This window comes from Sander vitreus, chromosome 11 (genome assembly GCF_031162955.1).
Source record: "Sander vitreus isolate 19-12246 chromosome 11, sanVit1, whole genome shotgun sequence".
Classification (NCBI taxonomy): domain Eukaryota; kingdom Metazoa; phylum Chordata; class Actinopteri; order Perciformes; family Percidae; genus Sander; species Sander vitreus.
In genome coordinates, this window is record NC_135865.1 from 17,936,097 (window position 1) to 18,008,185 (window position 72,089).

Here is a 72,089-nt window from a genome sequence, read left to right on the forward strand (position 1 = left end):
GCCATATGCCAAGGCCTTCTCAATACCCAAACATGATCCCCAATGAGCGTTTATGGTGCCATTTCTGAAAGTGTCTGAGGAAACATTTTCGTCCATCGTCACAGAGGTAGAGGCCCTTTGGTGATTTACTCACAATGATTATGTTAGTAATGATTAGCACTGATATTTCGCTCTACGAAATGTGCAGATGAAAAATTAAATTCCAGAACCCCAATAAATACCACACCAACCACAACAGCCTACAAACACAAATTGAACCACAATATCGGGCTTTATTCTCCTGTGGTACATAGATACCACACATGTTGGCATAAAAGGCACTAGATTGAGTAGCCTTTATTATATTTGGTGTCCATCTATTTTTTCTTGCTTGGATAAATGAGCTGTTTAAATATACAGCCCCCATTCCCTCACCTTCCTTCTCCTAACCCTGTTCCTCCATTAGCAATTGGCCCATTAAAGTGCTGCAAATGGAGAAAAAAATGGGCTCTGATGAAATGAACAGCTTATGACCAAACCGAATGGTGTGCACAGATTCCCAGCTATTTACAGGGCCATTTAAAAATATCATCACCAGCTCAGGCTTTACAGATATGACCCAATCGTTCTTCAGACAAAGGCTGCAATTAGCTGGTTCTGTTTTTTTATTTTTTCACAGGGCTCTCAAGTGTCACGCATTGAGCGTGACAGTCACTCATTTCGGTCTTTTGTCACGCACTCCCGCCACACATTGTATTTCTCACGCGGAAAAACTATTTATAATATATTTAATATGCCGCAGTGCCCAATATTTCTCTGGCGCGCCGCTCTCACTATGGAACCGGCAGGAATCAAGCGCGTCTCCCCTGGAGTTCTTAGTTGAGCCTGCCACTTATCAGCCAATCAAAAAAAAGAAAGGGGCTACACAATAGCCAATCAGAAAATAGCACTACTATATCTGGGTAAGATTTAACGCAACAACCAATGAAAAAAAGCATAGAGCAGCAGACACTTCCCTAAACGTTCGCTCATTCAGAGACCAGAGACCCAAACGAGGCTCTGAGTCTGTCATAAGGTCTGAGATCTACCGCATCAGCAGAGCAATCACGTAACGCACAGCAGACTATGGTGCAGGTAGATTATTTTCTGAAATATAGTGAATATTATAACTTTATTTTTCTCAAAATATCACGACTCCTCCAAATCTCAGCGAACACAGATATATAATGTGCACAAAGTTTTGAACATGAGCAGAAATCTTGCTCAAACTTAACAATATTACAGTCCAGGGGTTTATTGATAAATTAAAATCATTCATTGAGGTGAATAATTGTCATATGCACATTTAAGGAGGTTACTTCCTCAACAAAAGATACAAAAGAGAAGGGAAGAGTAAATGATGCCTAGGCGACGTGTGTGGTGACTCAGATATAATTAGAAATGTCGATCCAAAGGAGAATAAATAGATGAAAGCAATACAGAATGCCTGAGAGCCTTATTGCAATATATTCCATTATGTTTTTATATTTGGATTATAATCTATGTTTCCCTTTACATAAAGATATTTCCAGCATAAATTGATTCAGAAAAAGGTAGAAATAGATGCATACAAATTCACCAGAATGCAGGAAATGAAGTGTTTAATGCTCAGAGGACCCCCCAGACCCCCAGACCCCCCGCATCATTAGTCACCATGTGGAAATGGAATAAATACTTTGTATTTGGTTGAGTTGTCAGTGCCATGTGTCAAATGATAAAATGTCACTCTTGCCTGTCTTCAAAACTTGAGAGCCCTGTTTTCACGTTTAAATGGGCAGAAAAGGTGCAGGCAATTTGAGACTATAACCCACATTTGACTCGATTTTCTTTAGACACAGGTGCTCACTTGACCTTATACTAACATGATCCAGGACAAAATGGCGTCATTGGAAGTTGTTGCCCGTCTAGTAGACTATAATCAATGTACGTTCATAGACAACAAGGCTGATAATAAGGTCACTGGGTTGTAACCTTTAGAATGAAACGTCTGCACCTCGAACCAATCTAACTAATAAAGTTCTACGCTCACGTTTCATCTGCAGGGAATGAAAGTGAAAGCTGAGTGGAGGTTTGGACAACAAATGCTCATTATCCCATTGTGCGTGTCGTCACTTCGCTCCAGTTTTATGGGGATATAGGGCTGTGTCTCTTGTGCACAACCAGGCGAGTTTGGATGGAAGAAACAGGCAGAGCAACAAGCCAGACTGTCACTTACTGAAGGATGTAATGTGCACCTGACACCATGACGGACAGGGAGGAGGACGAGCGGGGCTGCAGAGCTTTTTCACCCACGTCCGGTTTTCAGCACTTTAATTCGACTGAACTACATCAAAACCAAGACAGCATGGAGGCTGAAGGGGAGATAACTTCATGTGAGATTCAATTGGCTCTGTTTTTTTTGAATGTGCAAGGTAAGTTAAATGTAATGGTGTTTACGTCTCCTGCACTCCTGCGCAGTTTCAGAGGTTTGAGCTATTCTACAGGCTAGGCACAGATTGCAAGCTAAAATATTTACAATTTTAAAAAGCAAGTTATTAAAACTGGAATCACAATGAAATTCAAACTTAAAAAAAAAACAGAAAATAATGACCACTCTTCAGTCTACTCCTGCGTGTTAGAAACAGGCTGCTAATCTGCTGAATAAGAAGTTCAGCGCAGAAAAGGAAGATATTCTGAGTTGGTAATGTGTTGTATAAAATGTATTTTTCTTAGAGAACATGCCCAAAAGTGTTGCATCCATTTCCAGTGTAGATGAAGTACCCATGGCAGAATATGATGTTTATCTCCCTAATGTTTGTTAATTCGATTGTAGAATTGTTATAAGATAACAAGAATAGATTTTAAATAATCGTTATTTTTACTAAATGGCTTGATTGAAAGTCGCATTTGTTTTTGTAGTCTTGATATTGTTTCAGCACCTCGGACAGCGTCTGTCCCTGCGAGCAGCAAATGTGTGGATCTGCCACTAGGGGGCAGCACGAGTCCCTCTTATTTCAGGGTCCTTTGTCCCTTTTCTTGGGCCAAGTTTTACATTTTGGACTGACGAAAATAACTAAATCTGATCAAAAGAGCGGCAACCAGAGATGTGATGAACACAAGCAGACAGTTATCATAATGCGAATGTATTTTTAGGAATAGCCCATCACATAAATGTTTGTCTTATTACTAAAATAATATAGGCTAATGGTAGAGTAAATCGAGCAAATTAACATTAAAGATTTGGGTCACCTTTAAAAGTAAAACCACAAGATGCCTTTAGTAACAAAAGTACTCAGAACTCTTACTTAAGTAAAAGTACCAAGACAAAGGCCATGCATTTAAGTATTGGCATCAAAATGTATTTAAAGTACAAAAGTAAAATCACTAATTTCGTAGAATGGGCCATTTACAGAATAATATTATCACATATTATTTATGCTATTATATTATTCGATTATGATTAGTGATGTATTACTGTAATGTGTGCATATACTTTAATATTGCAGCTGGCTAATATCTATATATATTTTATATATATTACCTTTTATATATAAAGCTGGGTAGCTTGTGAATTACCTACTGGGGATCAATAAAGACTTATTGATATAATATCATAATGTTGTTCATTATAGTTTGTATTATTAATCTGAATCTGGAAAGTAACTAGTTACAACAATTATCAGATAAATGTAGTGGAGTAAAAAGTGCAATATTTGCTTCTGAATTGTAGTAGAGTAGAAGTATAAAGCAGCAGAAAATGGAAATTCTCAAGTAAAGTATAAATACCTCAAAATTGAGTGTGTGTATTAGTTGCTACCACTGGATGCCTACATTTATGCATTGATGTAGAGCACATACGTTTTTGTGTATCAAATAAAATCCCCTTGCCTAAGTGACTCATTGCTTTTGTCCCAATTCCTGGTAATTAGTCATAAAGTTAAAACAGAACCATTCCCAAAGATCTCTGGATGTATTTTGACTGACTTCTACTATTTTCTTTAGGATCTTTCCCAGTCTGAGGTCAGAAACATGATGCTCAGTCCTGACCAGCCTGAGTCTGACCTGCCCTGGGGACAAGTTGACAGAGAGACCCTTCTGGACACTTTAAATGTGCAGTGTGGGTCCATGCCAGCCGAAACTGAGGATGGAGAGGGCAAGGTACGCTCCGTGCACTTGCCCGCCCTCAGCAGGGAGGAGAAGAGGCGGAGGAGGCGCGCGACAGCTAAATATCGATCCGCGCACGCCACCAGGGAACGTGTGCGCGTGGTGGCCTTCAACCTGGCCTTTGCGGAGCTGAGAAAATTGCTCCCAACACTACCACCAGACAAGAAGTTGTCTAAGATTGAGATCCTGCGACTCGCGATTTGTTACATCTCCTACCTCAACCACGTGCTGGATGTTTAGGCTGTGAGGACCAACAGGAGGATGGACTGAGACAGGAGGACTGTTTGTATGACAGATGAATGATTTCTTGATATTGATACCATAAGATTTGAGGAATGCCCTGTATATGGTTGGTTATGCAACACACTGTAGATTACAGTGCATCCTAGTTTTGGGAATATTACAATGATTGTTCATCATGGGAAACAGTTGCAGGACTTCAGGCTTAATGTCATTAAAATTATGAAAAAAATGCTAATATTTTAAAAGCTGCTGTATGTTATATTTGTGTAGCCAATCTACTAAATGATCGACCTTAAATTTGCTGCCTTGTCTTTAGTTGTGACTTACTGTTTGCACCAATTTGTAAATATATTTAATTCAATTACACAAAAAAATTGTCTACTGGACATTTGTGTGCTTTAAATAAATTGTGACAGCTCAAGAAATATTCAAGAAACATGTTTGATGCTGTTTTGATGCCAGTTACGTTACAATTTCTCTGAACCATGAAGTTTCTGATCTGATCTGTTGGCCGTATTAGATTTTATCTTAGAATGTGACTTCTGAAAGCTCTTTTTTATTTCAAGTAAAGCCACCAAACAAGCTGTTCCTCCACCACATGGGAGAGGTCTTGGTATTTGTTGGGGTATCTCTCCCTCTGGATAGGGCAGATGTTTTTCCAGAACCAAAACAACCATATTATGGCCATCCGTCTGCTTCCTCTCTGGGGACACACAAATGCTTATACATACAAATGAGGCAGTAATGTGAATGTAAACAAGAAATTCTAGTACTCATATTATGCTTTTTGGCTTTTTCCCTTTCTTTTATTGTGTTATATATCTTTTTTTGTGCATGTTATAGGTTTACAAAGTGAAAAAGCCCAAAGTCCAGCCCAAAGGGACTTACCATCTTTCAGAGAAAACACTGTTCACAAACTGCTCTAAACAGCTCTATTGTAGTCCAGCCTTTACTTCAGAGACAAACGTGCGTCACTTTGTAACACACGTTATAATGCTCGTCTAGCGGCTAGCGTGGCATGCCCTCATACTCTGCTTCTGACTGGCTAGTAGTCCTTACCTAGCTACTGCGCATGTGTGACTCCCAACAAAGATGGAACAGAAGTGAGATGTCTCACTCTGTAGCTAAAACAGAGAGCTCAGCACACAGGGTGAAAAGAGGAGCTGCAGCAATGTGTAGTACAACAAAAATATGGTGTTTTTTGAAATTTAAACCATGTAAACCTATTCTGGTACAACCTCAAAATACAACAGTGAACCTGAAAATGAGCATAATATGAGCACTTTGAAAGACAAGAAAAAAAGAAGTAGAAAGTTTTGGCTTAATGTTTTGAGATTAATGCCAACATGATTTGGTGAAGATTTGGATAAATACTTTTGGTAACTTTAGCCCAAAATATTTGAGCAAAACAGTTCCCACGCAACATTTTGGAATGGAAATTGCCATTATATTTTCTGATGCTTTTAAAGGTTTGTTTACGTCAGTCGAATCTGTAAAGCAGCACAATTGGCCTTTTATGTCATTTTAATTAGTCAAGCATACATAATATATGGTTACATTGAACATCTGAGGTCTTTCTCAGTGTTTTGACTATTACTGCCCCAGCTTTGCACATTACCAAAATATGGCTTTTATATTTCGTATGAGATTTTCGTACAAACTCCTGCGTGTCCCTTTGATATCCCTCTCCATTTGTCAGACGCTGACTGTGCTCCTTCTCTCATCCCTTTATGCGAGTCTCTGCGGTGCAATGTGGCCCAAGGGGCTTGAGGTATTGTTCATGTCCACTCCAGCAGCACAAGTGACAGCCCTTTGTCCACACACTGCACATTACACACACTACACACTTGGTCTACACACTGGATACAATAGCTATGTTAGAGAGGAGAGGCCAAGACTAACATCAGATTTTAAGATAAATGGGGCAGGAAAAGTTGTAAAGACCATACATAGATGGTTATTAATATTCTGTATAGATTTAGCCAATATGGGTCAAATACTAAAACTAGGCAAGAACTGTAGGCTATTTAAGTCTGCATAGAGTTCTGTCACACGATTACTGTGTTTGGAAGGAGCAACACTGCCCTCTGATGGAGCTTCATTCATTTTTTATTTAAAGAGGACTTTCCTAAAATGTATTTGAAGTGTATGGCCATATTTATATGTACCACTAATGCCTGCATGCTCTACTGAGTCATTGTTGGTCATTACTTGATTCTTACTTGATGTAAGAATATGTATGCCATCGTCACATCAGTTACAGTGGGTCACTTGTTTTTCTATCACGACCCAAGTCAAGTTATAGGTAGAGGCAGTTATTTCTGTTCATATGATATGCATTGTTTGTTTGTGCCTTGAGCCATTGGAAACAGTGATTTATTTGCATTGAGTAGCTGTTCTGGAGCGTTCAGTCATATTGCATGAGATTCATCAGCAGATGGAGTTTGCTCAGTTGTTCAATTAATAAAATGGAAATTTGATCTGTTGATGAAGTAAAAGCTCTAGAACAGCTACTGAATGAACCTTGAGGTGAGATTTTCTTTGTCATCTGCTGTTTTCAAGGTCAACAATAAACTTTAAAACTCAACACTGCTAAATTGTGTTACTGATATTAGTGTTGTTTTTTCACTCTTGATCTAGCGAACGTCTTTTGAACATTTAATGAAGTGTTGCAGTGCCACCTGTGGCCTTCCTTGCCTTTTTTTTCCTGGGTACAAATGTGATCCTTTTCATAATAATTCCTCAACATTTTGTCTCTGCCGTCTGGCCAGAGATTGAATGCCCTAAATTAACCAATTTATCCAAATCACAAGGAATTTGAGGCAGATTTATGCCCCTCCAAATATTTTGATTTGAATAGTCTAAAATGGGTTTTTTGTTTTGTTTTTGTGTTGTTGTTTTTTAACAAAAAACTCAAACTACTTATATCTACTGTCCTAATTCTCCATCACTGAAAAATCCAGATTCTATAAATATGCACATTTCAGAAGTCTACCAGCATGACAAAAGATGTCTCCTACTTCACTAAAAGGTCCTTGCTTAGAAAGTCTACACATTACACTTGTTTAAATTGCATAATTGGACCACAATGGCCTCCAAACTAGTTGTGATTTTAAGGAAAGCACAGATTTTAAGGTAAAAACAGAGAAACGTTCCCACACAGCAGATGTGATCTTCGAATGTCTAACTCTGCACATACATGTTGCTGCACAGTGAAGCTCAAACACCAAGTAGAAATAACAGTAAGCAAAACACATTTTTAAAGGAGGGTGAACTTTGATTCACAGGGAACATAAACCAACTTCCTGCTTATGGCAGGTAAAGGACGACCTCTTGTGGACTGCAACTGAAAATACTCATTAAAGGGCACTCTAGTGTATTGTACCTCCATGCTGCCTCCCTCTCTGGTACTGCTAACCACAATGGCCAGGCTCATATGAGGGAACTGCCCCTGTCAGTAGCACAGACGGCTCAGCAGCGCAGCGGCTTCAGATTCACCAGGACACTGACACCGAGACGCAGGTGGAGAATATGACACACATCGGAAAAAAGAAAGGTAGGTAAATGAACTGATAATCGCGATGCTGTCTTCATTACACTGGGTATATCTTTGCCAAACGCCTGAGACACAACCCCTCGCAGGAATTACTGATGAAGTTCAACGCTGCCGTCGTGAAAAAAATGGTTTCCTTCTCAACAGACAGATGTAGCCTTTAGTCATCCTAACCCTCATTTATCTGGGAGCTAACCTTGTAGTTTTTCTTTAGACACTGCCTCAGAGCCTCTTACGTAAATAAATATAGAATCAAAATAATGCATAGGCTACATTATGGTGATAGTTGCTTATAACCTACTGTGGTTAATGGTTTTCAGGATGTGACTGAAACCAGATCTATTGTAACCGAAACTGCTGCTGTGTAATAGAGAAGTAACATCACATCCCTATCTCTCTCTCAGACCCAGTAGCCTATTAAATAAAGGGCGTATAAGATGCAAACAGCCGCTGCAGGGTGATGGCGTGTAACGCCATCATCAGCAGCTGTCTGGAGAGAACACTGTGCACAGCTGGATGAGGCGTCACTATGACTGAAGCCGCTTCCCGTGCCTCCTCTGACACTGTCGGTGCTGTCTTCCACAGTATCTCAGAGTCATGATGCTGCAGTGAACCTGTGCAGCAACTACAGTTATTTATTATTGATTAGTGCTGATAGGTCCTGTGCAGAGAGGTTTAGGGCACTGTGAGGTATGGGAACCCCTTGAATAGATGAGTCATCCCCTGGAAGCTATTCTTGCCATGAATGATCAAAAGAAAGTGGTGTCAGCATCAAGGCTTTTGTCATTGCTGTCTTTTAAACCATGTTTTTTCTGCTTGGCAGGGCAGAGTGCCACAAGTGTAATGAGAAGTGGAGTTACCTTTAGGCTTCTGAGGAGCATTAGGATCCTGCAAAGCTTGGATAGCACGCTACAATGCATGATGCAATGTAGAGTAGTGTACAGAAGTGTATTTACAGGCATAAAAGCACTGCTCTTAAAGTAGGAATGTACTGAGTTATCTCTCTCACAACCTCACTTCTCCCTCTACTGTACTTTTATTTGGTTCCACATGACCGGATCAGGGGGGGTAGGGGTTGCATTCCAGAGAACTGTGTCAGGTCTTAACTTTCTCCTTTTACTGTGGTGTGTCAAAGGTCACAGGTTTGATCTCTGCACATATCTGACAAATACCTTTGTGCCAAGAATCAAATGTCAGACTGTCAGAGCAAACAATGAAAGGAAAATACACAGGAAACAAGTTCCTAATGACATCATACGTCCTGGTGGTAAGGCCCACGAAATAATTTCCATGGGAGTTTCATGTCGCTGCATCTTTGGCTCCGTTTGTGTGATTTTAGTCAGTTAACAGCGATTGTATAATGTGTTAATCTGCAGCTGTTCCCCTGGGTTATCTGCAGTTCATGGAGGGATTGGAGATTGTTATCACTATAAATAACACTGGCACACACTTTGTCACCCAATATTTGATTTCAAAGAGGTCTTACCCAGCTTTCTGGACTGTGTTACTCACGTGTGTGTCTGTTTTTTTATTTGCCACTTTCAAAGAACGTCTTGTATTTCACTAAAATAATATTTAGCTCAAGTGATTTGTATGTAATTCAAACATTTTGATAATCGGTTATTTATTTACGGCATGTATTTAGTAAAAATACCAACAATTCAGTGGTTCCAGGTCCTCAAGTGTAAGTATTTGCTTTTTTTCTTAGTCTCCTGTAATCGTAAATTGAATACTAGGGGTGTGGATCTTCACTGGTGTCCCGATTCGATTATGATTATCCTGTCAATGATTCAAATCGATTCAATATCACGATGCATCACGATGCGTCACCTCCTCAATATTATTATATATTGCTACACATGGTTTTCATCAACAAATTCAAGCAGTCAGATATACTAAGAACTCCCTTTTTATTGTATCTGCTCTTAAAAAAGACACTTCCTGAATGTAGTGGAGTCTGAACACAGCAGACAACAGACAAAAGGCAAAAACAAAAAAAAAGCAGCAACCGGAAAATCAACAAGTAACATCATTAGGCAATAATCAATTATTGTCTGTCGCGGCATCGATGCAGAATCGTCCAGGTCCGCATCGCAATGCATCGATGCAATGATTTATTTCAACACCCCTATAGAATTGTTGAAATTGATTGAGTCAAAGCAATTTGAAAATGACCAAACGGTTGACTGTTTTTTAAAGAAAATAATCAGCAGATTAATCAAAAATGACAATAATCATTAGTTTTGGCCCTAGAGTAATGTCTGCTGTAGGTATATGTTGTAGATTTGGGTAGTTTGTAGATTGCTTTGACATTGTGAAACAAACGATAAAGGAAATAAACTAACAGCAGACTGCCAGCTGCTGCATCTGGCTGATTATGGCAGAATGCCACCAGGGCAGGGTGCAAATGAAGAAACGAAGGCACGAGGTCTAATGGATGTGAGGGAGGGCACAGATTCCATGGTAACCAGGCCTCAGCATGTGCTCTAGATGAGCTATGAGGCTGATCTGCACCATTTAGAATGCCAACATTGAATTGGATGCTTTAATGGAATCGCAAATTCCACACCTCTCTTTCTCTGCCCAGATTCAAGGCCAAAGTCTTTGCAGTCAAGGACTTTAAGCTAAAATCCCACATACTCATCTGTTATTAATTCATGAGTTGCGGGAGAAAAGGCTAACCTATCCTCACCTAAAGAACCTAACCTATCAGATGTTAAAGCTCTCCCGATAGACTCACACATACACGTATTTCAGAATCAGAATCAGAATCAGAAATACTTTAATAATCCCAGGGGGAAATTATTTTTGTTACCACTCCAGGTATACAAACAACATATACAAACAACATATATTATCCAGACTTTTAACATATATAATAAAAACAAATATACAGTAATAATATATAAAATATGAAATGTACAATGTTAATGTGCAAATAGTGCAATAAAAAAGAGAAATGATTGTCTATGTTAAGATGATTATAGTGCAATAAAAAAGAGAAGTGATTGTCTATGTTTGAGATGAGATGATTACAGAGAGGGGGTGTGTGACTCTCTGAGCGAGGCGTTGTAAAGTTTAATGACCACAGGCAGGAAAGATTTCCTGTGGCGCTCTGTGGTGCATCCGGGTGAGAGGAATCTTCTGCTGAAGGTGCTCCTCTGCTGGGCCAGTGTGTCGTAGAGAGGGTGTGAGACATTATCCAAGATGGACTGAAGCCTGGACAGCATCCTCCTCTCAGCCACGGTCGTCAATGTTTTTGTTGCAATTTGTTGCAGTAGTGAAGCCTGGTTATATTCTCTTTTTGGATAAAAAAAAAAATAAATGAGTCAAATGATCTCACGTGTGCCTGAACCTCTGAGCCTATGTAGTTACAGTACAGTAACTCCCACTGTGCAACAGCCTCCTTCCACTAAACAAACACGTTAATGAGTGTTTGTTTTACATTAGTGTCACTTTCTGCCCTTGTGAATCTCTTCTCGATGCAGCCAACCAGAACGGTCTGCAGCGAAGCAACTACGCCTCACTAGCAAATACATTTTCAACACAGTCCCTCACAGAGCACTACTGAATTTTTTGGATGGAATGACTCAGAATAAGCATGTATTCGCTCATCTCTGATGCACCTTGTTATGCTTTATTCATAGTTATCTGATGGTTTGTAACTGATAGTTTTTTTTACCCCGTGGCTGCGATTTTCCACATGGCCTGGTTCACTATGCCTCTTCATGCTCGTCTCGTGGATGAGTGGCTTCTCAGAGGACTCATCTTGGCCCACATACCACTGCCACGCTCAGAGATCAACACTCAGGGAGTTAACAGCTTTTATTCAAACCATTGCCTTATCCATTTAACCATATGGGCACTGGGTGTGATGAGAAGCCATTGTTTGCTCTTTGTGCCCTCACACTGTGCCACACCCCCACTCTCACTACTCTCATACACGCATTACACAAATTTACTCTCAGCAGGGGTGATTGATTATTGCTGCTAGATGGGGCCTCCTGCCTCCGATGTTGCCAAGGCAACAGTGGACGCTCCAGATGTGGGTTAGAGATGAGAGATGTGACTTTCCTCTGTCAAATCTCTGGTTTGTGTTTAAAAATGTATGCTGTGACAGCAGCTTTGATGCTGTGAGTGGTATGTTCAAGTACAATATTTATTGAAGTCCTGCATATATATATATATATATATATATATATATATACAGCTGTGCCTTGTTCAGCATATGTTCCCCTCTTTCAATAGCGGCTGTATTAGTGGAGACCAATGTCGTATTCACTCTTAGATATACTATTCTTTTTGTCACCACACCATCATTTGCAAATTCTAGCTTTTGTCTGACACATGTAATTCAGCCAGTGGTGATATTATTACATCATTTATATGCATTGTGTGACAATCCTTAACGGAAATGATGTGGTTTCTCATATGCACGTCCCCATTTCCCATGACGGGTAAAGAAAGGATAGAAAAACGATCAACCCAGTCTGTATCATCTTAATGGAAATCCGCTACATTGCAGTGTCTTCTTTTAACCATCATTTTCAGAGCATGATATTTCTGCCGCTGCGTGCATTCACATCCTAATATGCAGAATGGGCTATTTTACTGTTTATATGCACCGTTGGCCACAGAGATAACAAATGGCCTGTAAATGACAGGAGGTAGAATAATCCCGGTTAGTAAAATGAGACTGGGCTGGGGATGGTGATTGGCAGGTGGTTGTCGGGACAACAGCTGGGAGACAGATTGAGGTCTAAATGAATGGTCATGCATGGTGAAGCTCTGAGTCGTCCTCATGCATCACACAACATACATTATTAAGGCCCAGGAAGTGAGTCTGTCCAACCTCATAATGACTTAAACAGGAGTGACAAGATGGAGAGGTAGTTCACATAAAACTGATCATTTATTTGGTTAAAAAAGGACCACATTTTGTTTATGCTTTCAACTTGTTATATTTATTTATCTGTTTATTTTACGGATGTATTGGTTTTCGGAACCTGATGGAAATTTAAATTTAATTAAATTTTAAGTGGATTGCAGTATTTATTTAATTTAGCTTGATAGCACTTCTACAGTATGCTATGATTACTTGTCATTGTTTCAAATATGATATTTTGAAACACATTTCCTATAATATCTTCATTTAGTGCTGGTTAAAAATGGTTGTACTGTTTTCTCCCTGAAGGTCCTGCATTATGTCTGTAGGATTTTGATGTAATTGTTAATTGAATCTATATTCAACCAGGAAATCTCCTGAGATGCATTATTTCTTTTACAAGAGCGACCTGGACAAAATGGCATACTTAACACATAAAAAACACTCACACACACAATTAATTTAAGAGCGATGAATGAGAAAGCTTAACTTTTTAAAACTTCATAAAACATGTTGTATTTGTGGCATTTGAATGCCTTGTTTTGAGGCAGTGTTTCCAAATAAAGTTTGTATTGTAAATTGTTTCAAGCCTAGTATGCTGTACAAAAATGATGTTTTGCTAAATTCAGAACAGACTCTATAGATAATATGGATCAATTAGAACTGTTAGAGACAGGGGAAAGCAATTAACAGAGGTAGACAGGAAAAATCTAGCTGGCCTTCCAGTCCTAAAGCACAGATAATGAAAATGGTGATTACTCTGGTCATTCTGCTCTTATTTAAAATACATTGAATGATAATCAGCGCAACCCTGTGCAAAAATATATTTCCTGGCTAATATCTCTATTGCATTATTTGTCAGACATTGCAAGTTTTGATGCACGACTCATAGCCTCTATCTCTACATCTCTCAGGTCAATGTGGCTATTAAAGAAGCTCTCTGGGGTAGTTATCAGTCGCCGTGGATTCCTGAGGCCTGTCTATATAGCAACCCATTCCTCCTCCTGAGTGCTGCTGCCAACTTACCCTCTCCACCACACGACAAATCTCTCCTCATCCCCCCTGGCCAATCGCCGGATCTGAACTGCGTTGGAATGGACACTGAGTCGACCCACTCGGGCTACTCCTATCACTCCAGCCGCTCGGGGAGATCAAACCGACATGGGTATGTTTCCTGTCTGTCCGCCTTTCCATCTGCTTCTCAGCTGTATCTGTCTATCTCTCCCTTTCCATGACATGGGTTTCTGCTAGATCACAGGCTGCCTTTTTCGCAGCACCTTTTGATAAGGTATTTCATGTAATGACTTCTCTGCACATTGAGCTTGTTGTGTTTGTCTTCAGTTTGAGCGGGCAACGGGTTGGTTGTGGGCAAATTAATCAGATGAGAGACTAAGAGAGTGACAGAAGAGAGAACAAGAAGAGAATGAGACAGACAGAGTTTGTGGATTAGGGTCGTCACAGTTGAGTGGCTCTAACCTATTTCAGTGATTCACTCGTTCTATCCTGCAAATGAGAAAATCATTTGATCCCTGTCATGTCCATTCCTCAATATTTCCCTCCCTTTCCACCAGCTTTTTGCCAAGTAAGTCTGCAGCTAGCCATTATTTCTTTTAAATATTGAATAATCTGCCTGTTATTGTCCCTATGTGTTGATGAATAATTTGTCCTACAGGATAAAGTGTCAGAAAATGATTAAAAAGAGTCCACAGTAACATATTCTATGATTGGTCAGACAAATAATCCAAAACCCATAGATATTCAGTTTACTATCATAACATATCAGATGAAGAAAAGCAGCAGATTTTAAACACATTTGAGAAGCTGGAACCAGAGATTTCTTTATACAAAAAGTATTTAAATGATAGCAAAGATTTAATTGTTGCCCATTCATTTTCTGCTAATCGACTTCTTCTTTCAGGTCTTGTTTTGTGTGTGTATATGTATTTGAGTACTCATAAACAATCTGGATGATTTGCTTGATTGCATGAGACCTGAAATGATTTGTCAATTTATATTTTTTGCTCAATAGAACATGTATGGTATGATTTTGATTCTTTGGTCATTTATCAAGCACAAAGGCCAAGCATTTGCTGGCTCCTAGCTTTTCAAATATAAGAATCTTTAGATTTTCTTTGGCATATAAAAGTAATTAACTAAGTAAACAGAGCTTTGGATGAAGCTGGAAACTTGAATACATCAACTTCTCTTTGGCAAATTGTGAAGGCATTTTAACTATTTTCTGACATTTTATAGACAAAACGTTTAATCAAGAAAATAATGTCCAGATTAATCAATAAAATGCACATGAGTGTACGTATTGATCTTAACTTGATGTGTCTAAATTGCTTTTGTACCGTTCTTCATGTTCATTGTGTGTTTGTTCAACTTTAGGGATCGAAGTCGCGAGCGGCACAAGGCCAGCAGCAGTAAAGACAGCACTCGCTCTGAGAGGTCCGTTGTCATCAACCCCCCTGACACGTCCTCCCAGGACTCCCCCGTTCACAATGGAGATCCGCTGCCAGGAGAACCCACACCAGCAGCAGATCAGGGAGATGAGGCCCAGGTATTTTCCATGGAAGTGTGCACAAAACTGTTCACGTGACAAAAATGGGATGTTTAAACTGTGAAGGAATGCGGGCTGTTTGTCAGAGAAGTAATTTATTCCTAATACAGTAAATCAGAAGGCCCAGTAATCCATCTACATTATAAACATGGCACCATGACCTTAAACTCTTCCTCTCAGCAGCTGGCTGCCCATTGCCACAGCGCCTTACACATAATAACAATGGACAAGGGATCAAATAGGTCAGAGGATTAGCATTTCTCTTGTAGGCCTGTTCGGATTTGTACGGACAACGCTGTGTTACAGTGTGTGTGTGTGTGTGTGTGTGTGTGTGTGTGTGTGTGTGTGGGTGTGTGATGCTGGGTATAACTGTCATGCCTGATCACTTTGAAAGCAGAGCAAATTGGTACCAGTTATTCCATAAAGCTGATCTTGGTGAGCTCTGCAAGCAATAGAGGTTTTTAAGTAGACACAGGGAGGCAAAATGCTGTGATAATGCAGCTCAAAGACAGAATGGATATTCAACCAAGTCAACACCGCAGGGATTAAAGATGCATTCAAATCGTGATCATTATTCAAAGTAGTTCGACAAATACACTTAAGTTAGATGCAAGGTCTCACCTTTATATCTGTCAGCTATTGCCAGCAGTTGGTTAGCTTAGCTTAGCTTAGCTTAGCTTAGCACAAAGACTGCAAACGAGGAGAAAAAGCTAGCCTGGCTCGATCCAAAAGTAGAACAGGATATAGTTATATTATATAGGATATATTGTTCTTTAGCTTTGGACGGAGCCAGGCTAGCTGTTTTCATGCAGATGAGCAGGTACATTGCAATGGAAGTTAAAGAAAGCTGTGTGAGAAGCAAAAAGACAACCAAAGGAGGACAAAAAAGTTATATATATATATAATTATATTATTAATTATTATTATTATTATTAATATATATATTGCTCTTTAGAGACAACTCTGCCTTGGGCTGCCTTCACAGTTTTTCTGACCTACTTGAAATCTATAGTAAAAAGAGAGCATTTTGTCATTCTAAGTACTGTTGGTTTGTGTGTAAGAGAAAAAGGAGAACAATCTGTGTGTATGTGGAGTGTACAAGCTGCCTGCAAAATATGTACTATAGATTATAGAGTATTATTTAATGTGAATAGGATCTGAGCATGTCTTCAGCCAGACTTTCTGAGAATTTCGGAGAGGTCTGACCTATTTTGCCGTCTCGGCTCAGCATCCCCTTCTGGCTGGGCAGCCACATTCCACGATGTCATGCGAGTGTCAGCTTGTAGCCTACGTTCATTGTCCGCAGTGTAAAGTAATCTGCCATTGTATTGCATTAGCCCTCCAGAAAAATGTGTCCAAATGGCACAGCAGCAGGACCATCATTACCACCACCAAAGTCCACCCTAGCCACTGTTTCTTTGGAGCAGCTCTGTTAGATGGCAGAGCTGCTGTAACACTAACAGGCTCCAGTGCAGAGAGACATTCTCACAGACCGAGATTAGCCTTAGCATCCAGCCAAACGCCACTTTGAGGAAAGCTGATATGAATAATCTTCCATGTCTATGACATAAGGATACGGTTTTGGACCTCAGCTTCTGTGTGAGTATGTGTATGAGTCATAGAGAGAGTGCAGAGTCTGTTACTGAGACTGTCCATGCTGCTTTGTGAGACAGATGCAGTGACTTTATGCCAGAAGGCAGTGGCTTCAATTCACAATGTTAGCTCTAGCAACACCAAAGCATATGGGGAGAAGCACATACTCTTGTTTTGGCATTTCCCACTTTGCTTCTTAGCCCTTTTCATCGAATTGTTGTACGCACACACATACTTATAGTTGCTACACTCACATCTTTTAATGTAATGTAAAAATAACCACTCAATTAAAAGAATGGATTAATTGTAGGTAACCTGCCAGGCATCTTAAACTAATGCCAGTTGTTTTTGTCTCGTAACACCTATGACTGACTTGAACACAAACACGTACACAGTGACACTAATACGCTTGCAAACACAGTAATGTGCAAATGTATCGTTTTAACCTCCACCCAGGCCAGTGGGGCTTAGCCATTGTGTTTTGCAGTTGGCAGACTGTCTGGTTTGTGTATGTGTGAGTTTGTGTGAACGGTGCTAATCAGTATGTTGTTGTTGTGTTGTGCTTTATGATGGTGGAACAGGCCTAACCATAATCCATATTCACCCTCTGCCAGATGAAAAGACTGCCAAGCAAGCAGCCATGCTGCCCACCTCTCTCTCTCTCTCTCTCTCTCTCTCTCTCTCTCTCTCTTTCTCCTGTAACCATTCACTGTTTCATTCTCTATCAGTGACTTACTTTTCCTCCTCGCTTTACTGTATGTAGAGATCAGGCCTGATTAGTGTGGCATTACTCTTTGGGATTAATCCATTGAGACTTAATGGCTGGTTCTACCAGTGTATTAGCTCAATAAGTGATGCAGTGTTTCCCTCACTAAATTAGACATTAGCATGAAAGCTTGGCTGTATAAATGCCTTGGGGTTAATTGTTGAAGTGAATTAAATGCTCAGATGCTGATTTATAAGCTCAATTATTAGGGTGCATATTTACCTGAACTGTCTAAAATGTCTGATTGAATTGGCATTTTTCACAGTAGACATTTTGACTTATAAAAAAGTCTTGCATAGCCAGACCTATCTCCACAGCACTGCGTCAGTGCTGAGGTATGGTCTGGCTACACCACTTATCTATTCTTGGATTGGGGGAAAAAAATGCTCTGACTTGTTCGTATTTCTTTAAACCAATCACAACCGTCCTTGGAGGCGCTAAGACCTGGAGGCAGCGACAGGGCCCTTGCAAAATAGATAGCGGAAGGGGAAGGACATTATGCTGGATGTCAGGCTTTATCCCAGCACTGTACATTCGTTAAGACAGACTACTAAAAACATTAACGAGGGCTCTGTTCTATTCAAGTGTCTTAGTTAGTCATGACAGTGAGCCAGCATGCACAATACCAGCGCTTGTGACGTGTAAAAATTACTTCCTTGAAAAAGCCATATTGCATGTAGTTGAGCCTACAACACCAAACCATGTGTCGGTTAAATAGAGGAAAATTGAATAAGCTAAATTTCATCTTCTTCCTCCTCTTTCAAGCAGCAAAAACATAATTGTGCCTTAGAGCTGACATCTGGTGATGAGTAACACAGACAGTCTGGTTTCTCTGCTGACTCTCAGCTTCTCTTGAGCTCTATAATCACCCCTACTGTGTTTAAGATACAGTCAAACCAGGTTTAGTCACTCTCATTTCCATATTTTTCTGCTTCTGTTGTCAGACAACTGAGCTAAGTATACAATGCTGAGCTGATCTAAAGGACATTTATTGGGTGAAATAAACAAAAGCTTAATTTGGACAGAGGGTCAGAATTAAGTAAAAATACATATTTAGCCCACCATGCATACATACAAAAGACAACATCTATGCACAAGTAACAACTGAGCAAACTATCTGCTGATGAATACCGTGTAATGCTGCCAAAAACTAAAGAACAGGCGAATAAGTTGAACTTAAGTGGAGATTGTTTAGTTAACTGCTGTTTCCACAGTTAAGAATGAAGTGTCAAGCTTAATGGGATGTTGGTTTTGTATTCCTACCATGTTCTGCTCTTTCACAGAAGTGTGGAATGACGTTGATTGTTCGCAGAGGTGGGGACTCTGTTAACAGAGTTGGCTTAAAGGTCCCATGGCATGAAAATTTCACTTTATTAGTTTTTTTAACATTAATATGAGTTCCTCCAGCCTGCCTATGGTCCCCCAATGGCTAGAAACGGCAGTAGGTGTAATCCAAGCCCTGGGTATCCTGCTCTGCCTTTGAGAAAATGAAAGCTCAGATGGGCCGATCTGGAAACTTCCCTTTATGACATCATAAGGGGAAAGGTTACCTCCCCTTTCTCTGCTTTGCCCGCCCAGAGAATTTGGCCCGCCCATGAGAAAGAGAGAGACATCATGGCTTGTAAACGAGCGAAGCATGGCAGTTGGTTAAGGCCACACCCCCACCCTCCACCTTGCCCCCCTCTCTCCTCCACAATAGCATTTAAAGCTACAGACACAGAAATAGCACATCCTAAGGAAAGCTCATTGTGGGACTGGCTCATAGTGGCTGTAATTCTGCACCAAGGCTGAATTTCGGGAAAGAGACTTCAGATATAATATTAGGGGACCACGGAGGCGTTAAAAGCATCCAAAAAGCGTTTTGAAATGCTGCTGCCCCCCCCCCCCCCACACACACACACACACACACCTCCCTTCTTACTTCTATCCCACACCATAAACCACTGTCACCCTACCTCTCTCCCTTCCCCTTCCTCTCCTCTTATCTTGCTCATTCGTCTTCTGGCTCCTGTTGGCATCCCCTCCTCCAGCATGGCTGAGTTAATTATCTATAAACAGTAATGGAGGGCAGAATTCATATTTATGCACCATATTCATGATGCATTTTCTTGATTGAAAATATGAAAACCTAATGTAAATTTTATATTTCACATTCCACAAATAGCAGCGGGGTTCACTTAATATGCAAAAGTTACATTACTGTAACTTCTTGCGGTAATAGGCACAGTTTACGGTGCGATACACACTCTAGACAGGTGAGAATTAATGTTACCATCTTCTGTCTGTGGTACCCAGCAGGTTCATCATGCCCATATGGCTCGAGTTTGGGGTTTTAGCCTCGTTTGATGTGCCTGTGTGTGTGTGTGTGTGTGTGTGTGTGTGTGTGTGTGTGTGTGTGTGTGTGTGTGTGTGTGTGTGTGTGTGTGTGTGTGTGGAGCCACGAAGGCTTATCTGTTCAGCTTGTCAGCTTGTCTTTTTTCTAGCCCTCATTCCTCTCTCTGCAGCTGCTGCTCCTGTGAGTAGTTGTAGTTTGAGAGATATACAATTCAGTGACACTCTGGGGGAAAATGAGTGGCTAATTACCTGAATTAATGACAGGCACACACAAAGAAATAACTGCCTCTTTGGAGCAGATTTGTCATGTATTTATAGTCCCTGTCTCTCTTTCTTGGAAATCTTGGAATTTATGCTTAAAATGACCCTGCTTGCTTGAAAGAAAATAATTGACTCTAATTTGCAATGATGGGCCAGGGCCTGGAAAGCTTCAGCTTTTGTTGTTGTTGTTGTGTGCGTGTGTGTGTGTGTGTGTGTGTGTGTGTGTGTGTGTGTGTGTGTGTGTGTGTGTGTGTGTGTGTGTGTGTGTGTGTGACGTTACACCACTCCCTAACATGTCATCTTATATTACTTCAATGGGACATTGAAGGCCTGTCATAATGATGCAAAACTCCAAGAAAATCAAACATCTCTGAATAGCCTGAAGGATGTGCTGTGTGCATGGTGCATACCATCTATAATTCGCTCATGCAAAGACAAGAATAAAATAGGATAATTAAGGCATTGTTTCCTTGATTTTGATTTCATCATTGATTTTCCAGTCTCTCATGAATTTTACCCTGATTTGGCTATTTTGTCAGCCATTTTAAAATGACAAAGAAACATCTCTCTTACCTCTAGTGGTATCTAGCGATGTAGATAGATTTGGTTTTCTTTGCCCAGGATTATCTTTGCCAAGATATCTGTCTCTGATATTTTCTCCTCTACCCCAATACAATACAAGGTGAACAACATTTAGTTTGTGCTCAGAGCATTGAAAAATGACATTTAAAGCTGCACTGGCCAATATTTTCAATAAATCAATGAACTATGGGTAATTTAAATGGGGTTACTCCTATAGAAGAATATCACCCAAATCTGTGCCCTTTAGCTCTGCAGAGCCTTTTAGCATCTTTCTGCTTTTTTTTCCAGACACAGCAGGCAGCTGTTTTCAGCCATGATAAACCCACTGCCCTGCGCCTGCCCAGCACCACAAGGCGGACAGACAAAGTTAGCGACTAGCTGGTGAACATAGTAGAGCATTTAGCAACTAAAACTTACATTCATATGAATGTAAATGTTGCCCAGTGTCTGCTGGATGTACGAAAAGGAAGTGTTTTTCTTTCACTTATTAAGGTGATAATATGTCAGTATTGATTGTACAGCTTGTTCTGCTGCCCTAAAAAAAACAGCAGACACATTTCTGTTTTATTTGGATGAACACATTATGTGCCAACCCTCCCTTCAGCTTTCTTTCATTCCTCCCTCAGGATGATAACTGGGGGGAAACCACCACCGCGGTGACAGGCACCTCAGAGCTGAGTATTTCTCAGGAGGAAGTGGTTGGACTGGGGAAGGGAATGCAGGACCGGACCGCAGGCTTCCGCCGTTATCTTCCCCTGGCTGTAGGCTCATGTGTGGTGCTGCTGGTGCTGGCCACACCCCTGGCCTTCCTGCTTCTTCCGGCTGTAATGTGGCCAGACAGGCTGCAGGCTTGTGGCGCAGCCTGTGAGGGACTCTTCCTCTCCATCGCCTTCAAGCTCCTCATCCTCCTGTTGGCCATGTGGGCCTTGTTTCTCAAGCCGGGCCGGGCAAGCCTGCCCAGAGTGTGTGTGTACCGTGCCTTCCTCACCACACTTACACTTCTGCTCACCATGTCTTATTGGCTCTTTTATGGGGTCCGGATCCTTGATGCACAGGTGGGTTTGAGAGTCTGTCATTACCTTCAAAGATCATTTTTACAAAATATTTAAACAGTGTTGAGGCTGATGCATGGTGCATGTGGTTACCTGAAAATAATGCACAACCAATCAGAATCAGCCACTCTCTGCAGCGATTGTATGATCATCTTCTAATGTTATCTCTTCTTATTTGGCTTAACAAACAACTTAGTGGCCCTTTATTTTGGATTTCATTAATCTAAGGAAAAACATTTTTATTTGATTTTTATTCGTCCACACAAACATATCTATAATTGTGCAGTGTGCACATAACATTACTTGTCATACAACTAAAAGGTATTTTGTGGTTTTAAATACCTCTGGGGTTGTTTTTAATGTGGCATTTAGGTTGTTTTTAGATTGCAATGTTATTCTAATTAGCCATTTTAGTCATGATTTTGTAATCACATTTTTGTTTAATTCTAAATTTGTGACATGCTTGCATTATTTGTGGTATTTTATTTGCCTGTAACTGGTTATTGCTGCCTATCTTACTCTTGAAAACAAGATTCTTAATCTAATTTTTAATCTTCAGACTTTTCTGATTAAATATAGGTGAAATGAAATTAAAGAAGAGGGTTTTCATCCAGCAGTGAGTGTTTTCATTAAACCTATGATGTGGTCTGAGCAGGATGAGGACTACCATGGGATCGTCCAGTTTGCCGTGTCCCTCGTGGACTCCCAGCTGTTTGTCCATTACCTGGCCGTGGTGCTGCTGGAGCTCCGCCACCTCCAGCCCTGCTACAGCGTGTGTGTCATCCGCTCCACAGACGGCGAGACACGTCACTACAACATAGGACAGCTTAGGTACACAATCGCTGTTATTACGTACTCTAAGTGATATACATATATTCCTAATCCCTTTTATATCCTAATATTCTTATTCCTAATAAAAATATGGATTAAAGAATAAACTATAAATACAAGCATATTAGCATTTTACATTTGTGAACATGACCTTTCTGTGCAGCACACATTCAGCCACTCTCACTGGCACTTGGTCACAGTCATCACACTGTTGAAGTATGTTTGTAAATGGAAAAAAAAAGACACAGGCAGTAATTGAGTTACTCATCAGCCTCCTCGTCTAGTCTGCTCAAGGCGAGCTATTCTTGGAGTTTGGGGGGAGGGAATACAAAGTGCCGGACACACGCGCTCTTCCTTTAGATGTCTTACTTTTTTTCTTTTCTAAATGAGTGTGTAACTACGACACGACTACGAGACAATGTGATAATTAGATAAGGTTTGTATGTATGAGGCTAGAAACCTAATTCATTTTTTAAAGGTTGAAACGTGAAATAGACTACGGATACATATTTTATAAATAACTTCCAAAAACTTTTGTGGAATCATTATCAGGCAAAAAAACTGATCAACAGAATCAACAGAACTTCTTCTGTTTGTCTAATAACTCAATGTTCAGTGGATCCAAGGGCATTATTATTATCATTATTTCTTATATAGGTCAGCCATGATGTAAATTGTATTTCTTCTGTCTATGAGTTTAATCTTACCTCTCTCTCTCTCTCTCTCTCTCTCTCTCATCTCACACAGCATTCAAAAGGCTGCTCTGTCCATTTTGGAGTATTACTACAGAGACTTCCCACTCCATAACCCAGCCCTTCTCTCTGCCTCTAAGCACCGGGCTGCCAAACACTTGGCCGGGTTGAAGGTGTACAATGTGGATGGTTAGTCGCCTCATCTGTCCTATATTGGTGTTTCATTTGTTCCCAAGGGCCTGTTTCACTTAGTTTATGCTAGACAGTTTCAGATATACAGAGACCAATTTATTTTAAGCCTAAAAAGTTACAGCAGTGAGGACAGCGTCGGTCATTTCTGTTTGCCCAAAGAAACTACCCTGAGCCTACAGGTCTGCACTGCGAAGAAATGTATGTTTCTGGAGGTTTTTGTGTTGGTACACTCTTAACTGAATTTTCTGTTAGGGAAACTGTTAAATTCTTCCACAAGGCAAATGTTTTCTGTCAGAGTGCAAGGAGCTGAGCGGTTTGATGTGGTTACTAAAATAGTCAAGAATTAGACAGCTTTGTTCAACAGATTAAACTGGAGGTCTGTCTGAAGTATGATTATTCGTTAAAACTAAACCATATTCAAAGTCTATCTCTGTGTGAAACAGGTCCCTGTTTTGTCTTCCGCTCCTTCTGCTTTCTTTTTGTGATGTTTTCTTTTCCATCTCCATCTCTTCCATGAGCAGCTTTTAAAAACAAACTGAGAAAATACCTTTTGGACAGTAAGTACAGATAAAAGTCCTCAACATCACTCTACGTAGCATTTTTTCACAGGAAGCCACTAATTTCACGTTTCAGTTCACTCCATCTTTACTGCACTCTGAAGCTTCCGTTCCTGAAATAATGTATATATTGCATGTGCAGAAAGCACTGCTGCTACACACACACACACACACACACACACACACACACACACACACACACACACACACACACACACACACACACACACACACACACACACACACACAAACTCCAACTGTGGCACTACAATGCTTCTGAGACATTGCCTCCCTGCACCCACATACACACATCCTGTAATGCCACATATTGCACTGCAATTAAAAGGGTTCTCCACTCAACACCCATAAATCCTCCACCCGCTGCAAAGCACAGTGGATTTGATGATCTATGACAGGGATGCAGTATGGGATATGGTGTCCTCATAGCACCTCCCATCTACCCCACCCCCTTCCCTATCAAAGTGCAGCGGAGAGGCCTCTAGGGAGCCATGGAATTTCAAGCCTTAAATAATTCATCAGAGTAACGCTCATTCCTCACATACTCCCACATCTGTCCTTCCTCCCACTTAGCCCGTCTCCAGCTCGGCTCGCTCTCACTTTCTTTTTTTCACACTTTCTTTTCATGTTTCACTTACTTCAACACCCACCCACCCCCCTCACTCTTTCTCATTCACAGGCATTCAAAGTCACTCTTCTCATGCCATTAATATGTAGGCCAGGAAGTTAAAGAGGCTGGTGTTTACCCATATTTTCAGTAAAAATATTATCAATGCTCCCTGTGCAAATTATCTGACGGTATTCTTTCCACAGTATACACTAGGATAGTTTTTATGGCTACATTCAGCTTCTCTTTCTCACCTGCACACACACACACACACACACACACACACACACACATAAACACATATGCAGATCAGATTATTAATGATTTATATCCTTACCTGACCTGCAGCATTTACTCTCTATAACGTCCCCCAAACTGTACTGATCTTCATTAATATGGAGCAGACCTCACTCCCCCACAATAAAACCCCGGGAACTCTAATATACTGCTGTACAAGCTCCATTAGCTTTATGGGTTTGTCACACTAACCAGTAAATTCACAGATCAGACAAGAACCATGGGCTTTGAAGTGTAAAATAGTGAATATTTAATCAATCCAGCAATATAAAATGTTTCTGCATCAGTCTTTCTGAGGAAAAACATAGATGCTTCTAGTGGAAATTGCCTCTTTGTGAGTGCTATGATTAACATTTTCTGTGCCAGAGACACATGATCTGGCTGGATGCCCCAGATAAGTAACAAAGATTAACAAAAACTCTTCAAACCTAGGAAATGGACATAATACTGACCAAAGAGTCTGACTTATTGTTGTTTTACACTCTCCTCCCATTTGATTTGTTGTCCATGATTCAGATTGAGATATAGCCCATTAATCATAGTCAAGGACCCTGATGGGGTCAGGTGCTACTTCCTCCTGCTTAAACTGATATAACCAATTTTCCTCTGTCCTCTCCATTTGGTGCAGCTCCGGGGAACCCAGCAGGAGCGCAGCCTGGTAATGGGAATCAGTCACGGGCTATGGTTACAGCTGCCGCCAAACGCAAAGACAGCGCCCACAATGAGCTGTACTACGAAGAGGCCGACTACGAGAGAAGAGTCCGTAAACGTAGAGCCAGGTGAGACACAGAAAACAATTGACAGCATGTCAAACGGCTGCTTACTGATCTATAGACTCTTCCAGACAGAAATGTGAAAGCAATTTTGCACGGTGTGAATGCACGTCATGTCTGGCCATTAAAGGTTCCATTCCTAATGTGCTTTCAATGTAAGGGATGGAGGGTGAGATCCACAGTCCTTGTTTGGTGCAAAAATGTATTCAAAAGTTTATCTGAAGCTAATATGTGATTCAGGAGTCTTGAGTTAGTCAAGTCAAGTGGACTGTTCCAAAGTTACAGTCATTCTACAGTTACAGTGGATCTCCTAATGTTAAGTATAAACAGGAGGAATATACATCAAGACCAGTTTCAAAGTACATATGGGCAACTGACTATTGTCTTAAAACAGACTTAAAAAAATGAAGAGCACTGTAATAAATGTTACTTAGTTATCATCTCTTATGCACAAAGAAATTTAAATCAGTTTAATATACCAGAAAACATTGTGAATGCCATATTTTATGTTGATGAGGAGATTATTAGTCTATAATAATATAAATGTATTAATAATTTCCCCTCATGGTTCAGGGCAAATAAACTATATGACAAAAAGCCATTACTTTAACAGATTTATATTAAGTACTCCATGTATGAAAAGGGCTCAACAGTTTTACTGGTACATTAGAGTGTTGCCTAATGCATTAAATATGAGTGTAGAGAGCTGACAGTAAGTTAACTGCTGTGTGTATGTTCCCACTTTGTCAGGCTGGTGGTGGCTGTGGAGGAGGCCTTCACACATGTCCGTCGGATGAAAAAAGAGGATGAGCGTGGGACACCGTCTGACATCATGGATGTGCGTGAAGCAGCTCTGGCTATATTTCCCTCCATGGCCCGTGTGCTGCAGAAGTACCTCCGCACCACCAGGAGGCAGCACTGCCACAGCATGGAGAGCATCCAGAAGCACCTGGCTTTCTGCCTCGTCAATAACATGAGCCCTAAAGTGAGTTTGGCTTTGAACCTTGAAATATTTGAATAAGAATAGATACGCTTTTAATATTCCAAGCCACAGAAGTCAGTGTTTACAGGACTTAAACGATAATCCCAAGTTATTAATGTTCATAGTTTTGGCCATCATGATATGATAACATTGTAGGCCTACTCACCAATATAATTTAAACCATCCAACAGGTTTAAAATAAAGTTCTCAGTATTGTGCCTTCCTAAAATGGATTGCCTTGGTGAACATTGTTTTTTATCATTGGCTGTTTCTGTGTGTCCAGGCGTTCCTCGAGGCCTATCTGGCCCCTGGGCCGACCCTGCAGTACAGCCCTGAGCGCTGGATGGCAGACCAGTGGACTTTGGTCAGCGAGGCTTCTGTCACCGGCGGCATAAAGGAGGGGTCAGAGTTCCTGCTAAGATGTCTTGACTTTAGCTTAGCTGTGACCGTCAAGGGCATCCCGTACATCAGACTGACTGAGGAGTACATAGACCCCAAGTCTCACAAGTTTATACTGCTGCTCCAGTCAGAAACCTCAGTTTAACGCAGTAGACCAGTGCTGCTGATCTGGACTTACATGACTGTTACACATCTCTGACTGAATTTTTCAAACAATAACTTTTTGTACTGTTTTTTTTTTGTACTTTTGTTTATGTAATTTCCTCACAAAGAATATCTTTGTTTCCTTGTCTTTGTCCCGAGCAACATGAAAGTTGATCAAAGACAGAAAATTGGAGGGAGTGTGCTTGGATTTCTCTGTCCTGACATTTGCAGAACACAGTTCAGGTATTCCTCTATGCACGACAGATGACCCTCACAAATCTTCTTTTTCCTTTTATTTGCATGTGCCAGTGTGTGCCTGCGTGGGGGAGTTCGTGATTTTTGATGATTCATGATGAGTTCATGATTTTGTGTCATTGTGTGTGATTTAGGATGAAAAAGTATGTGTGTTTTGAGTGTAGTGTACACTCGGGATCTGTCTAGACCTGTCTCTTCTTTCGCCTTAGCGTTAGTGACTGGGACATTTGATATAACCTGAACCCTTTTTCTCCAAAACTGCTCTTTTAGTTTTCTCAACGATTATTTAACTGCCCTGTATTACAGATGTATGTACAGTATTTATATGTGAATATACTTTATCCTTCCAGACTTTTTATATCAAAATTGTGCATTGTTAGATTTTTTTTTACCTTGTCAAAGATATGTTTTTTTACCTTGTCTGTCTGCGCTGTTTTTGTGGCGATAACTGTACTGTAAATAGATGAAACATGTTTGTAAATGTCAAAATCACTGGAATCTCTTGGACTGAATGCAACCACAGTACAGCTGAATATAGATGGTTCTAGCCAATAGATTGTGAGCAAACACGTGACTACTTGTTGTGTATGTACAGTCAAGTGTGTGCAGTGTACTTTTTGTAGGACAGCAGAGAGACCGCTATGAGGTTTATTACATTATATTACATATTATTTGGCTGATGCTTTTATTCAAAGCGACTTTGTTGTGTTTATGTGGGTGACCTTTTATATCTTGTGTTAAAACTGTCGCCTTTGTGCTGTTTAATTTTAAAACATATGCCACTGATTTTCATCTTAATTCATCATGAGGAGAGTGTATTATTACAGCACTATCTGCATAATGTAAATCATGGAGCACAAGAAAATGCATAACCTAACCTAAAGGGATATTACTTCAGCAATTCCAAAACTTCTCACCAAAATGAATAGTCACTTATTTCATGCTGGCAAGTGTTTAAACATGTGTTGCAAATGAATAATTTAGTGTAAATTAGATCAACCCGGTGTCAGTATTTCTGCTGTCAGTATTTTGTCTCAGTATCACACTACTGCCACCTATCTACAGCTACTGGAATAGGAACACTGTCCTGAGCTTCAATCAAACTGTTGATTCGTATGAATATTGAATCTGGTTTTTTCAAACCCTTTGTATTTATGAGCACTGTTATGTTGTAAATTTATATTTACACAAGTGTTACTGTGGTCACTGACGGTGTAGTTTTGTTTAGGCTTTTAGAGTGTTGATGGTTGTAAATAGTTCTTGACTACACGTGCCTCAGTTATACATACTTAGGATGTGCTCAGCATACATGCACACACATACGTGCAGTTTTCAAGTGTGTGTGTGTGTGTGTGTGTGTGTGTGTGTGTGTGTGTGTGTGTGTGTGTGTGTGTGTGTGTGTTTGTGAGAGAGAAAGAGAGAGAGAAGAGAAAGAAAGGGAACATAATGAAGAAAACAGATTGCTTTTCCAAATGCTTTGTCCCTGTCTTCTTTTATACAACAGAACATGTAAAATTACAGCAGCTGTGTCAAAGTCACATTTTGTAATAAAATAAATAAATATTTGTATCGACCTTTTCACGGCATTTGATTGTTGTAATTTTATGTTACAATGATTGATAAGATTTAGCAGCCTTTCTAGCAGTAGTTTAGCTGTTAGTTAATAGCTGTTAGTTAATAGTAGTCATGTTACTTTGTTCATGGATAGTAAGTTGTTAGTTAGAAACACATTTTTTCCAAATGTGAAATTTGGTTTTACATATGAAATCACAACATCCCACATGAAATCTTTTTCACATGTGAAAGATTGCATTTCACATATTTTTCTTTTGTAAACATAAACATCTTTTCACGTTCCGACGCACCACAAGACTTTCTTTAATGCAAGAACTTTGTAGTGAGTAGTTTCACTGTTAAAAGTAGTCAACTTAACTACAATAAGGCCTACAGATATATAGCTATTGGTTACTGTAATACAGAAGTGGGAGATACTTTACATTTCCTTTAATTTCTTTGTATTTTTCATCTTTATTAGAATTGTCAAAAGCTAACTTCTCTCACACCTTTTGTCTGTGAATTATCCAAATTTACAGTAAGTAAGTGTGCAGGGCTTGACATGCATGTGAGTGTAAATGTGATTACTGTAGTAACATTACAGTAAAAAGACCATTCATATTCTTACATTTCCTGTACATTTCTGTAAATGTCCAGCTTTCAGAATGTAGAGCATAGTTAACACAATGCACATCACTTGCACGTTATTATAGATAGATAGATAGATAGATAGATAGATAGATAGATAGATAGATAGATTTGAGGCTCATTTTGTTGGTTAGCTTTCAAATACAGGCTTAGTTCTAGGTCTGTGTCAGTATAAACTTGCCAACCATGGATGGATCAAGAAACCTCCCACCGTTTTATTTCATTGTGTGAGAGAAGAGAAGAGAGCAATAAGTCACAAAAGATAAGAGAAAGCAAGAAAGTACAAAGTAAAAGCCGAGGAATGCAAGAGAGGAAGAGAAACATGAGGAATTAGCACTCAAATGAGCTTCACAGAGTCAATCCAATTGTGTACTGACAATATTATCTCCCTGTACACCTGCTAGCCTAGAAGTCTAGACGCACCCTAGCGACAGCAAATTTAATTTGCAGCCAGGGGGGTCTAGGCACTCTCCGTTGGCTTGCGAGCTGGAAAAAACTAACTTTAGTCAGGCCAATCACATCATGTATAGAGTCGGTGGGCAGGCTTATGGCTGCTGCTGCTGGGAACAGCGGCCTTCTTGGAGTTAAGCTTTTCTTTGAGAAAAGAACAAAGAACGGAACTGAAATCATTCTTAAAAAAGGAAGATGTGTTCAGAGTTTTGCCGACCGGATACGGCAAAAGTTTCATCTATCAACTAGCTCTGCTACTTTCTTCGTTGCTCTGGTTGGTTGTAGCGCTATCCTATTGCGTGCAGAGGGAATTTGAAAGACAACCGTTTATCCCGCCCCTCGGATTGAGCCCTGCCAATGGTGAGTTCCCGGACCCAACATCTTGATGTGGGTCTGGCTTGGTAGGGTAGCTCCCTGCCCCATTAATTCAGGTGAGAAATAAAGCTGATAGAGATCGAGGAAGTAGTGGGGGATGAAAGAAGAGATTGAAAATGGAGGCTATCAGCATGGTGTTTTACAAATTCAAAGTTTCAACCAACCGGTTGAAAAATACACCTTTTCTAGGTTATAGTGGCTATATGTAACTTTCAGTTTGTGTTGATTCTAGCAGCCGCTTTGTCGCATTCTAATGAACGGGTTCGTATGATATCGTATGAAAACTTATGCACACAAACATTTTTATTTTTTATTTTATATTTATTATAAAAAAACTAGGAGACCTCCGACTGATGACATCGACTACAGAGCGAAAGTTGCTAGCTGTTTAAGCTGCAGCAGAGCTTCGTGTCGCCGACTATGGTGCTCTGCATTGTGCTTCGTCAGGTCAGCAGTAGTTGGTGGTCTAGTTACCCCAGAATAGGTGACTGTGCGCTGGACAGAGCACCCCGAGCTGCCGACGAAAACGATGCGGCGACGAAAGTTAAGTGCAGGCACTAACACAACTAGTTAAGTTTAGGAAAAGATCATGGTTTGTAAAACACTCCCAAGGAATACGCATTTCACGGGTGAAAGTCTTTTGTTTTCACCGGGAAGCGAACTCCGATCCCTGGCTCCTGAATGTTAACGCCCACCCATCCCCCCGGACCAACTCCCTAAGTGGATAGCCGCGTTGTTATACAGCAATCAGCGTAGTTCTCCTTCTCCATACACAACATGAAATCAAGGAGAGGGTTAACTTTTCCTGCTTAAGATGTCTCACTTTGGTCAGAAAGCACTGGACACTTTGTTTCTCTCACTATGACTCTAGAGTCAGTACTCGCTCTGAAGCTAATTGCTGTCACTCTCTCACTTCTCCCTCTACCACACACACACATGCCGGCTCGATGCACACACCAGCCACAAGTATAAACACCAGGCCACTTCGAAAGCTCTGCATGGAGCCGCCGCATAAGCATGAAACAGCCTTAACTTTTCGCAGCTTTTCGAACGTATGGTTCATGAGAACGGGCTGCTCACAGTCACCTATTCTTGGATTGAAGTTTTCACAATGTTATGGTTTAAAAGATGAAATGAATAAGTTAACAGAGATAGAATGCCAGTCCTTTATTAACAGTATTTAAAGTGCCCATATTATGAAAAAAACTGGGATTTGGGGTGTTCTTTTGTGTCTCTGGTGCTTCCACACGCATACCATCTTTGAAAAAAATCCATCCATGATGTTTTGAGTGAGATACGGTTTCTGAATGTGTCCTGCCTTCAGTCTCTGGGTGAGCTGTTCAAAATCGGCACGGCTTGTGACGTCACAAAAGAGCTGGCTAACCACAACCGTTAGCTCGTAGTGCTAACGTTACCTCGTTCTCAATAGCAAAGCACTGCTACAACACACACAAGTTCACCAAAATATACAAAAGAACTACTTACATGTGCGCCCTCATTTAGAAGTCTCCCAGCTAATCCTGCCTTGTAACTGACCGAAGTTGGAGAAACAGCCTTTCTTTTACTGTCTATGGAGCTAGCTAGCTGACATGATCTACATCTGAGCTACTCCATTTGCAAGTGCAATCAAAGATAGTACAGAAGAAGAAGAAGAAAAGAGGTCTCACTCTGTAGCTAAAACAGAGACCAGGTGAAAAGAGGAGCTGCAACAGTGAGAGAGAGCTGTGCAGTACAACAAAAATATGGTGTTTTTTGAAAATTAAACCATGTAAACCTATTCTGGTACAACCTTAAAATACAATTATGAACCTGAAAATGAGCATAATATGGGCGCTTTAAGATATTGATTGTCGTGTACTGTATAATGTGAGGTACAAGTCTGGTCCAGAAACTTCAAAGAAAAGTATACAGTCATGTCTTTTATTTGAAATCCTAAAACCTATTCCAGGCTTATTTAAATCAAAAAATTACATTTTTGGATATTAAATAGATTTATTATTATTATTATTAGTGGGGACATATTCAGTACAAATTGGACATTATTTGTTGGTGAAAGGTTATTTTACTGTCTGAAATCCATGGTAAACTCAGCCAGAAGTACAAAAACCCAGAAGAGTCCACATTTACTAGGATTGCACTATGGATTACTCATCATCGTCGTCGTCATCATCATCATCATCATCATCATCATCATCATCATCATCATCATCATCATTCTCACCATTATCCTCCTCATCATTGTCATCATTATCTTCATCATCACCACCGTCATCTTCATCATCATCGTCATCATCATCGCCATCATCGTCGTCATCATCATCCTCAGTGTTGACTTTGCCAGAGAGTACATCCTCGATCCAGTCCTCCAGCTCCTGGGCGCTGGGCAGATCCTCCTCGTCGTCCATCTCCATCCACAGGCTGTCGGCCTGCTCACAGACAGAGAGGTCAAATAACGTCAGGAGAAACTCAACACAAAACGTTCATGTCACGCCAGACAGGTTGTTATAGACTCACATCTGTAATGTTGATAACTCCAATCTGTGGCCTGAACAGGTCCACCTTGAAGGTCTTCTCCCAATAGGGGATCAGCTGATGGGGGTCAGCGAAAAAAGAAAAGATCCCATTAGACCTCACCTGCAGCGTGTGAGCTAAATATCTATCTACGTTTTCTTTTTCTTTTGACGACTCACCAGGGGAAAGTCATCAGGGTCAATCCAGATGATGCTGAGCTCAGGAAGTTGAGTGTTGTCTCTTGCGACTTCCTTCAGAATCTCCAAGAACTCAAAACCATCTGCAAGCAAATTCACACATCAATTGATACAACACTCTGCTTCCTAAGTATTGACTAGACCCACAAGGAGAGAACACATTACAACCGATTTAAATAAACATTTTCACTTAAATTACATTTAAATCTTCTTGTTTTTTTTCTTTTTCACTTTTATCATTTCAGTTGCACATGTTGCATTGGTCTCAAATTGTCTTACTGTTTTAGTTTTAGCTTGTTAGTCACTAACCTGTATGAAAGGTGCAAATATTGATTGAATATCAGGACACAAGAGTTACAGAGCCAGTTGCTGTATACGTAACTACAGTGTGTAGATTAAATCTGTTCTAGTCTCCTGTTTATCCTCTCCAATACAAAATAGTGGTACAGCACATAACTGGCCCTTACCGGGGTCCTCCTCCTCTGCAAAAGCCACAATGTGGATCCCCTCAATGTCATCCTCCTGAGAAGAGGCAGGCAAATATAAATGTCACATTACTATAAGTGTCAGGGAAAATTAAATATAAAGTTGGTAATGTTGTCCGCAGCCAGACAATCACACTCACCCAGGTCTCAAACATATCTTCTGCACGCAGCTTTCTCAGAGTTGGTCTGATGGCACAGAAAACACATTGAATGTTACAGTATGTATTTATACAATATTGGTTAAAGACACATTTGTCTGAGTAATTAGTTCAACATTGCTCTTTGTTTACCGTCTGTGTTCAGTTATGAATTCCACAAGATCCTCCTCAGAGTGAGGCTTGCCTGGGATGGTGACTGGCTCCTCCATGAAGGGCTCATAGAAATCTACCTCATTCAACTTCAGAGTCAGCTCCTTGGCCACCTGAAGCAACAAAGACAGATTACTCAAGAATAATAATGCATCCGTTTATTTATTTATTTATTTATTTGTTACTTACAGATTTATCAAATGTGGCAAAGAACTTAATATAGGGCTGGAACTGCTCTGCAGCTTCTTTAAATGCTTCGTAGTCTGTGGATGAAAAAGTAAATATACAGTGTTATTCAATTGTATTGTGTTCATTGTGTGTACAGGGTTTTGTTGTGCTCTTGTTTTCCTGGTCACACATCTGTTTTGTGCTTTCTCTGGCTGTTGAATACATGACATTTGCACATAAGGGAGTGGAAATAGCTGAACTTTGACCTCCACTTAATGCTCCCACAGTTGGTAAGATGGGATGTCGCTGCAGTAAACTACTCTAGACTCAGTTCTTCTACAGCGTGTGAGATGGGAGCAGGCAGTGGCAGCTGTGTGTGCAGCAGTGGTAAAAATGGATCTGTAAATCCGTGGGGATGAGGGGGTTAAAATGCACTCATATTATAATGAAGGGCATGAGCCACAGAAAGTCCATCACAGACCCAGCTAACAAGCAAAGTAAAGTAAAAAAACAAACAATTTACAAACATATCATTCATGCCATCAGCCTGACACACTCACGCTCAGAGTCCTCGCTCTTGAAGTAACCAATGAGGTGGATGTCTTCCTCCATCCTATCAAAGGCTCTCAGCTCCAGAGCATTTCCTATCACCTCCACTGGCTCCTCCAACAGCTAGAGACATACAGACAGAGTGAGAAGTACTGGGGTAAGCTTGTAACTTTGGCAAGACTGGTGTTGATTAGTGCCAGCAGCTGGGAATCTGATTTTAAATCAGTCTACTCACGTCCAACAAGAACTCCACCAGAACGTTAGCCGAGAGCAAGCCATCAAACTCGATCACCCGATCGGCCTTGAAAACATACACACTGCCCTCCTCCTCCAGGCCTGTGATCAAAGGAAATTACATGTTATTATATACATTTACAAACTACTCCTAAAGTTATATGACCCTTGTCTAATTTTGTGATTAAGGGCAATCATCTTTTAGGACTTGTGAGTATCAATTAGATAAATGGTATGCTGCATTTATATACTCACCCAGTTTCTTTGCCACCTTTGCATCTTTGTGGGAGTCGACCATTCCAAACCCAATGTCCTTCACCTCCATAACCTGAGCTGCAAGCTGCAGCCAAAAAAGGAGAGCACAAAGGGCTAAATGGTAAGAGCAGGGTTGTAAAGAAACATAAGATGTAAAGAAACAAGACTAATGAAACATTATTCATTTTGGGTTCTGACTTCTGAGATCAACAATCACAGTTTTTGTGAATAAAATAAATTAATGGGAGCTTTACTGAGGTGTTGGGTATGGTCTTAAGAAAAAAAGAAAAAACCATAGTTGGCAATATGACAGAGGTGCTCAACCTGCACAGGGGCCACGGAGACACAGTTACATAATCACCCTGGCTGCCTTGTTCTAAATATAACCAAAATTGTGCTGGCAATTGTTCTGTGAAGTACAGTAGGTGAGAACTATGAGACTCTCCTGCCGGAAATGATCCTTACACAGATGGAACAAGCGTATTCAAAGTATGATAAATGTGCAGTCTTCAATGCACAGTAAAAGCCTGAGGGTATGACGTTAGGAATACTCTGTAGTTTTGACCACTAATAGCGCTATTCTCATTCAAAATAACGTGACCATTTCACAAACTGGCGTGAGACCGGGTTGGTGCACGAGGACTCTCATGCACACGTGTGAGCATCCAGGCTGTGTGATTCATGTCTTGCTATTAGTTTCAAGCTATTTCACTGAATGTCAGTTGGTGGTAATAGCGTGCCAACAAACGTAGCAATGCACCAACAATGGTAGTGAAGAAGAAAATGAACATGAAAAAAAAAATGAAAAAAACATGAATTTAAACAATGCTGTCTTTTTTGTGTTTACAAGAAAACTCCACAGGGCACCTTTAAGTTATTTTCCATCAACTTCAAAAAGGAAGTAAACAGATCTCAAACAGTTCGTAAGGCTGCAAAGCCATCTGCAAATTATATATATTTTGGACAAATTAGCAAATATGTCAAATACTATCAGCTTTGATAAATTAATCTTCATACATTGATACTGCACATGGGTGCCTGACTCTTTAGTAACATGGCCCACCTGTGCTGTGTCAAATAAGTGAAGCTAATATCGGGACTGCACTGATATGAACTGGGCTCAGATTACCTTTGACTGATCAGAGAGCAAATGCCATGTGTAACATGAGACAGGGCACAGTGTGCACTGTTTCCTAATGTATGGGATTCAAACAAAGAGATTTATTTAATCTATCAGCTAGACGCCTGCTATTTAAGTGAGCCTGAATACAAAATAACTTTTAGCTATCTTTTACTTTTGCTTTGACCACCAGAGTCCACCAAAACATTACAATAAAGGAGAAGGTAGTTGTGCCCTTCACATGTATTGCTCTAAAACATAATACACATGAGCTTATTTCTGCCAGAAGAGGAGAACCACAGGGAAATTTGGAGTGACATATTTCAAAGGGTTAGAAGCACACATTGATTTAAGGTAATAGAGGTAACCTTAGGTGACAGCACTGCATCTTACTGGACTAATTGTGCACTCATAGAGTACAAACATATACACATTGACCTTGATGAAACTCATCAACACATACAAACGATAAGATGGAGTTTTATATCTAACCAGTTGGCACTCTGATTATTTGAGCACTAATGTGGAGTTATTATACTCTAAATCTTTTATATGGGTCTGGTTAATTTGACTTTTAGTGTCCTTTCCTCTTGTAGCACTGACACCAAAAAAAACTATGTCCTTTCAATTATGTTTATGTCCTTCATCTCCTGTAGTGACAACTTTCATTTCATCCCTGCTTTTCTCCCACCATCCTGTTCCTCTACCTGCTTTTCCTCTTCTTATTACTTTACCTCCAACACCAACTCAGTCATCTGATGTCGTTTTTGCAGCTCCTTGCTGTCTGGTATGGGCCCATGGTAGAACATGCACACCATGCTGTGTTTCTTCAAGGCTTTCTTGTAGTTCCTGTCATTGATGTCTAGGACACGGTCTTTCCCGTCATACTGTGGGAACTCCAGGCCCTTCGCAGCCGGGGCCAGAGGCACAAGGCTCAGGCAAGGGAGCAGGAACAGGCACAGGGAGAGCATGGTCCAGAGCTACCACACACCCCCGAAAGTCAGAGTTTGGTTTTAGTTTGACAGTATAAAACTGCACAATCAAAAAGGTCACCTTAGTCCCGTAGAAGGTTAGGGAAATTTAGGAAATGCTACAGAAAATGTTGGAGGTAAAAGTTGGTCCGTTAGTGGCAGTTCTCAAGCATCTCAAGCGGTCCAGAGAAATCTAACTTCTACAAGCATCCTCAAGACCTAGCAACTGTTTCTCCCTCTGTGATCACTACTACACGCCTTCTCTCTGCAGACACAAAGGCAAAAGAGGAGTACTGCCGGGCCTTAGAGGTACCAGGGGGGAGGATACCATACATAGCAGCGCTCCTCTCCCACTACTTGTGCAGGACAGGCCCATTTTTAGGAGCCCAGTTGTTTGAATGCTAAAAATAAAGTGGCAAGTGAGAAAGAGAGATAGGAAGGGGGGTTAATAGTGAGTACATTTCTTGCTCCCTGCAAGAGAGACGTGATGTGGCGGAGAGAGTTGAGCCCCAGAGATTTGGGGGGGTTCAGTTATTTTTAGGTGTTTAAGTCTGTGAGGATGTTTGGTTTGGTGAGTACAAAATGGTGGCGTATTTTAAGTGACAGTTTATGAGACAATCTGCCAACAGGTGTGCAAAGGGCAAATCAAATAATCTGTGTGTAATGGTTGCTCTGCATTCTCATGAATTTAGCATGTGCAATGTCTGACTATAAAGTGAACATATTGTTTGATTTGTTTGATTGTCAGAATGCAATGTGCCTTCTGGATTTCTCAACAATGTTTCCCATTTTGCTCTTCACAAGCCTACACATTGACTCAGAGATATTCCTCATAAACTTTATATTTAATCTTCACATTCAATGTTATTACACTATAAAGTCACAGCAGCTGCACCACAGATGTACAGCTGCACCTCTATTTTTGCCTCCCCTCTTTAGTCTTCTTCATCTCCACTTTCAAGTACAATAGTTTTCTAGCTGCTTGGGAAGGAGCCTCTTCTGCCCTCTGCAGGTAGAAACCAACTATGATCTGATGAATAATGAGAGTTACAGTGCAGCGTGTGGATGGTCTGGCAAAGCGAGACTAGAGTTACAGTACACCATTCCTAAAAGTTTAAGATGCGCTTATGGTTCCACAGTGTCCAGGGGATATGTGAAAGAATCATGGAGTAGCTCAGCTTTTTGGATAATAATACAACACACAAATAGGATTATAATTGGTGTGAGGTTTAATTTTAGTATATTTATTGTCAATAGCCCTTTTTCACAGTAGCCATGTTGACTTGTAATAGCAGAAAAATCAGCTGTTTTTTACAAATACCATTAACGATGGCTCTGTTCTATTAAGGTGCCCCAGAAAGTCATGCCAGTGTGACGAGCAGCTGAATGGAATTCAGCCATTTTTTATTTCATTATTTCAGGGTCACTATAATTTGCATTCATTTATAATTGTAACGAAATTCACTTTTATATAATGAACAGTGTCAAATAACATTCTCTTTAAAATTAGGTTATGGGTACTTGATTATGTCTGACAGAGTCATCGCAAAAAGGTTGGGAACCTCCGCCCTCATGCCTTATTGATGCTGATGGATGAAAGATCGAGGTCTAAACAGCTGAATCACAAGTTACATACACAATATCAATTAGACTTTATTATTCTGGTTACAAATTTGACCAGCATGGGAAGCATTCACCGAAAAAGAAAAGATATTGACTTGTGGAAATCTTTTATAGTTATGCTGCAGCTGCTTCCACTGATAATAATGATCTGCTGTGAATGACATGTCTTTGCTGGCATTATGCAGCTGCAAAGTTGTTGACGACGTCACCCTGTTGTATCTGGGCAGTCCAGTCCTCCTTGATGTATTGATGGTAGGGATCATTAGAGTGCTCTCTCCTCTTGGATTTGACTGTGCTCACCAGCATAGCCACAAGAATGAAGGCAAACATGCCAATCATCACCGCCAGATACCAGATGACGCTCCTGAAGTTCTCCTCAGCCAGGGTCTTGTCCAAAGCGTTGGCTGCAGCTGTCATGTTATGTCTCCAGTTGTCCAGGTAATGGCCCAAAGCACTGGTCAGCGACCCCTCCAGGTGAAGGGTCAGGTTGGACCAATCAGGTGCACTCATCTAGTTGGAGGAAAAAAACAAAGGATGATTTGCTGCACTGTCCAGAATGTTTAAGACAATTTTCACTTGTCTATGAAGTAAATTAAGTGCATAGTATCCAAATTCCAAACGTTGACTTGTGCAAACTCAATTTAAGCACAAGAGAGAGAGAAAAAAGTAGATTTTGGAGTAAATAATGAATGTGCGCATTTCACTGGAAAAAGTCTTAAATCCTCTGAAAGCTCAAATCGTATGTATTTTTCTACACCACAAGATAGTCATAACTAAATAAGCAGCAATTAGATTTAAAATTAAGAAAAAAACATTCTTAGGGGTTATTTAGTTAGTTCTAAGAGTTTAACAATAACGTATAGGTTAGTCTTTAAAGCAGAAAGCAACAAGTAATAGAGCTCTAAAAAGCCAAATCATCAGGGATCCAAACTGATGTTGAATTGCTTCAAAATCATTTAAGCGCAATTCTACAGCCAATCGATTAAATAACACGAGAAACAGGTTTAGCAGCTTGAATTTCATATTATCATTTAACTAAACAGAAATGAAGAATATGGTATTTTTTCAGCTATACTGTACCAACCTTCTGCCAGTTTTTCAAAGACCGCATAATGAAATTGGTCACCTTGGGGTGAAAACAGAACAGAATAGCGAATTACTGACAGAGAGCACAGCCTACAACAATAAGAAGCAAAGTAATTAGCTCACAGGAACAAAGTCAACCACTGCTCATTCTTTGTTTACTTTTCTCCCCGGCTAACAGTGGGTTTAGAGTTTTGTGTGTGTGTGTGTGTGTGTGTGTGTGTGTGTGTGTGTGTGTGTGTGTGTGTGTGTGTGTGTGTGTGTGTGTGTGCGCATGAGAGGGAAAGATAGTGGGGCATGACCTTGATAATGTTAGGCTTACAAAAAGTTAATGTAGCTGATAAAGAAAATTGAGTGCTGGAAGTCTTTATAACCTGACACACACACACACACACACACACACACACACACACACACATTAATATGCATTATTATCCATATCCAGCAACAAATGCAGGGCAATACATTGAATAATTAAAGATTGAACTGACCAGTGTGTTTATCCACCTGATCCACCTGTAATTCCTCATCTGCCCACACAGAGTGAGCACATTGCCAGAGGACAGTTATTGCTACTCTGTAGTAATTTTACTGAAGCTCTCCCTAGATGGCAGCAAAATACAACATATTTTAGAGTCATATTCACATGCACTTAAACATTTTATCAGAGAAATTAGTCAATGATTGCTTCATTATCAAATTATCAAATGAATATTGTTTGTCTTCCTGTTCTTTAAAAAAGCAAATGATATCTCAGTGTCAGTCACAACGCAGCACCGTTAAGTCATCAGAGATCCATTGTCTTGCTCAAGGACACTTCAGCATGGTATCTGCTGACAATAACGCTTGATACTTGATCCTGTGTTTGAAGGGGTGGTGTTTCACTCCCTGGAGTGTTTCTCTCTTCTGGACCAGATGACTCCCACCACCTCTGATCAGTCCCAGATCATGTTTGTTTGTCCAGTGCCAGCGGGCGGCTCTGTAAAGTGAAACGAGAGAAAAATGGAACAGTATGCACAAAGAAACAGATGCACATACATACATAAAGTTGAGCTGAAAATGAGCTTGGGACTGGTAAATTCACAACCTAAAGGAGTTGTGATGACGAAAGGGGTGAAACATTAACAGCAAGACCCTAATTGGATGTGTGTGTATAGAGGGTTTTCACGGCGCGTCATCAGACCCGAAGTCGCCATGTTGGAGGTACTCCGCATCACAACAAAGCACAGGCACTGAAGTAGATCCCGAACGGCGTTAAGGAAAATGGTTAGTTATTGCCGTGTTTTAGGTTGTACCAGTAGGTCAGACCGAGAAAAACATTTGGAATATTATCGACTTCCAAAAGTTATTAAAAACCAAAGAGAGGAATGTCAGAAGTTATCAGAGGAAAGGAGGAGCTTGTGGTTGGCAAAGCTCAACCAGGATCTACGAGGGAAAACTCTGTCTTGTTTGGTCTTTGAATTGAAAAAAAAAACTATTGAGAGTCACTTGGCTACACCTTGAGTATCACAATGATATAATACAGTTAAGGTTAGGTTGATTAAAGACGTTATTGCATTACTTACTTTGACCTTCACAACACAACGGTCGTTAATGACTTGGTACTGCGTCTCCCTCACCCATCCACACACCATCTGGTTATAAGCCTCCAAACTTTTGTAGGATTTAAGGTCTTCCGCTGTGTATGGGCTCGGCGAGAAAACCATGTAGTTGACTATATCGGGATATGCAACTGAAGGATTCACCGGGTCGCCATGGATCCAAGAAGAGGGAGCCAACTTGTAGGGATCTGCACCGCCAGTAATTTCTCAAAATATCTTGCCTTTTTTTGTGGTCCAAGTCCTTCCATGCCTTTGCATCTTGGACGCGTTTTGATGAGCTTTTCTGTTGTTTAGACATAAAGTATTAAAGTATCCAAAGTGCACAATACTCCATTACTCCATTCAGCTGTTTACACCGAGTGCCTCCAATATGGCCGTGCATCCAGGTTACCGCCCAGAATGTGACGTTGGTGAAAACCCTCTATATGCAAATGTTTAAACTGTTCTATGCAAAAGAAAGTCTTGTCCTGTCAAATGAGCTAGAAACTACAGACACAATTTAATAACTATAAGGATGTAGAATGTACAATACCAGCATGGTAAGTATATGCTGATACTTGATTAATACAAAGTACACCATACATGTACAGCTCTTCCTGGGTGTAAACAAGTTAAAGACAGCAAAACTATGACTTAACTAACCTAAGGGCACCTGACATCATCCATCATCACAAGCCTGGCTGGATTAAACATCAGCTGTCAGAGACGGACCAGAACAGCAACAGAAACCCCCAAGGCAAAGAGAGGGCAGTGCCACTGGAGCCAGTGAATCATAAACCCCCTAATAGGCTTGAATGTTACATAAACTCTGAAATGCAGATTCACACATATTGACCAGCAGATATACTTATTTACGCACACATAGGCAGGAACATGCTCATACGTAGTGTTTCTTGTTACCTCATATTTTAAGTGTGTGTATGTGTGTGCTCGTGGTCATTTGGGTTAAGTCATTCATAAAGCGTAAACACAAACCAGTGAGTCACAGGAGTCAAGATACATGCTTATATAAACGAGTGAAAATAAAAATGATCATTGGTTGAAAGTTAGAATGAGAATTGTCTTCCAGTTTCATCACATTCATTTGTTTCAGTACAGTCTGGGGTGTCTGGTAAACCTGTACAATTTGTACATTTTGCTCAATTTTCTAAAGCTGTGGCAGTGAGTTCATAGTCCCATGTTATTAAGTGACCATGTGTGAAATGTCAGATTTTGATTGATTGATTGTGTTTTCCTCATGCATTATGACTTGCAAGAATTAAATCTGTTGATAAAGTTAGCTTCATCACTTATAATGTAAGCTACTGTTTTTTCAATCAATAAGTCACTGTTTCTTTAAAAAGCTCTTTATCAGAAGTTCACACTTAATCTGTCTCTAATAAAGAAACCATACAGCCTTCTTATTGTTAAACAGTTATATTGTACATGTTTGTTAAGGTTATTGTGTGTTTCATTGTTAAGTGTTAAATCTTACTTAAATCATGTTCTGATTCTGAAGAATGTTGTTGACATCAGCCAGTTTGGCTCAGATGAGAAAAGGCCTCAGCGGTATATGCTTCATTGATTCTCATTTACAATGTCACAGCACTAGACACTATTCTTTTCGCTGTTATTACCAAGGGAGGGAAATGTTTCCATTTGCCATTGAAGCCCAATTCCATGGATTAATGCCAGAATACCAGGCATGCCGCCGTAGTTTAGTCAGGGCTTTGCATAGGGAATGACAGGAATGCATTACTTTGCTTTTAATGTAGCTACAGTGAATAGCAAAAGAAGAGCAAAAAAGGAGTTCATTGTGATGGGAAGACAAACAAAAAAGCTAATTATTATATGTAATATATATTTTTGCTACAGCTTGCTAATAACATTAACAATTAGCTCAACTCATATCAGGAATCAAATCTGTCCCATTCTTTTCAGTTCCAGTATGGTCTTAATAACGACGATTCCATCCTTTAATTGCAATTCTATTTTTGAGATCATCCATGATTATTGGAATAATCCAAACATTACATTTTATCACTGACTCATACCATGCATCAATGCTGATCATTCTCATGTCCAACAAATTGACATACTTCTGCAAATGGCTTATATTGCCAGCATTGTTAACCGAATTAAAGTAACTGTGTTTACAGCTGTCTTAAAATCAAATCTGTGCATCATATTGGTGCCCAATACCTGACAGAACTGTTTAGGTGGGCTTCACCAACAGCGCTATACTATAATACTGACACCAAGTCAACAGCGAAGGATTTTAGGAGGAGGGATCCTAAATTCCTGGAAATCCCTGCACCCAAAAAGCCTGCACATAATAGCAGCCTCTAGGTGCCAGTGTACTAGTAACCAGCTGCGGAGGCGTACAAGAGAAGAACAAACTGGTCTACAGGCTTTCAAATAAGCCTTGCAGTTGATTGTGCTGCCCGTTACTACTGTTGGATATGTTTTATGGTTTAATTGTTTGTTTTTTAAAATGTACCCAGGACTCCCTGTTAAGAAGTATTGATACTGAGTGGATTATACTGGTGGAAGGGATGGGACATTTGCATTGCTCTAGGAGATAAATCAACAGGCCTGACACAATTGTCCACCCCTGTACTGCCTAACTGCCACTTATCCCTCGTGAGCCAGCTATTAGATGAATGGTATTGCCTCTCTGTTGTCAGAGACATATGGGGTTCAAGACATTCTGACACATGTGCCTAGTAAACCCAATTTGCAAAGTTGTCACATCCCCCCCATCTTGACAAGATGCAATGTGCACACCCCTGGATGCAGCTGCTGGATCACAGAAGAGTGCATCACCACTGTAATCTGTAAGCCTGACACAAATACAAAAGTGAAAGCACAAACATTAAGAAAACAGTTCAAATTAAGAAATGATACAAATAGGCTACCAAAACATAACATGCCAGCATTGATAGAACTGATACCTTAGTAGCATAGTTTTAAATGCAGCTACCTTTGTGTTATCTGTATATTTATTATTTTAATTGTGGGGGGGAGGTTACCCCCCAGTCCATTGCACCACCACCACCTTCAAAAAAGAATAGGGTTAGGGTTACATTTAATTTTTTTGGATGGGGGTGGATGAAGTTTCCTAGGGGGAAAAAAGGTCTTCCGATCCTACTGGGGAACCAGGCAACAGGTAGAAGGCCAAAGTCTGTAAACCATCACACTGCTTCACAAGTTGATATCTCCTTGCTGTGAAGCAGTAGAAACACCCCAAGGCTGTTGTCAAACAGATCTGCGGAGATGGAACACATCCTGCTGGAGGCAAGGGCACAGCCCTAGCCCCGCCCCTAAAAACACACACCCAAAGCATCCATACGCCCTGGAACTGGAGGAGGCTTATGCGTTTCAGTGGAACTATTGCAGCTGGGAGATCTAAGCTGCTCAGCTTCTCCCTCTCAGTCGTCGTGTTTGAGGATGGGGCGAGACACCTCGGTACCACCTCTCTGGCAGGCGCTCCATCTTAATTCTGAGGAGCAACTACACCAACAGACTCAAAGGCAGGAAGACATGGAGCATGTTATGAGGCCATACTGGATGAGTGTAAACAAACAGTGGGCCCGCACAGGCATGTTTGTAGGCTCAGGCAACCAAACCTACTGTAAATGATTTTAATGTCCTGAGTTGAACCTCTCAGGCAGTCCTAAATCCCACCAGGATTGACAGAATTTAACTCCGACCATCTTTATCCTAAGACATTTGACTGCTATAACTTGTTGGAGGAAGTAGACAGGATGCCAGTAAAGCGCTGTCTTTAGAGGATCAGCTCAGGGCATGAATTAAATTTGTAATACATCCCCTGCCAAAAGATTACCACCCTAAAAGATCCCAAACAGCAATAACAAGAAGACATAACATAGGGAGAAGGCTAAGTCACTGCGATCACTGACACCGATTACCAATAGGATGTAAATAAAGACTAAGCAGGTTATGTTAAGGGTTATGGTGTTTTAATGGGGAAAGTCCTGCTTAGTATGTCTTTAGGCAAACAAATGCCATCTTATCCATAGAGTTCATCTGACACTGATATGTTGTTATGCTACAGACAGTATATTCTAAGATGTGTGACCTTTATATCTGTGAATATGACTTTTGGACAGGTCTTAATATTCAGATTAAATGTGCAAGCCTGTATAAAAATAACTATACAATATATAATAACATTCATATAAAATTACAATTAAATATTTCATATGCATGTTACACATAGCTATTGACAGATTGTAAAGGATACAGCCTAATTAATCCCATCTAATAATATCATCATTCCGACACCGTGAGGCTATTTGGAGCAGTTGTTTCAGGCTATTGTTCGTGTTTTGACTCTCCAAAATAGACAATGAACAAAGCATGGCCTGGATGCCAGTACTTTTCCACAAGGACAATATTATTACTTCCCTCTAGTAAAGAGGGATGGTGTGAGTTGGGTGGGGGTTAGTGGAGGAGTATGCAAAGCATGTAAGAGAAATGGAATGACAAGTGAAAAAGAAAATTCAAACTAGTATGAAGTACAGCATACATGTATGTTCCCCAGAGGATGTATCATATTGACTTTTGTGATACGTTGACTTTCCCAGCACCACCAGCAGCTTCACATTTGTGGTTTTGAGTGAAATATTCCGACAACTATCAGATAGATTGCCATTCAATTTTGACATTCATGTTCCCCTCAGAATTCATTATTCTCACTTTGATGATACCCTGACTTTGCCTCCAGCCTTATCATTAATCCAAATGCATTATTTGTCCAATAATTTGGTTTATGACCAAATACCTTAAACACCAACGACATCCTCTATCTGTAGTTTACATTTAGTGCTAGTTAGCGTTACATTTAAATGTGTACATGTGCTTTCAGTCTTGGATAATAAGAGCACTGATGCGATATTCGCAATAATATTCAAGGGACTGAGAAGGCATTGTCTGATCAGCTCAGAAACAACATAGTGAGGCATTTAATCTTCAATAATTTTCCTTGGAAGATGCCCGGAGGGTGTAATGGGGTGCAGCTTTCTTTTAGCTGAGGTGAATTGAGGTCATCCTTACACATGTTGAAACATAGTCATTCATGGTTGAATGAATGATGCACAAACAATAGTCACATCTTCCTGCACAGGTCAGTATCACACTATTATAAGAGAAATGTGCCCTTCCTGCTGAAGGTAAGGTTTGAGGTGATACTAAAAGAAAATCTTCCATTGAACAAATTAATAAAGTTACTTATTCACCTGCCTTGCAAAGCACCTGCTGTCAGGAAAAGTAGGTAATATTCTCAATTTGTTCCCAACTCCTACCCACACACCCCTTAGAAGTGTGCGTGCTACATCTTGACTTGTTGCAATGGGGAGTCATAGGACATCAGTGATACGACATTTCATGGTCTCTAAATGCCACAACAGTGTAAGTAGTGTCACTCTTAAAAACACATTGTATTCGTCAGCACATTACCTAACCGTATGAATCATTATAATATTGCTTAGTTTTGCATTTTGGCCTCTGGGCTTCCTAACAAGTAGCATTACATTTTAAAGTATGCCAGGTTAATGTTTAATCCACTCTTATTTAATCATAGAAAGTTAGAGTTGTAAGGTTTGGTCATCTGAGGATATAGGAACATATGGAGCTAAACTGGTAAGAAGTGGAGATTTATAAGCCACTGATCCTGGTATTTTGATTGGCTGAATCTTGTGTAAAGAAGCCTGGAATCACCCAATGCTCTTTTGTCTCTGAGCGGATTAGTAATGCCGTTCCGGGGTTTATGTTACCCTGGTCAACAATGACAGAAAGCCCCAAAATATATGGGAAAAACTGAATGGTAGGGTAGGTTTGTTACAACCCAAGTCCAGTATGAATTAAAAAGCACATTAAAAGGGTACTTTATTTCAGATGTTCATGTTGAGCCACTGTTTCATAAAAAGTATTTTTTCCAGCGGTTCCTGTTTTTTACTGTCACAACATAAAGAATGAGTACACATTTGTCTTTGTCTCCACAGAAATTTTATTTTCAGTCTCTAAAAATCCATAAAAATAACGCACTGTATATTTAAAGCTCTTTCCCATACAGCAATCATCACACATTAATCCTCATGTTATTAATAAGGATTGGCCTGTCACATTATGACACCGACATTTTAGACAGATTCCAAAATACATGTAAACACATTTATTTTTCAGCAGGGGAGGGGGACAGTCACTTTAAAATGGGAAAGTATAAACTAAAACTAGACATGATATACATGACAAAGTTGATTTATCACATGGCTTTACACATATGGTATTCACTGCACAACATTTTCAGGACTTTTTTTTCCTTTTTTTTTTTTTACTAAGCCACCTTTGGTAAGAGGTTTATAAAAGATGCACTTGAAACAAGATTAAATGCACTGTAGTGCACAAAAGGTACATTTACACACAGCAGATACACAACAGATAGCCTGCTATAGAAGAAATTTATATTGTGAATGATCCAATGAGCCCTGAATTATATTGTATTGGAGGTTACAGGTAACAATACAGACTTGACACACTTTTCAATGATGTGACTATAAAATGAGATATATTTAATGCATAAGTTTAACAGAATCACGAGCATTGCTGCTTGTGACTTTTGTTATAATACAACAGTAGTGCATAAAAAGTATATTTTATATATAAAAAAAAAAATCTTTGATATAGCAATGCAGATCCTGTTGTGAATGGAATTTAGTCACCAGTGGCAACAAATTAAATATTAATAAAAAAAATGAGAACAACAATTTCTAATATTGTGCTTTGTTTCATTTCCTGTGCTGCAAAACACACCTAAGCTTGACCTACCTCCAGTAGCATAAATCAAATCGGTGATTATGATAATTGCCATAAACATAATAGTCATATGTAACAGCAGCAGAGCAGTAATGTTTTTAGAACTTAATATTAACTCGTTTTAAAAACTTCATAATGGTCCCCATAAAAAAAAAAAAAAAAAAGAGAGTTAGATATAATTTCTACCCATTGTCCCCAGGAAAACAAAATGGATATTTATTAGGTGATTTACTAATAACCTTGAAATGACAGTTCAGGGTACAATACAAATTAAATAGTAATCATACTGATACAGAATCTACTGATAAAATGCAGTAATACAGTGTTCAGTGGCAGAAACTTGTTCAAAACTGTCATGGCCTATAACCTAAACCTTTGACTACAGCTACCTATGCTACGTCAGCAACTAAGCCTACAGTCACTATCAAACAAAACAAAAAAAAGCATAAATCACAGGATACATTTATTTTTCACAAAAGAAAAAGACAGACAAGTGCATATGTCAAATACAAATTCACTAAGTACAACAATTCTAAAAACCTCAGTACATATTCTGAATGCAGGATTAACAAGCGCTGTACAAAATAAAAAAATAAGCTTCATAGTCTTAAGGAGGAATACATTTGTTTGTGGAGAAGCTTTAATCATTTAAATAAATGATTAGAATAAGCTTAAAACCCTGTTAAATAGCTACACATGACAACTGTAAATATTACAGACAGCTTCTCAAATCTTTGAAAAACGCAACTGTTCGTTTAACAGCCCCCCACCCCCCACCTTAATAAAAGCCCCCACACCAGTCAGTTCAGTGCAGAGTTCAATTACAGTGAGAAATAAACAAACATAAAGATGCCCAAACAGCAGACGAACACCAGACACACATTAAGAATAACTTTATCTCTAGGTGACTCATACAGCATCTCTGCAATGACTGTTGCATCCTCCTGCTGTACTTTTTGCTGATCGCTCTGTGCTCCGTCATTACATCCGCAAAAACATTCCAGTACGCGCATACACCTGCCAGTCTCGTGATAAACATTGCAGCTTTCTTCTCTGGTCATCTCCAGCCTTCCATTACCAAACTGCTCTGCAGGGGTGGTGGCAGGGGATGTTTCTGTACTAGGGGTTGCTGGGTCATGGTCAGTGGATGGGACCAGGAGTTTGACATCCGCCCCATCCAAACACATCTCCTTTCTGATATCTGGGGGAATTTCTTTATGAAGTCTCCCATCTCCACTACAATGGCTCTTTTCAGTCAGCCTGTAGACCTCCTTTCGGTCCTTTGTGGGAACCATTTTAATGTTGCGGAGCCCCCAGAATGTGGTGGTGCGAACCCGTTCATCATCTGGTGGAGAGGTGCAGAGGCTGACCACCACTGCCACCGCCCCTGAAATCCAGAACAGCCCAGCAGCAAAATACATGTAGTGAACATTAAAAATGAAGGCAGGCCTATCATCTGGCTGATCACAGCGAGGCTGGCGGTAGATAAAAGCTAGGATCAGTCGTAGGGCACCGAGTGTGAAACCTGTCATGCCGCCGCAAAATGCACCCATTTCATTGCACCGTGTCCAGAACACACCTAACAGGAAGAGGGCAGCAATTGGTGGAGTGAGGTAGCCAGCAACTTCCTGGATATAGAGGTACGTCTGTCCACCTTGCATATTAATAATAACAGGGACCCAGGCAATGCTGATTGCCACCATGGCAACAACAAACAGGCGGCCCACAGTCATCAGCTCACGCTGAGATGCGTTCTTTCGAACTGTTTTGTAGATGTCCAGTGTGAAGATGGTGCTTGCACTGTTGAAGATTGAGTCTAGATCACTCATCAGGGCAGCGATCATGACTGCCATCATCAGACCCCTTAGTCCAACAGGCATCACTGCCATGACCAGGCGTGGGTAGGCAAGGTTTGAGCAGCCGGCCTGAGAACCACACACAGCCATGCAGTGCTCTGGCCCAATGCAGGCAATCTCGTCTGCAAACAAGATGCGGGAGATCATTCCTGGAATGACTATTAGAAACATGGGCAGAATCTTGAGGAATCCAGCCATTAGCGTAGAGCCCTTAGCATGAACAATGTTCTTTGCTGCTAGTACTCTCTGAACAATGACTTGGTCTGCACACCAGTACCAAATAGATGCAGGGGTCTGGCCAAGAATGAAGCCTGGCCATGGGATGTCTTCATCCATGGGACCTCGAAGGATGCGTAGAGAGTTTGGTTTGGGCTCAATGCGGCAGGAAGGAGAATAGGTGAAGTTTCCAGTGGCCATTATAGCAGTAACATTGGGAACTGCCAGCATGTACTTAGTTCTAACACCCTCTAGCCCACCAACTTTGATTAGGCTGAGGATGGTTAAGGTTAGGGCTCCACCAATCATCAACACTGCCTGAAGTGCATCCGTGTAGAGTACTGCCATCAAGCCACCAGTGACAGTGAGCAGTGCAGTCATACTGATGAGCAGGACGATTGACACATAAAGGTTCCACCCCAGGGACTCTTGAATGAAGAGAGCTCCAGCATATAAGTCCACAGAGAGCTTGGTAAAAATGTAAAGTAACACAGACAAGAGAGCAAAATAAACCTTTAGCCTCGTGCCACCGTAGCGTTTTGACAGGTACTCCGGCATGGTGTAGACTCCCGAGTGTATATACACAGGGATAAAAACCCAGCCAAGCAGCTGAAGAAGTAAAAGGGCATTAAATTCCCATGCTCCAACAGCAAAGCCACTTGCTGCTCCTGACCCAGCCAGGCCAATGAAATGTTCACTGCCAATGTTGCTGACAAAGAGTGAGGCACCTACCACTATCCACGACATGGAGCGTCCAGCCAGGAAGTAGCCATTCACAGTGCTGCGATTGGCTTTCCACATGGCAAAAAACCCAATGGCTAGCACCAGGACAAAATACAGTCCTACCACAGCTATGTCCACCCTTTCCATTCCAGGACCCATTTTTACAGATTACTTTTAAATCTCTTGGCTCACAGCAATACAAATCCTTACAAAACAAAACAAAAAAAAAAAGGAATATAAAAGTCAAACTTAAAGACTTAATTGTTCAAAAAGGAGCAATGGAAATGTTTTGCTTTGCTGTCTGTATGGAATCTGTAGTATCCACCGTCAGGTCAAAAATTAACTAGGTGTGCTTCGGAGGGGGTTATCAACTGGCACTGAGGTCGTTCTAGTTTTAGAGGAGGATGTTGTAGGCCTCTGGTCTAGAAAAGCCTAGAGTTAGCATTCCTGCAAGACAGCAAAGACAACGAAAAACACCTCATTAGAGTCGTAATTTAAGAAGGGAAAACACACAAAATGCTTAAAAGGTTTACAGACTCTCACGATGGAGCTTAAAGTGAAGTTTAAAAATGTCTGGAGTCAAACTAACCATCATATCACAAGCCATAATGTAATATTATCAAAATCACTAATGAAAGAAATGGTAAAATATGGCATAGTGCTCTATAAACCACATGCGGTTTAATAAGAATGCTGATAATTCAGTTTTGCAACTGCAGTATTTTTCCAGCATCAGTCCTTGGGTTTAGCCTGCCTATGACTTTCCTCAATCTTTTTAACATAAAGAATTTAAGCCTGTAAAGTTCAATAACATTATGCAAGAAATCAAGGAGTCAAGAAGGAACAAAAACATGTAGCCAAAGACTATGCAATTCCTACATTACCTAATAAGTGGTCTGACTTATATCATCTTCAAAATTTTGCAATTCTTGACATGCATTTTGGAAAATGCTAAATACTACAAAATCATGGTATGCCGTTTTATGGTTTAAGCCATAAATAAAGACCACATTGACGTACCAGGACCCAAAAGGACATTTAAAATGTCATCACACACACGCGTTCACCATACACTGTCCAGGAGACTCTGAAATACTGCAATGTCATGATTAGATTAATATTTTATTTACAAAGTTATATAATGTGGGATTCAAAACATAATCACTACCAGCCACACTCAGGCTTCTGCCAAAATAAAAATATGGTGCTGCCACTGTCACAGGGAGACTAATTTAAGGCCAAGCTGATTCATAGAACTGGGTAAAACAAAAAACAAGTGTAATTCTTATTTTCTTTCCCTTTTTGTAACGGATTATTCACTCAGACAAAGCCAACAATTAAGTTCCACCAGTGGTGATGAAACTGGAGCTCTGCTATAAGAAAGTTTAATTAATGAGACTGTGCCAGGTATTCGAAAGCCAAGAAAGATGCCAATGCAAACCAGCCTTGCCATGCATAAAGCCAGAGGTATATTGCTCAACCACAAGGGAGGTGATGACGAGTCATTTTTGAAAAAGTGAAAGAAATGACAGATTAATGGTATTCTCGCACAAGTCCACTTAGCTTGAATGGAGACACTGAATGCTTCACCTTTGCTTTCAAACATACTAATGAACACATGAATGAATTAAACATATCCAGGCTGCAAGTAAACCCCAGCTGCCACCACGTTGAAAACAGTGGCATCATGGATACTTGGTGTAGAACAATTGCTGCTTTACTTAACGGCCAAGTGTGGCTGACAGTCTTTGTGAATACAAAGAAGAGGTGACACCAGTCCAAGCTATGCATGTGGTGCACAGACGCACCTATCAGGAGTGTGGAAATTTCTAGAAGTCACTCCGACTACAAGAGCTGCGCATCTTCAAGGACCTTGCATTCCTCAATAATCGCCATCTGAGATGCACTGCATTCATTTTTAGATATATATATATATTATAGCATACAGGCAAGTCTGACAAAATGTTACAAAGTGTTTCTTCCTAGCTGAAGTCAGCGGCCAGATCTCAACAGAACTGTCAGTTGGTTGAGACATACAGTCTATGCATTTGACACATAATATAAATGGTACATTCAATGTCATGCCCGAAAACACAAATGTACAGCCTTAATGCTATGACCACATATTTTAAAAGTCAAAGTCACTCGGGCACCCGCCGGCTTAATTGTTTAAACACAGTTACACATTAAAGATGTACCTTGTTGGCTCGTGTTAGCATACATGCTAAAGATGCTAAAACGACACTCCACGCCAGAGGGGAGATGTGAATGATGAAGTGACTCCTTCCTGAAGACCGGTCCTCCCAAAGGATAGCTGCGTCCTCGTACTACGCAGTGCTCCTTCACAGCCGCTATGTTCTTTTGACGTTAGAAGTCCGTTTTCTATTCTGTACCTTACATTTCACAGGAGACGTGATGCCCGCTAGACATTTGCTGCCACTCCTCTTTATATGAGCCCGTTCAATCCACGCCCCACCACCCACGTGTACACACACACACACACACACACACACACACACACAGCCGCGAGGCTTTTGGGTGCTAATAAACGCCAACTGGAAATTTCTCAAGATAATAATCCCGGATTCTTGTATTGACCTACATGTTTACATTAACTAAATAATAAAAAGGAAGCGTTCATTTAAAAAAAAAAGTGGCCAACTAACACCTTCCAAAGCTTGTTTTAATTGAGAGAAAAGAAATGTACCACTTTGTTTAAGGTGCTTTTTCCATAAAATAACTTAATAGACCTAAACTACACCTATAAATTGTATCAAACTAATCGGAATTAAAAAATTACTTTACTTTACTGACAATGACGATGACACTTGTAGACTTATAAAGATAGTTGTAAGATTTTTTTCTATGGTAAATGCAATACCCTACGCTTCAGTATAAACACCCCTGTAACCTATTAAACAAAATACCTCATAATACAGTTTGGATAATCTTCTCCAGCATGCAACCACAATATATACGAAGTTGTCTATTAACCTGAAATAATACGGTTGCAATGTCTCAAATCATAGAAACTACTAGAAACCCCTACTCTGACTGATTACAGAAGTCTATCTTTTAATCGGATTTTAGAGTTGTAATTTGGAACCATCCAGAAACGTTCCTGCTACCTGTTTTCAAAAGGTCTTTTTTTTTACTTTTTCAGTGCTTTATTTTTTACGAAAGCTTCCCGGAAATGGAATTGTATCCTATATACAAATGACAAAGCCCATAATAGACAGAAAGGTATGCATACTTAATTGTTGCAAGCACAAATTTTTTTGTTTTACAACAGAGATGAACCTATTCATTGAAAAGCATCAGGCTAGTAAATGAGGAAATGGATGTCATTTTAGGGCCATAGGAGGAAATTTTCCGTTAGCGATGGCTAAAACAACCTTTTTGGGGGGCACTAAATCCTCCGCAGGAAAAATAGGCTAATATAGGCTATATAACTGGCAACAGCCTCAGCAGTCACATGGTTGACTTCCAACAAAACATCCTGCAAAGCATTGCAGGATGTTTGCTTTGCATACTACCGGGGGAGGAAATCAGTAAATTTCCACTCACTCTTCTAGAGAGATATTTTGGAAAATTCCATTTCAACAAAAACTCGATTTCCCAGCAAACCCTGCGCGTCTGTGTGCGTGTTTGTTGAGCGACAGCAGGTCACTCGAGGACGAATGGTAGTGTAATTTACTGTCTATGGTAATTTGTTTAATTAATTAAACTTATGAATTAATTCACTTTTTTTTTTTTGCTTGCTTGGAAAAGCTGATCTGATTATATTTTAAGTATTGGTCATTGTGCCCTCAAATCAAATGCACTTATAAAGCAAACGTTTCTCACATTACAGTAGGCCTATGGTAGTCTATCCAGTGGTGTTGTTTTCTAACGTTAACACATTCTACAGAATACATTTGACTCGTTCATTCTCTACATAGACACTTACCCAATCCACCAGTATTTTTAAAACACAATATAGCCAATCAGCTATCATGTAAAAAAAAGAAAATTAAGTATCCTATATTATTCCAGAAGATATCCAACAATAAGATGTAAAAAAAAATTAGGACACCCATGCTAAAGTTGACTATAAAGAGGAATAAAAAAAAATCATCTTTTGGAAATTGATCTTAATGCCTTAATTAAAAAATGAGGAAAAATCCAATCTTTACGGACACCAATTTTCTTTGTGAATGAATAATGTACCGTAAATAAATAAATGTTCTTCCTTAAAATAGGCCTAAATGAGTATATAAACACAGCCTCATATGAATACAAACACATGAACGAGTAGTAAGCCTATTTACGTAAGTATTAATGGAACATTAAAGTGGACATATATGCATAAATAATAAAAAAGCCCAACAATTTTAGTTTATCTTGCTTTTTTACTCAATCTGAATTTAGAAATCAAACTTCTTGACTCAATGTTAGTTGCAAATCATGATACAAAGGACAGTAGCAATCATTACATTACATTATATTCTGTGATAATCACAACATCATTTATTCTTTAATTTTCATGTTAATTAAAAAAGAAGTAATTTTACCTAGAAATTCCTTGAACTTATCCCCATCCCAGAATACAGAAATTCTGGTTAAACATTCTCACATAATACAGCTGTCATAATGCAATAATGCCCACATTTTAGCACATCATATCATTGTAATAATAATAATCATAATAATTTTAACAACCATTAAAACAATTTAAGAATCGTGCACTTTAGTATCTGCAATATATTGAATAAAGCATTTTTTTCATCGACCACACAGTGGTTATTCAAATAAAGAGTATAGCCTGTGTAAAACAATGTTGTTGATTAACCGGGTAAGTGAGTACTTAGACCGGGGAAAGATCATGGTTTCCCATCATGCATTAAGGTTTTGCAGATAGGGGAGATCAACTGCAGCGTCTGGCTCTACAAACTGCCGCTACTTTAATCTTTTAAGATTATCATTGCTCATATCATGCAACTGACTGTTATGCATTGTGCAGTGAGTAATTGATCCTGTGCAGGCCTAGTTTGATCTGAAGTTTCGTGTTTACTTTGGCCAGCTTTTGCCTGTTCATCCCAGTGATAAGACCTGTGGTGTTAACTAGCATCGTGTCTCAAATGATGTTTTTCATTGTGGGTCACACTGAGAATTCATGACAAAAATAGTTTAGAGTTCACTGCCCAGCAGGTTATTTATAAGTAGACCATGTGGAGATATCAAATGTACCTCATCTATTACATTTCAAAACCTTTTAAAGTGATTTGTATCATCGCCACAAAGTGGTCAGATTTCTCAGTCCATAACATAAATGTAAAGTTGGACTGACCACTAATTAGCTGTTTATTTAGTCTATTATTGGTTTGCTATTTTTTGTGGTTACTGACAGTTTGTATATGACCTTCTTTTTTCCCTCATTAACCTCCCATTCAGGTTTATGGAGGAAAAGGCCGCAATGCCACAGCTCTCTCTTTGCTACAGGAGCTGGCTTCAGTGTCGGTCAGTTATTTTCAGCTGTCTTTTTTCTCTAATCTATCAACTTGGTCAATGGTCAGCCCTGTGGGTATTTCTGCTCAGATATTTAACAAAACCATCTGACCACTTAACATAAACAAAGCCTAATTTTATTTATGGAAAAGTATCATTATTAGTTTAAATTTTTCCTCAATCCAGTATATACAGTCATTTGAAAAAATTAGGACACCCATGCTAAAGTTGACTATAAAGAGGAATAAAAAAAAATCATCTTTTGGAAATTGATCTTAATGCCTTAATTAAAAAAATGAGGAAAAATCCAATCTTTACAGAAACCAATTTTCTTTGTGAATGAATAATGTACCGTAAATAAATCAATGTTCTTCCTTAAAATAGGCCTAAATGAGTATATAAACACAGCCTCATATGAATACAAACACATGAACGAGTAGTAAGCCTATTTACGTAAGTATTAATGGAACATTAAAGTGGACATATATGCATAAATAATAAAAAAGCCCAACAATTTTAGTTTATCTTGCTTTTTTACTCAATCTGAATTTAGAAATCAAACTTCTTGACTCAATGTTAGTTGCAAATCATGATACAAAGGACAGTAGCAATCATTACATTACATTATATTCTGTGATAATCACAACATCATTTATTCTTTAATTTTCATGTTAATTAAAAAAGAAGTAATTTTACCTAGAAATTCCTTGAACTTATCCCCATCCCAGAATACAGAAATTCTGGTTAAACATTCTCACATAATACAGCTGTCATAATGCAATAATGCCCACATTTTAGCACATCATATCATTGTAATAATAATAATCATAATAATTTTAACAACCATTAAAACAATTTAAGAATCGTGCACTTTAGTATCTGCAATATATGGAATAAAGCATTTTTTCATCGACCACACAGTGGTTATTCAAATAAAGAGTATAGCCTGTGTAAAACAATGTTGTTGATTAACCGAGTAAGTGAGTACTTAGACCGGGGAAAGATCATGGTTTCCCATCATGCATTAAGGTTTTGCAGATAGGGGAGATCAACTGCAGCGTCTGGCTCTACAAACTGCCGCTACTTTAATCTTTTAAGATTATCATTGCTCATATCATGCAACTGACTGTCATGCATTGTGCAGTGAGTAATTGATCCTGTGCAGGCCTAGTTTGATCTGAAGTTTCGTGTTTACTTTGGCCAGCTTTTGCCTGTTCATCCCAGTGATAAGACCTGTGGTGTTAACTAGCATCGTGTCTCAAATGATGTTTTTCATTGTGGGTCACACTGAGAATTCATGACAAAATAGTTTAGAGTTCACTGCCCAGCAGGTTATTTATAAGTAGACCATGTGGAGATATCAAATGTACCTCATCTATTACATTTCAAAACCTTTTAAAGTGATTTGTATCATCGCCACAAAGTGGTCAGATTTCTCAGTCCATAACATAAATGTAAAGTTGGACTGACCACTAATTAGCTGTTTATTTAGTCTATTATTGGTTTGCTATTTTTGTGGTTACTGACAGTTTGTATATGACCTTCTTTTTTCCCTCATTAACCTCCCATTCAGGTTTATGGAGGAAAAGGCCGCAATGCCACAGCTCTCTCTTTGCTACAGGAGCTGGCTTCAGTGTCGGTCAGTTATTTTCAGCTGTCTTTTTTCTCTAATCTATCAACTTGGTCAATGGTCAGCCCTGTGGGTATTTCTGCTCAGATATTTAACAAAACCATCTGACCACTTAACATAAACAAAGCCTAATTTTATTTATGGAAAAGTATCATTATTAGTTTAAATTTTTCCTCAATCCAGTATATACAGTCATTTGAAAAAATTAGGACACCCATGCTAAAGTTGACTATAAAGAGGAATAAAAAAAAATCATCTTTTGGAAATTGATCTTAATGCCTTAATTAAAAAAATGAGGAAAAATCCAATCTTTACAGAAACCAATTTTCTTTGTGAATGAATAATGTACCGTAAATAAATCAATGTTCTTCCTTAAAATACAGGGGGCATAAGTAAGTACACCCCTATGTTAAATTCCCATAGAGGCAGGCAGGTTTTTATTTTTAAAGGCCAGTTATTTCATGGATCCAGGATACTATGCATCCTGATAAAGTTCCCTTGGCCTTTGGAATTAAAATAGCCCCACATCATCACATCATCACATACCCTTCACCATACCTAGAGATTGGCATGGGGTACTTTCCATAAGATAATCTCTCAATGCAAATCAAACCAGCTATTAGGCTAACTGAAATACAACTATTCCAATCTCTAGGTATTTAAAAGTACTCCAACATTGTAGTTGATGCTATTTACAAATGTCCTCCCATTCAATGACCAGGGGTTAAAATAGGAAGTGGGGGAAAGTGGAAACTGGTATGCAGGATCATGTTTACCATCACCTTGTTTTCTTAGTGAGATGGGGGCTTGATTTTCATCGGTAATAAGTATTCAGTATGAATCCCCACAAAGCTATTTATGGACAAACATCAAGAGGACAAGGGCTTACAGTATGTACAGGAAAGCACCTTGCTGTATTGTATGAATTAGGTAACCTTACTTTGTTGTTAGTGCTAACACTGCATGTGTAAAAGACATATGAGACAGTAAAAAACATTTGGCTCTGGCAATCATCTACAACTACTTATACTGAAAATGCTGCACAATCTTCTAGATTTGTTTAGACATTTTTAATATCCATCTGGATCTGTGCAAACTGAGTTTGGTACAAGGATGAATTGTGCAAAATTCCAAGTGAGTTAGTTTCATGACCACTGAGAAAAGTTTGTTTAAATGTATCATGTTGCTGTAGCGCCACCTAGGCACATTTGGCACATATTTTCACAGGATCTCTTTTGTTGTTGTTGAAATTGCACAGTGCTTAAGAATTATGGCAGTTTGTCAGGGAGGCAACTTGTACAAGAATTTAGCAACCAGTTCTAGGTCAATGTTGACCTGTGAACGTGTCACAGGAAAAGCTCTATCATTGAAATATATAAAATCTAGTTTTTGAGATATCTCTTTAACCTCAACATGTATAATAGTAATTTATACTTTATTAATCCTGCAAGGGAACTTACACTCTGTTATTGTTTTCACTCTGTTATTATTATACACAGACCTAAATTACACACACACACGGAGAAACGTCAGAGTGAGGGAGCTGTAGCTGTCTAGGAGGTGAACTGGCATGTCTCCAGCTACCAGTCCACCACCATACTTTGATCCATATGGGGACTTGAACCAGCAACTCTCCATTTCCCAACCCAACTCCCTACAGACTGAGCTACTGCCACTTGCACATGCAACATGCGCACATGTTAGCCAGATTATCTTTGAGTTAGCTGACATCACACAAACAATGGCAAACTTGAACACAACAGGTTTCACAGGGCTAGTTACCACAGTAACTAGCCCTGTGAACTCGGGAGTAAGGTCTGGCAATGCAAGACTACAATGTGTGTAACTCTTTCCAAACCAGCAATGAGCAAGTCAGATCAAGTGTAGTGCAACAACTGTAAATCAAATAAATAGAATGCCATCAGAGAGCTCATGCATGTCATTTTGTGCAAATAGGCCATACCTCCAATAATTTGGCAATCAGTTGTAGAATAAAAGAATGCAATTCCAAAAATAAATTCAAATGTTTTGTTCAGATGTTTGATCGAACCGACCAAATTTAATGAAGATTGGACAAAATTTGTAGTGAAAAAAATCTGTGTAAGAGATGAGAGGAGTACAAGGAGAACAGATCACATTTGCTTATTTGCCACAGAGTTTTGTAGATATTTGAAAAATATAAAGTGCTTTTTAAATGGCCACATGGTGGTGCTGCCCATGCCAGAACCTACTAGGTTCTTCCTTGGTGCATGACATAGCCTTCCTAAATTTTACTGGACTCTTTAAAGTAGTTTTTAATGATAATAAAATAGAAAGTATTATCATAAATAAGTATGACAAATGAAAAACATTTTTTAACAGTGAAAAGTATGGAGTCCCTTAGAAGCAAGGTGAGAGAAAAAAGTTGGTGGACAATGTTGGCAAAAAAACAAAACCTACGAAGAAGAAAGATATTACTATGTAAACCGTAAATAGTGCTTTATGGAGAAATCTCACATTTCTATTATGTTTTGCAGTGGACATTTGTAGTTAGTTAACTGAGAAGGTAAATCTTTTGTTTGTGCTGCATTTTGCTGAACTTTCAATGCACTTTGTATTGTGCACTAGATGCTTCATTCTGCATGGCTTTCTCACTCTCAAAACAGCCTAATTAAGCCTAATCCTAATCTTTTTTGAGAGGAAAGGCAGAATTGAGTTTTTAAAAATGAGTTTAATAATACGTTTTTAACTTATCTAAAACTGTTTCGACTAGTACGGTGATTGTTTTAGTTGCCAAGGCATTCATGGGATTACCTAAAATACACTTTAGTTTGGTGTTAATGAGGAAATAACAGGCCCCACTTTTAGAGAACTGTGGGCAGGTACTGTCACTCTGTCTATATACAACTTTTCTATTATTGGTAAATACTGTATTATGTCATTGAGTCTATAAAAAGATGTTCTATTATTAAATTAGATGTTAGATGTTAAATCATGTTCTCTGGTGCAAAAGGCTTAGAAATATTATCGTCCTCTAGCTGCCTCTTGATTGTTAGAATTGTGAGGCATGTAAATGTTGCAAACATGTATATTTGATGTAATAGATTGTCAGACGTTTTACCAAATGGTCTTTAAAATTAGCTTTTTCTACAGTCCGATATTTAACAATAGCCTATTGAGCACTTTTTAAGTATATCACTTTCAATTACACACAAACATGCTACAGTAAACAGTGAAATACTGTGATGTCATCTTATCAAAAGAAAGCATAATATAGTGTATAATATACTTGCAAAACACTTCAAAAAGGTAACAGTAAATTTGAAGGCTAAAAATAGAAGGCAAATGTTGACTGTAAACAGCTTTACATCAGACAGAACATGTGGGTGAAAAGTCACAACTTAGAAATCTTTGTTTGACTTCATTCATCATGAATTGTCACAAGAGAAGAATGACCAGTATTTGTCAATCCATGACTGTGTTGTACAAATACTATAGGCCATAAAAGTTGGACATTTTGCAGTCAATGAATTACAAGTGTTTAAAACAAGCAAAATCCCAGATCACTTTTCTAATAATTTCACTGATTGACCTTTTAGTTTAAACATGTGTTCTGTGCTGTACATTTCATAATATAGTTTATATTTGTATTGATACTTTTAATATAAAGTACTGTAATTGGCCATATTATCTGAGTTGTGGCAGTTAAGTACAGGCAGGTTAGGAAATGTTTGTATAATACAGGAGCTCCATCTAGAGACCAGTGCCTTGTGTGCACATACAACCTGTCCAATTTAATTCAATAGAATACAACGTTATTACTCCACAAATGCAATTTGATTTTGGGCATAAGTCAAAACAGACATATGCACAGACAGACAATTCCAAGCAAAAGAGCTGTGTGGGACTATGTAGAGCTGATACTACTACTACTACTAAAAAAGTAACAAAAGACATAATAAAAAATAAAGATAAAAATAAATAAGGAAATAGTCCAAATGGCAGATAGGCATTTCATAATTTCATAGCTCTAGATAGAACCCAGAATTATTCTTCAGTGCCTTGGTCACCAGGTGGATGGCTTCTGGAATAACGCTCTGCTGCGCCGGTTGGTAGCGCTGGTTGTTTAGTATAAACATGTAAACATGTAAAACAACAATAAAATTAAACAAACTCAATAAATAAATGATCATAAACAACAGAACTTAAATCGTACATGTTCGAAAAGGAGTAGGAGGAAGTATACACTTCTTTTAATGTATTCCTTTCTCTGCTACTCATCAATTAATTTATACACTTTATCTTTATCATATATATATATATATATATATATGCAGTTTATAAACAATTATCTAAATTCTATATACCACATGAATATCACACTGTCAATAAACTAAAACTTAACTGTCATCCTAGCCCTTCATAATTTTTATACCTCTGGGAAATAATCTTTTTTACATCTTCTTGAACTGAGTAATGTTTGTGCTTTGCTTGAGTTCCACATCCAAATCATTCACATTACAGATTACAGTAAAATACAAATACTCTTCATAGTTGTACGAACACATTTCTTTAAATTAAACTTTCCTCTTAAATTATAACCACCCTCTCAGTCAAAGAACAGTTTTTGTATCTTACCTGGTAATAAAACATGTATGCATTATTTGTGCTATGTTATTTGGTCATGCCCAATCTTGTACAATGTAACCTTTGACTAATTCAATCTTGACCTGATTGCCTAAACTAAGGCATTGTTGCCCACCTGGATGCAATCAGAAGATACTGATCTTTAGTTTATGAGCCCTTTGTCTTGAGAAAAGAGGCATGCAATGCATACTATTTGAAAGCAGAAACCTCGACTAGAGGGTAGGACCAAGCCAAGGTATAAAGAGAGAAAACACCTTGCCGTGGTTTACAAACTAACCTTTGTCTTTTTTACCATGCTCTGAGCATTAAAAGTTTGACAAAACTGTAAGAGATTTTTGTCTCATCCGCCATTGTCAGATTGGGATTGCAAAAATGCCACAACAGAAGGCAGAGGCAGTGCCCAAGAAGGAACATCTGAAACTGGGGGTGGAGGACATGGGTACTATCTCCATGATTTCCCAGGCCTTTGGGTTGACCTGCTGCTCATAGAATGAGGCTACGATGGGGCACTCCAGTGATTTTGGAACAGGTGTTCATTATGGTTTGGATACAGTTCCTGTTTTTGACAGTGAGGGACGGCAACCAACAAATGAAAGAGACACACATAACAAAATACTCTCGAAGAAGGAACTATAGGTTTGTACTGTATGATGGGTTTTTGGATACTGAATGAATTCAGTTTGCTTGACTAGGTGTACTTTCTTGATTCTGGCGTCTGTGTTTTGCTTAAGCTATACTTAAGCAAAACACACAATATGCTTATTTATACTGGTCCACAACAGCCACCTTCAAAGTTATAGGCAAAACCTTGAAATTGTATTATTTTTTAGAACCATTACATTTTACATACAAATAAATGTTGTCATGGTGACATTGTTATTAATAACTATAACTGGGAATGCAGAACATAACTAGATCCTACAGAATGTGACATGCACAACAAGGTCTCAGATTGAAAGACTGTTGGAAAATATTGGTGGTACCTGCATTAGATAGGTCAGAGAGCAGGAATATAACGTTTTTCACAGCAGACATTTGGACTTTTTTGAACTATTACTTTACGCAGCAACAGCAGCAACTTGACATATACAGTGCATTTAAAATTGGGAACAAAAGCACTTGAACAAAATGGATTAAATACACATCTGTGTCTAACCAAAAGCAAAAATAACGCTTTTTCACAGTAGACATTTTGACTTGTAACAGGAAAAACACAGGTGCAAATAATAACATTAGTGATATGTTGTAACAATAGGCTACATTTGTTCCATTTAAGGGACAGGTATCCAGCATGCATAATACCAGGACCTTAAAACACCCAAATAGAATGCAGCTATTATTGAATGTTTGCTGTTAATAATGACATGACATGAAAATGTCTGCCATGAAGACAAGAAACTGGGAGAAACCTTTCTGTTTCCAAGATGCAGAAAGAGCAACGTTCATATTCAAAAGCCTCATTATACCCTAACTTATTTTTATTGGTAACTCTGACCCTGTTATAATTCATAATGGAAATTGTACCTACATGTACATAAACAACATATCAGTTTGCCCCCAGAATATCTGTTACAAAAGCTATATTATTAAAGAACAAGTCTGGCTAGAATATTGACTTCCACTTTCGTGTAATGACTCTTTTTTCCACAAGTGGACGTTGTGTTGGGAGGGGAGAAACTGTTGGAAATGATGTGGGAAACAAAGACAACTGTGGACCAAGCTTTGTTAAGTGAACGACATATTTAAGAAGAAAAAGTTAGCACACATCCACAACAGGCTTATCACAGATTTGTCAGCCAGTAAATAAGTAACAATAATTTGCAGTATATCCTTTAGTTTGTCCACCACAGAGCAGGAGTTCACTTCAGTTTTTAACTTAAATATCCTGCACAGTATCGGTCAGAATTCTTTAATAACCAAATCCAAGTGATATTTTAACACGTTATGCATTTATGTTTAGAAAAATATATACCAGCCATTATATTGAAATATGGAATGTGACTACATTCACTCAAGTACTGTACTTAATTTGGAGGCACTTGTAGCCTACTAAAATTTAGTAAATCATTTTGTGCTACTTTATACTACCAGTACATAAATAGAATACTTCTTCCATCACAGATTTTTTTAAAACTCAAAATATTGATACCAGTATCAGCCCCAAAATTAGCTGTGTGTGCTTTTCAGGCTGTCACATGTCAAATGTCTGCTGTGAAAAGACCCCATATTGAACTGTTTAGCTATGCCTAATTTCATTGTATGTAGGCCTATTTAAAGGTAGGCTAGTGTATATTACATCAAAATAACCCCCTAATTAAATATTTCCGAACTAAACAATATCAAAACAACACACGTTTTTTTTTACGTTTTCATTACAACATAACATAAATAAATACAAGTATGGCTAAGGTTGTGTTTTAAGTTTGCTAATGACTGTATCAAAGATTCTCTATAACTTTGGTTGCAATACAGTGTGCAGTCCACAGTCAAATATCTGGCAGTGAAGTGAAAGGTTTGTAAACACAGCACATCCTGGACTATACCAAAAGCGAGGGCAGTGAGTTCACAGTGATGTCTACATCTCAATTTTAAAGATGCACGAGGAGAAACTTGTTTATTTTTGCTGTAAGTGAGAATTAGGCCTACGTTTTTCGTGTATTGACTTAATGGCGCCGGTTTAAAGACAAAAGAAATGTTATTGTATAAAATACTCCCTCCCCACCCCGTCTCTATCAGGAAGTGGACCTTCCGTCCGCCTTCAGTTCTGAATCAGCTGAGTTTGAGGATCCCGCCCCGTCCTGACTATCAGCCATCTGGGGATGTTTAGTGACACACGACTCATGCTCTGGACAAATAACAGGTTTACCATCTCCTTTCTTTGAGCTACGTTAGCGTGAAGAATGCACTATGAGGACCGAGCTGTCTCTTCTTTGAGTCGGACTGCTTTGAAGCGAGGGTGCTTCGGCGCACCTTGGGTTTGTTTCGCAGTTGGTGAGTCATTGATGCACCTGATATCTAGCTAATTTTGTTTACGGGGCGATGCTCTAAGGTATATGTTGTCTTGTTGTAAACAGAATACAATATTTCTTCTGGCACTCTAAAAAACGAAACCCTGACGTTTTTTTTTTTTTAAATAGCTAACGTAGCTGCATCTTTGAATTTTCCCTAACGTTAGTTCAATTTCGTATTGACGAAAATGTGCATACGCTAACCTTAGCTGTACATAAACATATTTAATTTTCTGTAAATATATCTTACTCGTTTCCTAGTCTTGGAGGCAGTAACATCGTCCAGTCTGAGGTCGTGCAATTACATAATGTACTACTCAGCTCCATAATGCTACAGTATCCTCACAGGCCGAAAGCTGCAGCAGCCACTGTCAATTGGCCACAGTTTGTGTTGTCTTCTCATCTGCTTTCTCGTAGCGAAACACCGTCACATTACAGCCTGCTGTGGTGTTGGTGTCAGTCAGGTGACACAGTCGATAGCGGGGCTTGTTGTGTGCCATAGTGCGTGTGTCCACCCTCAAAGCACACACTTCGCTGCCTAACAACAGTCTGTAGAAATACATTGTTATATCGCACTTGTTGTTCTGCGTATACATGCAGTGAGGAAATGAGAATGTACATTTAGTTCTGCTTGGCCTACACAATTTAATTATCTAGCTGTCAGCTGTGATGAGACGGGGCTTTTAAGAATCCTCATTTGCTTGGTTTCACACAAATAAGTTCTCTCCTTGCAGGGAGAATGATGGTCAATCTAAGGAGAAGCAGGGACTGTGTAGAATAGCATCACCTAATCTGTGGGTAGTTTGCTTTGAAGGGGTGACTTTTTTTTTTAACATATTCTGTTTATTTTGATAAAGCTGTCACTTTTGGAAGAAAACGTTGGAAAGGTTAATCCACGTGTGACATGGTTGTCGCCAGGGATTTTCTGCAGTCATGAGTACTGCATGTGGCTTTTAGGGATTATACATTTTTGATGTCATAAATCTGTTTTGGTCAGAGATTAAAAACCGGTTGGCATACATTTTTTCCTCTCCATTTGATCATTTCCAGACATGTGTTTTATATCACTCAGTCACTTTTTGTTCCTTTTGGTTTTGTAAACTCTTGAGCTGCTGTAATGTGTACATTTTCCTGTTGCAGGATCAATTAAGTTTATCTGATCTTATGAAATGGGTAATAAGTGGTATATGGCATGTTCTATCAATCATATTCAAGAAAGAACATGGTGAAAAAGCATTGTTATTACCAAACCCGATTAACTAAATAAAGACTTGCACAATAGTACCAGTTTTGCTAAATGTGCCATATCACCTAAAAGCCAGGGCCGTAGGAAAATGCATCTTCCATACGGTATAGAGCCTGATTGATATTATTGACCAGGCCAAGGTTAGTTTATTACAAATATATCGTTATTGGTCTATGTGTTGGCCACTATGTAACAGGAAATTGCATTACAGAAATCCCCAAAGAGTACTGGTAGGCCTAATTGAAGGATAAAGTGATACAGTCTATTTTAATGATCAGAAATCCATTTATGCAGACTTGTCCACACCACACACATACTCTTGTAATATTTATTATAGTTAACTATAGTGTAATATATTATTGGGTTTTATAGGGTGATTTTTTTTTTTTTTTTAGATATTCAAGTCTTCTTTTTCTTATCTCATGTCTTTGTGTCTGTTTGTAGTTGTTACTGATACTAAATCAATTTCCAGTGAAGTTCTTTTTGCTGTTAATGTTATGTTTTTGACAAGTTAATCAATCTGCTGCAAAATGTCTTTTTCAGAATATCTACACTACCGGTCAAAAGTTTGGGGTCACTTGGAAATTTCCATTCCACTCCATTATAGACAGAATACCAGCTGAGATCAGTTGCATTGTTTTTTTAACCAGGGCAGCAGTTTTCAGATTACATTATGTGCTTACATAATTGCAAAAGGGTTCTCCAATGTTTTCTCAGTTAGCCTTTTAAAATTATATCAGATTAGTAAACAGAATCTGCCTTTGGAACATTGGATGAATGGTTGCTGATAATGGGCAATGTAGATATTGCATTAAAGATCAGCCACTTCTTTCAACAACAGTCGAGAACCCTTTTGAAATTATGTAAACACATAATGTAATCTGAAAACTGCTGCCCTAGTTAAAAAAAACAATGCAACTAATCTCAGCTGGTATTCTGTCTGTAATGAAGTGGAATGGAAATTTCTAAGTGACCCCAAACTTTTGACCGGTAGTGTACTTGTTTTGATCACATAATTGTATATTGTTGATATATCATTATCAGATCACTATTGGTATTGGCCTGAAAAAAGTCTGTATTGGTTGGACTAGAACGACGTGTAATTATTTCATGGAAGGATTTTTGGTGTAGAGGTGTACCTGCTGCTGACTAAGGCTGAGCCATGTAATGAGAACAGAAATAATCTTGATTCTTCATCCTTCTTCATCACTTTCACACTTAATTGCCCACTCTCACTCTCCTGTTGTTTTTTTCCACAAGAAATTAACCCAACTCATCCTGTCTTATTCCCATTTATTTATTATTTCACTTTTTATTTTCATTGTTGATTAATTTAACATATTGTTTTTACATGTATGTATTACTTGTCTGTAAAATGTATTTTTTTAATATATTATTATTATTATTATTATTATTATTATTATTATTTTCTATCAATAGGCTGATCATTTCACCACTAATACAGAGTCGCCCTGCACGTGTTGTTGGGTTTGTCTGCGATGGTAAAGCTCCTCTCAGCTCAGGCACAGGGAGTCCAGATGTCTGTGCTTCTCTAATCCTGCTGTTGATTCCCCCACCCATCTCTCAAATACACTACACACACACACACACACACACACACACACACACACACATACACATACACATACACACACCACCTCCTTTGCCATGTGCTTGAAAGCAAAAAAGCTACTCTTTCTAGATTATACAGTATATTTAGCAGTTGGCTACTTGTAAACAGAGCTAAAAGGAGAGTGAATATTGGACTTAAATCCATCAGGTGGCCAGAAACACATATCCGAATGAATGCTAATGTTGCTCTGTGCCTGTTGGATATTTGCTATGACAACACTATAAGGTGATAATGTTGCCCCATGTTTTCCCCTAGGCCAAAAAAAAGCCTATTCTTGCTGCTTTAAATGTTACTGTGTAAACAAGAGAGAAAACTGTATCCCTCTGTTTGTGCCCAGTCCATAACTTGTTTTTTCTCTAGAAGTGCATGCATGGCCACACAGATTGTGTTAGCAGGACTCCTCCCTCCTCAGACTGAGAGACAGGTCAATCAGACAAACACTGACCAGTCATGAATGAGGACATTTGTCTCCATAGCCTCAGAGCTTGTATATGTTAGTGAACGGAGCTAATTGGCTAATTTTATTTGCCATAAACAAGTCTAAGAGGCAGAAGGATATCCAGGTGGCTGCAGAGAGAGAGATACTACAGTAGAACTGAATATTCTTTTGAGTTTGAAAAACATACATGTCTCTTTCCTCAAAACCTCTTATTTGTCTCACTTCTTTTCCAGAAATATTGTGCTGAACATGCTAGCATCAGACTGATATATCATGGATCCTGAGGAGGTAGAACTGCAGAATGACTACCGTTATCGTAGCTATGCGGTGGTCATTGAGAAGGCACTGCGAAACTTTGAGTCCTCGAGTGAGTGGGCAGATCTCATCTCCTCCCTGGGCAAGCTCAATAAGGTACGTTATGATGCACAGAGTGGACTTGATGCCATAGAAATACTGTAACTGCTAATCTCTTTATATGGATGATATCTCAGTATGGCCTGCTAATAGTGTAAAACTAAGTCTGTAAATGAAGAACTTTGGTCTATTGGTTTATCTGAATTTACATTAGCATTTGCGGTTGTCAACTTCACAGCTGCTTTGTGTGTTTCAGTTCTCTGTACTTACAGTATGAGGAAGTTATTGTTGAGACTATATTTCTCTGTTATACACCCTTATTGCTCAAGTCTTCTGGCTTTTTATTTTTGGGTAATAAATGTGCCGTAAGAGCATAGGTTTACTTTGGAGTGTCAATGTGTGTTGATGCAAAAACTTAAGTCCTTAAAGTACACAGAGAATGTGAGGGAAAGACTATGACAATATGCACAAAATGTCCTCAATATGCCTGTAGGTTTATTGGTTTTATTGGATGGTTGTACAAAATTCTCACTTTATATGTAAACTTCTTAGTTATTGGCCAACCCAGTTTTTTTGTCTTTCTTTCAGGCTCTGCAGAGTAACCTTCGCTACTCCCTACTCCCCAAAAGGCTGATCATAGGGAAGCGTCTCGCCCAGTGCCTGCACCCTGCTCTGCCGAGCGGAGTACACCTCAAGGCTCTGGAGACCTACGAAGTCATTTTCAAAATCATTGGAACAAAATGGCTGGCCAAGGATCTTTTTATTTACAGGTAAAGAAATTGGCATGCATTCGTTACTGCTTCGAGGAGAGAGCTGGTCTTATTACGTGTGCAGCTTTTTATGATATAACGTGTGTGTGTTTATGGTTTTCAGCTCAGGATTGTTCCCGCTGTTGGGCCATGCAGCCATGGCAGTGAAGCCAATGCTGCTGACACTGTATGAGCGTTACTATCTCCCGCTGCAGAGGGCTTTGCTGCCCAGTCTTCAGGCCTTCATAACAGGACTACTACCAGGCCTGGAGGAGGGACTGGAGGTTTACGACAGGTACGTAACGTGACAATATTCTATATTTCTCTCATTGTCAACAAATCCCATGAAAAGACCAAAACCAACAGGGATCTTACTAACAAGTATTGTCTATGAAGCCAAAGCCTGATAGCTTATTCCTCTGTGCCATACAGCTCCATTGTTGTCCAAAAACTATTTAAAACAAAAACATCAAATAGCCACACTGTTGAACTGGGTGACATGTTCCTGCATTATGATGAACATGGGCACTGTAGTTTCTTTTGAGTCAATCCCACAGACACCATCCTGCTGCCATAAATACTTACTTACTTACTTAACTTACTTAATTACTGAATGTTTATTAATCTGCAGCTGAAAATACTCAAATAGTGCACTATTTACTCCTGTTTTAGTAACGTTTGCTAAAACCTACAGTGACCAGCTGTTTTGGGAATCTACTTTTGGTCTCTCTTGAGAATGAGACTGCATTTCTGAATGAGATTACCTGTCTAAATAAAAGTTATATAAAAAAAAATTAAAAACAAATCCCCATTCTGGGATCATTCGGCAACATAAACCCTGGATTCCACCCGACACACCTGCGACGCGTTCCAGCTGAGAATGCGGCCGCCGGAGCTGATAGCGGCCACTCTAGACAATATTCCACAAAAATCCTCATTTATTTGCACATTCTACAAAAAACATCAATAGTGCGAAAAAAGATTGTGAAAGAATTGTGTAATTATATATATTCAGTCTGTTAATGTCTTTTCATTTATTGAAGTGTTAAGGAATGCTGTGTTCATTTTCATTAAATTGCCTTTTCTGTATTGTTTTTACATAAGTTTAAATAAGGGTCACCAAAAATGTACTTTGGCAACCAAAATTAAGGGCTTGGTGGCCCATGGGGCCAGTGCTTAAAAAAAAAAATGAGTGTCTATCCCTGAGCTAATATATAATAAGCTAATATGATATATAATTTTGGGTGAGTCAGTTGACTCCTTAGGATTGTATACTGCCTAACCCGTACTTCTATACTGAAACAACAGAGGATTTTGATCAGAATTATATGGTATGATATTACTAACTACAAGGTCAGCCTGCCACTCAGAAATACAGATTTATTAATAGCATAACGGGGAGTTCTCTCCATTTGGTACGCTCTCTCCCTCTCT

The 72,089-nt window shown here is 39.3% G+C and overlaps 5 protein-coding genes across 6 annotated transcripts in view; 3 read left to right on the plus strand and 2 right to left on the minus strand.

Moving 5' to 3' along the window:
- Window positions 1–2,223: 2,223 nt before the first annotated feature.
- LOC144525884 (helix-loop-helix protein 15-like) lies at window positions 2,224–4,895 on the plus strand. The gene is made up of 2 exons (XM_078262946.1): window positions 2,224–2,429; window positions 4,000–4,895. Exons 1-2 carry the CDS (start codon window positions 2,421–2,423, stop codon window positions 4,399–4,401), a joined length of 411 nt encoding a protein of 136 aa, XP_078119072.1. The 5' UTR covers window positions 2,224–2,420; the 3' UTR covers window positions 4,402–4,895.
- Window positions 4,896–7,827: 2,932 nt separating this feature from the next.
- Window positions 7,828–29,309, plus strand: LOC144525323 (vang-like protein 1). The gene is made up of 9 exons (XM_078262034.1): window positions 7,828–7,960; window positions 13,757–14,007; window positions 15,234–15,405; window positions 21,568–21,996; window positions 22,649–22,824; window positions 23,572–23,705; window positions 25,816–25,966; window positions 26,711–26,945; window positions 27,226–29,309. The coding sequence occupies exons 2-9, from the start codon at window positions 13,937–13,939 to the stop codon at window positions 27,484–27,486; spliced, it is 1,629 nt and encodes a 542-aa protein (XP_078118160.1). The 5' UTR covers window positions 7,828–7,960; window positions 13,757–13,936; the 3' UTR covers window positions 27,487–29,309.
- A 3,477-nt stretch (window positions 29,310–32,786) lies between these two features.
- casq2 (calsequestrin 2) lies at window positions 32,787–37,570 on the minus strand. Its single transcript, XM_078262815.1, has 11 exons — window positions 37,329–37,570; window positions 35,475–35,559; window positions 35,221–35,321; window positions 34,997–35,108; window positions 34,458–34,531; window positions 34,251–34,381; window positions 34,101–34,146; window positions 33,943–33,997; window positions 33,458–33,558; window positions 33,282–33,356; window positions 32,787–33,193 (listed from the first exon to the last, which is right to left on the minus strand). The coding sequence occupies exons 1-11, from the start codon at window positions 37,563–37,565 to the stop codon at window positions 32,912–32,914; spliced, it is 1,299 nt and encodes a 432-aa protein (XP_078118941.1). The 5' UTR covers window positions 37,566–37,570; the 3' UTR covers window positions 32,787–32,911.
- A 10,288-nt stretch (window positions 37,571–47,858) lies between these two features.
- Window positions 47,859–53,936, minus strand: slc5a3b (solute carrier family 5 member 3b). The gene is made up of 2 exons (XM_078262035.1): window positions 53,682–53,936; window positions 47,859–51,930 (listed from the first exon to the last, which is right to left on the minus strand). Exon 2 carries the CDS (start codon window positions 51,640–51,642, stop codon window positions 49,510–49,512), a length of 2,133 nt encoding a protein of 710 aa, XP_078118161.1. The 5' UTR covers window positions 51,643–51,930; window positions 53,682–53,936; the 3' UTR covers window positions 47,859–49,509.
- A 12,070-nt stretch (window positions 53,937–66,006) lies between these two features.
- The window catches only part of dop1b (DOP1 leucine zipper like protein B), a 24,469-nt gene continuing 18,386 nt past the window's right edge, over window positions 66,007–72,089 (plus strand). The window contains exons 1-4 of one of the 2 annotated variants that reach the window (XR_013502678.1): window positions 66,007–66,217; window positions 69,786–69,963; window positions 70,495–70,676; window positions 70,780–70,950. Coding sequence is in view for 1 of the 2 variants with exons in the window: in XM_078262037.1 (XP_078118163.1) it covers window positions 69,826–69,963; window positions 70,495–70,676; window positions 70,780–70,950 (491 nt within the window). In the remaining variant the exon portion in view is untranslated. The remainder of the gene's footprint in view (window positions 66,218–69,785; window positions 69,964–70,494; window positions 70,677–70,779; window positions 70,951–72,089) is intronic. The other variant, XM_078262037.1, reaches the window with a different exon arrangement.

Excerpts from the sequence above, each read along its gene's own strand:
- LOC144525323 (XM_078262034.1), top strand. The coding sequence starts at position 13,937 with ATGGACACTGAGTCGACCCACTCGGGCTACTCCTATCACTCCAGCCGC. Across the intron at positions 15,406-21,567 it reads ATCAGGGAGATGAGGCCCAG|GATGATAACTGGGGGGAAAC; the intron begins GTATTTTCCATG and ends TTCCTCCCTCAG. Across the intron at positions 22,825-23,571 it reads TACAACATAGGACAGCTTAG|CATTCAAAAGGCTGCTCTGT; the intron begins GTACACAATCGC and ends CATCTCACACAG.
- casq2 (XM_078262815.1), bottom strand. The coding sequence starts at position 37,565 with ATGCTCTCCCTGTGCCTGTTCCTGCTCCCTTGCCTGAGCCTTGTGCCT. Across the intron at positions 35,322-35,474 it reads AAAGGTGGCAAAGAAACTGG|GCCTGGAGGAGGAGGGCAGT; the intron begins GTGAGTATATAA and ends CTTTGATCACAG. Across the intron at positions 33,357-33,457 it reads ACCCTGATGACTTTCCCCTG|CTGATCCCCTATTGGGAGAA; the intron begins GTGAGTCGTCAA and ends GACCCCCATCAG.
- slc5a3b (XM_078262035.1), bottom strand. The coding sequence starts at position 51,642 with ATGGGTCCTGGAATGGAAAGGGTGGACATAGCTGTGGTAGGACTGTAT.